The sequence below is a fragment of the Oryzias latipes genome, chromosome 11, assembly GCF_002234675.1.
Source record: "Oryzias latipes chromosome 11, ASM223467v1".
In the NCBI taxonomy this organism is placed as follows: domain Eukaryota; kingdom Metazoa; phylum Chordata; class Actinopteri; order Beloniformes; family Adrianichthyidae; genus Oryzias; species Oryzias latipes.
The window spans coordinates 2415758-2487055 of record NC_019869.2 but is presented as its reverse complement, the minus strand read 5'-3'; the positions used below and the strand labels follow the sequence as shown (position 1 = coordinate 2487055).

The window sequence follows — 71298 nt, the reverse complement described above, 5'->3', positions numbered from 1 at the left end:
AAACTGAATGCCTGCATCAGTGACATCAAGACCTGGATGACAATTAATGACCTCCTCTTGAACCCAGAAAAAACTGAGGTCATTATACTAGGTCCTAAAAACCTCAGAGATACTCTGTCTGCTCAGATAGTCTCCCTGGATGGCATAAGTATAGCCCCTAATTCCACAGTTAGAAACCTTGGGGTTTTATTTGACCAGGATTTATCATTTAAGGCTCACATATCTCAGGCGTGTAGAACTGCCTTTTTTCACCTGCGGAATATTGCTAAGATCAGAAATATACTTTCTAAGAGTGATGCTGAAAAACTCATCCATGCATTTGTTACGCCGAGGCTGGATTACTGTAACTCTTTGTTAGCAGCGTGTCCTAAGAGTTCCTTAAGAAGTCTCCAGCTTGTTCAGAACGCAGCAGCAAGATTGTTAGCAGGAATTAGCAGAAGAGATCCCATCACTCCTCTGTTAGTTTAGCTCCATTGGCTCCCAGTTGATTCCAGAATCAAGTTCAAGATCCTCCTGTTAACCTATAAGGCCTTACATGGAATGGCCCCGTCCTATATTAAGGACCTCATAGTCCCTTACCATCCAATGAGAACACTTCGCTCGCAAAATGCAGGACTGCTTGTGGTTCCTAGAATTAGTAAAAGTACGGTTGGAGGTAGAGCGTTTAGCCACCAAGCCCCTGTTTTATGGAATAAACTCCCAGCTCATGTAAGAGAGGCCGACTCAGTTTCTACATTCAAAGTTAGACTGAAAACATTCCTATTTTGACAGGCTTATTGTCAGACTAGTTAGTATTTAGAGCAGTGTTTTTCAACCTGTTTTTAGCCACGGCACACTTTAACCCTGACAAAATCCCGCGGCACACCAGCATCCATTGGCAGAAAAAGCAGGAAGTTGCGGCTGTTTTTTTCTAAGAGATGAACTCTATTTTTGGTATTTTTGTTAGAACTGAGCGACTTTATCAGCAGAATTAAGAACAAGGAAGTGAAGACTTTAACCACTTCTGATTGGTCAGACTGATGACATGTGATTAAGCCTTCAAGAATGATTGGCGGAGACAGTTAAAGGGGCGGGACTTTTCCTTACACAGTTATAGCTGCAGCTAAATCGCTGTACCGTGATTCTTATCAAAATGTCTTTAATAGAATTAAATAAACACAAAGAAAAAGTAATTTTAAGATCCTTTATATTCTTAACTACTCAGTGTTTCATCAGGGCCTGTTTGGATGAACAAAGAGCTTATATCCTGGAGATGGAAAATGTTAGTGCAGTTAATGAGGGCAATCTCCCACGGCGCACTTGATCATCTCCCACGGCACACTAGTGTGCCGCGGCACACTGGTTGAAAAACACTGATTTAGAGATTATTTAACTTAATGTTAATTTGTTTAAATTAAACTTAATAACTTTTTCTTTTAAAAGGCTGCTAGAAGTTGAAGCTGGGGTAACTATGGTGCTCCGGGGTTCTGTCCTCTTTTCTTTTCTACTTCTACGCTTCCTCTCCTCTATTCTTGATCATAATTTATCATTTAGTTCTCCATGCCACTGTTTGGTACAGTGCGATTCATGTATTGTCCCTCTTTTCCTCTCCCCTCCTGGGGAGTGGGAGTGCTTCCAGACTCCAGTTGGCTCATCCGTGCTCCAGTTCCTGACCGAGTACCTTGTCTCTGCTCCTGCTCCTACACCTGGCTGTGGATCCTGCCTCTGGCTCATCTCTGGCTCGTCTCTGCTCTGTACCTGACCGAGTACCTTGTCTCTGCTCCTGCTCCTACACCTGGCTGTGGTTCCTGTGTCTGGCTCGACTCGCGCCTTTGAGCGTCCCCACAACCACGGCTGGATGAAGTGTGTGTGTGTGTGTGTGTGTGTGTGTGTGTGTGTGTGTGTGTGTGTGTGTGTGTGTGTGTGTGTGTGTGTGTGTGTGTGTGTGTGTGTGTGTGTGTGTGTGTGTGTGTGTGTGTGTGTGTGTGTGTGTGTGTGTGTGTGTGTGTGTGTGTGTGTGTGTGTGTGTGTGTGTGTGTGTGTGTGTGTGTGTGTGTGTGTGTGTGTGTGTGTGTGTGTGTGTGTGTGTGTGTGTGTGTATTTAGGAAGCTAATTCTTCTCTAAGAGTTCTGGTAAATCGCCTGTCCGTCCTGGGGGAGGATCCCTCCTTCATGTGGGCACCCCTGAGGTTTCTTCGTTTTTTCCGGAATCCGGTTTTTTGGGGAGTTTTTCCTTACCGCGAAGGGGGGTCTAAGGGCAGGGATGCCAGTATAGCTTAGTCAGTTTGTTAGTTCATTTTAGTATTTTTCTATTGAACTCTTTGTATTCGTGATCCTTTTAAGTTCATGTTTTACTTCGAAGCCCATCGAGACGACTGTTGTTGTGATTTTGGGCTATACAAATAAAATTGAATTGAATTGATTTGAACAATTGCAACAGTAAGTAGATAAATAAAAGAATGAATGAGTTAAAAAGGAACACAAATTATTTTGCAATTTCATGGACAAAGCAGAAATTCAAAATGCCAGCAGAAGAGGATCTGACTGTCATTTTGGATCCAATAAAACACATTTCTTTTACCACAGCAAGAATGGAAGTAAAGGACCACATATGACATTTACCATTTGGGGAGAGTAGATAAATACTACTGATAAATACTTGATTGCTCTGATTTTATTCATGACATCTTCAGCTCCTGTGTTGCTTCTGCTAACACACAGAGGTAGAGACACTGATCTAGAATAGGAACTGTGTGGAGAAACAGAAAGTTGGTTCAATCAGGTCAGACTAGTTAGACAGGTTAGTTAGACATTCTGCTTCTGCTTTTAGACAGAGAAGAAAACAACCTGCAGAGCTCAGAGATCTGTTGTTCAGCTCACAGCAACAGAGACATCTGAACCCAGAAGGACCTGGACTCTGATATGAACCCATGAAAGACCGGGATTATTTACTATCTGCAGTGAGGATAAACGCCTGAGGGCTCGGTTCTTTGAGCAGCTGACGACTCCTGAACAGAATCGAGTTCAGACACTCTGACTTTTTGGCTGTTTCCTCTGAACATTCCTTACATACATGTGAGTATCTGTGTGGTAAAAATCAGTTTTGTTGAGAAAAAACAGCTTCTTGATTTCTAAAAAAGGAGGATGATGTTTAGTTTTTTAACAATTCCTGCTGTGGTGTTCAGAACAGTTGAAGGACAGATGGTGGTGGACTTTGCTAAAAGAATAATGAAGATAGAAAAGACAGAAGCATAGAGTGACACAGCATAGCATAGAGGAGGATAAAAATCAGTTCTATTTTAGGATATAATGCAACCTGAAACAGACCAGTGTTTGCATAGTTGTGGTTGGGGAGATAGCCAGACAGCAAAGAATGTTGGTGTGAGGATGACTCTGGTGGTGACGAAGATGAAAAGGACCAGAGCAGAGAAGAGGAATTGATACAGTCTATAGCAGATCAAAAAGTTCTTCCAGATGACTAAACATACAGCTACAGTAATCAGGTGAAGAAAAATGTCTTCCATATTTCCATAGTTCTTTGTTTGGTTTCATTTGTTGAATAGGTTTTCTTCGTTCTTGTAATTAACTTTTTTTCAGGCTTATTTTCCAATCACTGTCTCATCTGGTTTTATTTACTATTTATCCACAGCTGTTATTTTTTAATCCATTAGAACCCAGACTTATATTTCCTTAAATAGAAAAGTATTAACTTTAATCCAAACCACTTGGATTAATAATCTGTGTTTGATTTCACCAGAAAAGATGAAGATGTTCATAACTCTGTTCTTCCTCTGTCATGCAGCGTCTGCAGGTAAGACCACAAGCTGCAGTTTTTATTTCAACATTTCCTACCAGACATTGTTGTTACTTTGGAGCTAAAACAGATGACATTGCTGTCATTGTTCACGTCCAGAAACAAAACTCTGCATAGGTAGCTGAGTTTGTGGAGATGAAAACATTTAGAAAGCTGTTTCATTCTAGTGTGTGTGTGTGTGTGTGTGTGTGTGTGTGGGGGGGGGGGGGGGGGGGGGGGCTGTACTAGAGAGACAAATGTTTCTGAAATTAATCACTATGCAGCAAATTCAACTAACTAGAAAAAGAAAGTCAGCTAAGGTCATAGACTGGCTTCAGCTGGAAATGAAAAGGAAACCTGAAAAGCAAAGAAGCAACAACGACATAGTACCAATTTAAAACAACATTTTTATCATTTGTGACTCAAAATCAGAAGCATGGCAGATCTAACTCTGTTACAGACAGAACATTGCTAGAAGCACAGCAATCTATCTGCAGTGCCTTTCGAAAGTTTGCGGTCCTCTTGAACTTTTCAACCTTTGTCACATTTCAGGCTTCAAACAAAGATATAAAACTGTTACTTTTTTGTGAAGAATCAACAACAAGTGGGACACAATCAGACAGAATTTATTTAATATTTCAAACTCCTCTAACAAATAAACTGAAAAATTGGGCTTGCAAAATTATCCAACGTCCTTAAGTTAATACTTTGTAGCCCCACCTTTTGCTGTGTGTTCCTTGTTCTTTATGATGCTCTCTGCGCTTTAAACGGACCTCTGAGTCAATCATCGAGCAGGTGCATTTATACAGAGACTTTATTACATCCATGTGGATTCTATTCATCATCATTCGTCATTTAGGTCAACATTGGATCCTTCAGAGATCCTCAATGAACATCTGAAGAAAGTTTGCTTCACTGAAAGGAAAGGGGCGGAATCATTTTGGACGCCCAAAATTTCTGCCTTTTATTTGTTAAAGTTTAAAATGTCCAATAAATTTCGTTCCACTTCATGATTGTCCCCCACTTGTTGATTCTCCACAAAAATATTTCAGTTTTATATCTTTATGCACCTGAAAAGGGCAAAAGGTTGAAAAGTTCAAGGGGGCCAAATACTTTGGCAAGGCACTGTAGATTCATTGCTGTGCTTCCAGCAACGTACTGTTTGTGGCAGAGTTGAAACAGCCATGGTTCTGATATTGTGTCACAAATGATAAAAATGTTGTTTTTCAATGGTTCCAGGTCATTGTTGCTTTTATGCTTCACAAGGCACTGTATGGTCTGTGATTACAGCTGTCAATCAAAAACAGCTTTGCAGTCACATTAGTTAAAAGACGCAGGAGAGGATTTTTTTATTTTTGAGTTGAAAAACACACAGTAAAAGTTAAGTCTGGATCTTTTCTTATTGCAAATAATTATAAGTTTTTGGCGATGTTTAATGGTTTCCCCCTTCAAGAATAAAGTGGTCAAAAAACAAATGTGTAGTTGAAATTCCATTATAGAGCTCTCCTAAATTTAAGGGAAAAATATTGAATCATTGTTGTGATGTTACTCTGTGAGGAAATATATTGTTCACCCAAAAATGTAAATTATATTTTGATAAAAGAAATTGTGTTTCAGTATGAAATATATTCAAAAATTGCCATGCATACAATTTTACTTTTAGGCTGCTCTGTAGATCATAATTTGTTTTTTGTTTTTTCAGTGACATTATTTAAGGCGTTGAGTCATTGATTCATTTGCAACAAGTAAATAAAAATAAGTCCTCAGTTAGGAGATGCTCTAGGGACTTTATTTTTTATAAATATATTTTGATAAATGCAGAAATAAGATGTAATTTTTTTCTTCAGTGAAACACTCTCTGAAATGGATCACCACTGGCACTTCTGGAGAAAACAAACCTTCCTGAGTATGTGGTTACGGCTTTAATGGACAAAGTTGAGCTTGGAAACTTTGACAGCATCAAGAGAGAATTTGAATCAAAACAAGACTGGATAAAAAAACTATTCAACGAAAGACCTAAAATCTTCCAGTATTATATAAATAAATGTCGTCGCAATCAGCAATTATTTAAGGCCAACATGGATGTTTTCAAGGATCGTCTAAATCAAACTGAAGGTAAAGTTGAAGATTTACGGTGTTTAATTCTACAAAGAAGTTCTCATGTGGAGATCCTTGTTTAAAAAGTGTTCCCATCTTTAAACAAGTTAAATGTTCTACAAAACAAATCAACATGACCTAACGGTAAAAACAAACAAACCCAAAGGTGTCTGGTTTTCAGCTAGCAGTTTTAATAGATAAAATCATTTTTATTACCCTTGAGATAAAAGAGGAAGACAATTCCTGGTAAAATAAAGGTAAAATAAAAATGAAATAAATAATCATGAAAATCTAAATTAGACATTTCTAAATGACTCCAACCTCATTATAGTGTTCTTCTTTGGTGTTCAGGTTCTCACATTCTCCAAAGAATAGGCGGCTGTGAGTGGGACGATGAAAGCGATGAAGTCAAAGGTTTTGAACAGTACAGTTATGATGGAGAAGAATCTGTCTGGACCTGCAGACCGAGACATGGATTGCACCAAAAACACAAGCTATTGTGATAAAACATTTATGGGATGCAGACAAAGAGAGATTAAAGCACATTCAACACATGCTCATATCAATGTGTCCTAAAATGCTTCAGGATTACATGCACTATGGGAGGAGTTTTCTGCAGAGAACAGGTAGATTCAACAACACTAACTAGTTCATACAAATAAATGCTGAATATGGGAGACATTTTTCCCTTTATTTTCTTTGTGCAGAGAGTCCTTCGGTATCTTTTCTCCAGAAGACTCCCTCCTCTCCGGTCTGCTGCCATGCCACTGGCTTTTATCCTGACAGAGCTGATCTGTTCTGGAGGAAAGATGGAGAGGAGATCCATGAGGGTATGGAGAAGGGACAGATCCTACCTAACCATGATGGAACCTTCCAGATGAGCTCAGAGCTGAACGTTTCATTGATCAAACATGAGGACTGGAGGAGGTATGACTGTGTGTTCCAGCTCTCTGGACTAACAGAAGACATCGTCTCCACGCTGGACAAAACACAGATTCAGACAAACTGGGGTAAGATTGTAAACTTTAGCCCCAGCACCTTAGTGTTACCTAATCCAGATCATCTTTAAAACAGAAGCATGTGAGGAGTTTCTAACAAGAAGTCACTAAAACACTTTTGATCTGCCAAGTCTTTTGACCCTGAATGTCAGTTTGATCCATGTTTCTACTCAGTTTCTCCATCAGAGTTTCCAGTTGGTCCTGTTGTTGGAGGAGCAGCTGGAGTGGTTCTGCTCCTGGTGATCAGTGGAGTCCTCTACTGCTGTTGGAGAAACAGAAATGGTGAGAAACAATGAAATCACAGGATCCATTCAGTCCAGATCATTGGAACAAAAAGACTAGATTATAAATTAATGTCATTTCTAGTCTATATGATCTGACTGTAACGTCTTTTTACTGTGTTTCAGACTTCCAGCCTGTTGATGGTAAGTGTTGACCATTTAGAGCAGGGGTGTCCAAATCCAGGCTCCAAGGGTCGGCCTCCGAATGGTTTTCCAGAAATCTTGCCCTATTGATCTGCTGCTGATGACCTGGATCAGGTGTGTTTAGCCAATAAGAAGTTTCAATGGCAGGTTGGTTGGAAAACATGTAGGACACCAGCCCTCTAGGCCTGGATTTGGACACCCCTGCTTCAGATCTTTGATCTTTTCTCTTGATGTTTGGAATAATATAAGATATGCAGAAGGTTCCAAAAGACTCTAAATCCAACACAATGACCAAACGCATCAATGCAGCGATGCAAAAAGAAAATGAGATGAGGGGAAACATCGGCAGAATCTTCAAGATTGGCTGCTGCCGCCTGACTTTTGGATAAGTTGTTGGTGTGGTGGTGAATGTAGACGGCGGCAGTCAGGTGACTACCAGGCGTCAATCAGTCAGCCGGGGATTACGTCATGAATATAGTAGCCATAAGGCGGGCGGCAACAGCTACGATTGGCAGATGTGGAAATGTCCCCACATGGCCACCATCCACATCAAATGGACCCTCAGCCACCCGGTAGCTTGGAGGTGTATAAAAAGCAGGCCATTATGCATTCCTGGTCATTCACAATTCAGATTTTGAGCACAAATTATAATCTTTTTTTCACAATAATCTATCATTTACTCATTTATAGACAACATGCCTCCCAATAAAAGCCCAAGGTTCTGATTTATTCAGGTTCTTCTCAGCATCAACCACAATTCAATCAGACGGTGGCAGTGGGACGATATCACATGAGCAGGGGGGTGGCAGTCTGAAATCTGCCAATCATCAGATAATTTTAGGAACCTTGGAGACCCTCTTATCAGTCAGTTATTGTGCTGCTTCCTTTCTTCCAACCGCCTGTCACTGGACTTTAATGTGCCCAGGCAGCCACTGTCTGATGGAAAAAAAATTGTCTGGTCGCCGTTTAATTTGAACTTTTCTTAAATCCTCTGTGCCCGCTGTTAGGTGCGGGAAAACGTGACTGCTACATGATTGCAAATGCCGCTGCACCTGCCAATTTCTCTGAAAAACTTACATTTAAGCCCCCCCAAATGTGACCAAAGTCTTACAGGGTAAAATATAATCATATACTTTAATAAAAATAAATTTGTTCTCTTTGTATATTAAAAATAATTTGTTTCAAGATCTTTGCAGCAAAATGTTTAGTTAAAAAATATACATTAAAAGTGACAAACAAACCTCAGGAGAATATTTTTTCTTTCCGTGGAAAAAGGTGCAGAATCATTTCTGCTTTTGGGTTTGCCAAAATGTTTTTCTGTCTCCAAATTTACTATAAATGCTCATAATGTCAAAACATGTCAAATGGAATCAAGAGAAAACTGTAAATGGGATTCTGCATACAAATGTGACTCCACTTTCAGCTAATATTTAAAATTATGTGAGAAAGGCTTTTTGGAACAAAACTCTTTCTCTCTATGAACACCACCTTAAAACAGTCTGTTGCTCATTTTAAATTTTTCTTTACAGATGGTCTATAAAAAGAAGAAACCTCAAGTGAAGGATCCAAAGAATCTCAAGAAGATTTTTTTTTTTTGTCTGATGAACAGTTGATTTGTACAAAAAAGACACAGAAACACTACAGTTGATTTCACTATTATCAGCACATGGAATGAAATAGTGAAGGCTGTATTGGAGGTGAAGCTTCTGGGAATCAGTTCTGATCCGTGCTGACAGTGAACGTCTGAGACGGATCCTGAATCAACTCTGGAACCAGGAATCAAACACAGCTTCTATCTGCATGAAGGTGTTCTTGGTGTATATATGTCATTACTCTACTATTGCAATACTGTAACTTCTGGAAAACATGTTATTTCTGTGTTACTATCCATGTTTTAGTCACAATACGATTTTTTTTCAAACAAATTTTTATTGAAAAAGCACGACAATTATAGATTGCATTAATAGATTACAATGTTCTTGCTTTCTCAGTTTTAAATGAAAATAGAACAAACGTGTGAGAGAGCAGGGATTTTCAAAACAATGGTATGACATAATTTCAGTGACACTTCACATAAAGTCTGATCTTCTTGGCTTTACATATTCTGTCCATTTAGACCAAGTACTTTAAAAAAAAACATCCAGTTGTTGTTGTCGTGAGTGAGAAATTATTTCCATAGTATAAATTCTTTGTACATTGTCTAACCAGTCCTCTGCCGTTGGTTGTTCAGGTTTAAGCCATTTTCTGATTATTGTTTTCTTACTAGCCGCCAGTAGAATGTAGAGCAGTTTTTTACTTTTATTGTGCAGGCCATCTATTTTCCTAAAAAAAAGACTTTCAAAGGACAATGGGAAGACAATAGAAAATATATTTTACAGATGTTCAGGAATGTCAGACCAGTATTTCGTGACAACCACACAGTTCAAAACATATGGAAGTGATTGGCTACATTATTACTACACCTCCAACATTTACTGACTGTTCCTAGGTATTTTTTCTGAGAGGGTGTTGTAAGAAACCTTGTTATGCTCTTCCAACAGAATTCACGCCAAGTTTTTGATTCTGTTGTGACTCATTGTTTCCAACATAGTTGTTCCAAATCCTCTTCTGTAATAGTGAGCTCTCCTTACTCTCATTTTTCCTTTACATAATACGTGTTCACCCCAGTATGTGTCAATATACTTTTGTATCATTTTGAAATTATTTTTGTAGGGCATATTGTTTTTATTATTGTTTGAAAAGTTTGAAGAAACCTCGGGTCATCTGCGGGTATTTTAATCTTTTGATTGAAATAGTGCCTGACCTGTAAATATCTGAAGAAATCCTCAGAGTTTAACCTGTGTTTTTGTTTTAGGGGTAACAAATGTTTGAAACACTCACTTTTTGACAAATAAGTTGTAATCAGTTATTCCTTTTGCAATCCATAATTTAAATCTGCCATCATAATTGTTGGGGGTAAACTCTGAGTCGTACGCACACCATCTAAGAATCTTTGAGTCTTACACCAAGTTACATTTTTTGACTGTGTCATTCCAGGTAAGCATGATGATTTAATCATCATACTTACCAGCTAATAAAGCTTCTCATTGTATTCTTTCAGAAGCCTTCAGCTCTAGATCTTTCCATCCTGCAACGAATGCTGATAAGAGGCTTCAACTGGGCAGCACTGTCTTGTAAACGAGGGAGATTTCTGCCACCTTGATCCGTTTTATTGTAATGTTTTATATTTAGTTCTGGTTTTTTTACCTCTCCATATGTATCTTGATAACATCTTATCCCATTCTACAAATTGCTTTTGGGGTATGGGAAATGGTAAACATTGGAATAAATATAACATTCGTGGTAAAACATTCATTCTTATTGAGTCAATCCGAGAGTGAAGATCTAAAAATGGTATTGCATTCCACCTTTACAGATCTGACTGTAGTTCATTATTAAGTGGTCCATAGTGCACATCAAACATCTTTGTGCAAATGAATGCCTAAATATGTAATTCGGTCTGCTTGCCATTCCCATTTGTAATCATCTTAATATTTTGAGGGGGGCTGTAGTTTAAAGTTAAACCTGGGTCTTGTTTACATTAATTTTAAACCCTGAGAGAGTACCAAAGTCTTTGAAGGATTCCGTAATTATAGGTAGGGTTTTTTAGGTTGAAATATGGATACTAGAAGATCATCTGCAAATAAGGCAAGTTCTTGTTCCTCTCCTGCTACTTTTACTCCTTTGATGTCTGCTGTTTGCCTGATCCACTGGCCAAGAAGTTCAATGTTACATCCCTGTCTGGTTCCTCTCTCTAAGGTTATCATCTCTGTGAGGTCTCCACTGATTTTAATCCTGGAAATTGGTTTGTTATATAACCCTGAAATTGCCTCAATAATTGATCAACAAGGTGTTGTGTCTGAGGTTGATTTCACTCTGATGTGTCTGAGGCTTGATTTTAACTACTTTCAGAGGAAGGGTCATGCTCCAGGAACACAGATGGAGAACGTCCTACGCTTCGTCAAAGCCAGAGACGGACAGAAAGCTGCTGCTGCAACTGCCACCTCTCCCAGCAGCAGCTCTGCATCAGTTCTTTCAGGCCTGGCAGCTAAATCTGCTCATAGGTCAAATGTTTCAGTCTCCAAACTGTTCTCTGCAGTGTGTCTGCTCGTGTTTTCATAAATTCACGTTTAACATCTCAATTGCTTTCTAGATCAAAATCCTTCGTCTCTGGTCGGCTTTTTGGTAGAGATGCAGGTGAAAGTGAAGAAGCTTGTGGGAAGACCTGCATTTCCAGGAACATTAGAAATGAACAGTCAGAGTGTAGATCTCTTCATGATAAGTGAGATCCTGTATTATCGTTGTTTTGTACAGCCTCCTCTACATCTGCTGCTTCATCCAAAACCTGTGAGGAGCCTACAGATGCAGAGCTGGTCAGCGCTGTAGTTGACATAGAGAGTGAGGAACAGAACAGACACATTCATAGGTCAGGTTGGACACATTGATGTGTCAGCTGATGTGAACTGCTGTTTTTCTACGATTTGAAGATGATTCTGTGATGGGAGATGAACTGGAAACAGAACAGTAAGTTTGGGTTTGGGTCTAAGTGCTGCTTCTCACTGACACCAACTTCAGCTTCATCATAACTACTAGATGATCTGCAGCTCAACACCAACTCTCTCTGCTATTGCAGTCACTTCTTTCTGCTTTCAGGATCAACAACATTGAACTGGATGGATTTAATGACAAATACAATAGGAGTAGTAGTTTACATTTTAAATTTAAGTTTGTTTTTTACATGTTTTCTTAGACACTGTTAAGGATGTAAATTAAAATAAAAGATTCTTGCAAACAAACAGAGTAAGAGTAAATGTGCAAAAGCTAAAGAAAAATAATCCAGATTTTCTTCCGTTTGGTCTGATTTAAATAAACCCACAGAAATACAGAGACATGAAACCATCAGATGTTCCACTGTGGTTCCATCAGAGAGCAGCAGAGACGCATTAAAAAAGCTAAAATGCTGTTTTTTCTGTTTCAGTTTGCTGAAAGCAAAAAAAGACCTTTGACTTTCTTGTTTTGGTCCAGGAGACAAGCTTCACTGATGAACCATGACAGCAGGAGGTTTCTTCACATGTTCAACAAAGTCTAGAACACTGGAATCTGTTTCTTGATAAAACATTGAAAACGTTTTTTTTTTTATTTGAATATTTTAGCCCAGAACTCACTCCTTAATCACTTCTTCTGTTGAAAAATAGGATTCAATCAGTTCAATAACGGACAATAAATTTTTTTTTTTAAATATCTGGTTCACATAGAAAAGAAAAAGCAGTCATTTCAGACAAACACTTAGCATTTTATTAACTAGCATAACGTGATGAAGATGATCCATGTTCCTTTTGGAGTCAGTGGTTTCCATAGAGACACTTTGCATCAGCAGCTCCATGCTCCAGTGCTCTGGGAGACTTTATAGTCCTGAGAGTTGAAGACTGGATGACTGACAGCTGTCCTTCATCACAGCAGAAGACACAGAAATCCTCCTCCTCTTCCTCCTCATCTTCCTCCAAAACATGAGTGTGATGTGCGTCCTCATCTGGACTCTCACATCAAAGCACTTTTTATGTAGTTATATGTATATAACTGTCTGTCTGTTTTTCACCTCCATTGTTTCTTTGCTCATCAGGTCTGTTGTCTTGAACAAAAACTTCTTTTGTCTCTGAAGATCCCAGTTGAAGCTGCAGCAGGACTTTGACTGACTTTTCATCTGATGGAGACAGTTTGTCTTTGAACAACGGACTGGATGCCAGAAATCAGTCAGAAGGATTTCTGCTGATAAAGCAGAAAATATGAAAAAGACAAATTATTCAGACAAAAACAGAAAGACGACCAACGTCTGTAGAAAAAGAGGATCATTTTCACACAAATGCAAATACATTTAAAGTTTGTTCAAAGTGGAAACATGTTCATGGATTTTCTAGTTGTTCTTCTCTTTAGTTTATAAATCTTCACAGTTTTTCTGTCATCATTCTGTGAAAACTGATGATTTGGTGATGAGGATAAAAAAATGAATACAACTGTACTTCAATCAACAACTTTTATCATGTTCAGTAAATTAAAAATGAAATTATGAATGAAACACTCTAAGCTGACAGATGTACTATTGACATGATTTTTACATAATAGAAAAAAAATCTATTCAGCCATGATCTGTTTTTTTATCTGATATCTGTTTTATGTATTTTATATCCAACGTCTGTTTTTATTGTTTTATGTGTTTAAAATCCAAAGTCAGAATTGTATTATTTTCTCTTAAATGTTAGAAACTAAATAAGAATTCTAACAAAATAATTTGGAAAATAAACACACACGTGTGTGTGTGTGTGTGTAGGTGTGTGTGTGTGTGTGTGTGTGTCTACAATGAACTGTATTGGTTCAGTTTCTGTTCTCTGTGACTGAAAGAGGTTTTTGTACGACTGTTTTTCACTGTGTGAACACAGCCTGACTGTTGATTTCATGAACACTCTGACAGTAATAAACTGCTGCATCTTCAGCCTGAATTCCACTGATGGTCAGAGTGAAATCAGAGTTTGATCCACTGCCTGTAAAACGACTTGGAATCCCTGATTCTTGATAGGTAGCCCAGTAAATGAGTAGTTTAGGAGATTCTCCATCTTTCTGTTGGTACCAGGATAGACGTTGATAGCCGTTATGAACATAAACATCCTGACTGGTCCTACATGAGATGGAGACAGTTCCTCCCACAGCAGAGCTCACTGCTCCAGGCTGAGTCACTGTGACCTGTCCTCTGGACTCTGAGGAGACAGAGACAGAAACAGAAAGCAGCTTCATGCTTTTGTGGCCTTCATTTCAGAGGGACGGATGTTCATAGAGGAGAGGAGTTGGATTCTCTGGACTTTACCTGTAAAGCAGCAGCAGAGGAGAGTCCAGATGAGGACGCACATCACACTCATGTTTAGGAGGAAGATGAGGAGGAGGAGGAGGATTTCTGTGTCTTCTGCTGTGATGAAGGACAGCTGTCAGTCATCCAGTCTTCAACTCTCAGGACTATAAAGTCTCCCAGAGCACTGGAGCATGGAGCTGCTGATGCAAAGTGTCTATATGGAAACCACTGACTCCAACAGGAACATGGATCATCTTCATCATCATGATAATTTAACAATATGATTTTTTTAAGGAAATAGTAACTTTTATTTAATTTCTAATAGTTTTTATTAGCTGGAAAAGGAGCCACTTTGAGTCTGTTTGTTTGATGACCATAAAACTGTTCAATTATTTTACATTTGTGTTAACTTCCAATATCTCAAAGTATTTTTTATTGTTGTCCATTGTTGAGGTGTCTAACTGCTATATATTCAAAACTTGTCAATGTTAAATTTTCCTTTATTCAACAGGAAACTTATCTTTAATCGCAACAAGAACTGTTTTTATCTTCTGTCTGGATGTACAGATGAACATGAAAGAGCAGCAGGATATTAAAGATTTACAATACTGAGTTTTTATATGAAAATATGAAACATTTAATCATAAATGCTCAAAGACAGATTGAACTCCAAAGATAATTCTACTTCATTTGACTGACTCAGCTGTTTATTGCATTGAAGTCAGAACTTCTGTTGATTAAAGGTTGATTTTTGTTGTTTCTGCAGAGCAACATTTTAAATAAGTTGTTGGTTCAAACAAACTGCAGCCACATTTAAACTCATTCATTACATGCATGCTTTTATTTTGGATTCAGAAGAGACATTTGAACATTTTGGGGGGATTTCTGTGTTTGTGTCATCATTTAATTTTAACGAAACAATATTTACAAGTTTTTGAGTAGGAACATCATTAAAGGAGTTTATTTACTGAGAACATTTAGATTTCTAAGACTAAGATGTGATGTTTTCATGTTTTCTGTCATCAGTTGAGTTCGTTTGTTTCAGAGTCAGAGAGCGTGTCTCTGTACAGTCAGAGGTTTTTGTATGACGCTTCCATCAGTTTGGATCACTGTGGTGGACTTTTGGTGGAGGAACCAGACTGGAGTTTGGAAGTAAGTAGATCTTTTTGCTGATTTTTATGTTTTCATGTCTTATTTCCTTCTTTAATTGATTCTGAGTTACTAGTATTCTTTATAAAATTCTATTAATTTTGATAAAATACATTTTTTATAAGCAGACTTAGTCTGCGTAAAACTTGAAAATACAAAATTGTGTTGCCTTAGAATAGAATAAATCATCATTTCTATGTGAATCAAGAAATTAGAAATATTTAGTTTATGTTAATACAGCTGGAAAGAGTCTCTGTTCAGTCAGAGGTTTTTGTAAAACACATTAGTCAGTTTGTGTCAAAGTGGTGAACTTTTGGTGGAAGAACCAGTATGAAATAATTATTTAAAAAATTACCTAAAAAAGATTTTTGGTTATTGGTTTTTATCGAGTAAACCTAAACTCTTTTTTTAGTCAAATTACTTTTTAATAACACAATATCCTATTAACAGTGTTTTTTTTTTGCAAATAATGTTATGTTAATGCGGTCATAGTGCATTAATTGGCAGTTTTTACTCAGAAAATTGATTTTTGATCATTTTATATTTCAGAACATTTACTTGTTATTTCAAGGATTTTCTGACAGAAACCTGATATTTTTGTTGTGTTTTTGTCCTAATTAGTATATTTATTTCATGTTTGATGAAGCTTTTTAAAGACATTCAGTCCAAACTTGTTTCTACATGCAGATGCATCTGCTCCTTCTCTAACCCAGTTGGACATTTTTCAGTAGAAACTGAAGTTTCTCTTGTTGCTGATCTGCATGAGAGATTTCTTCAAGGAAGTGAAACAATGTGTGAATCAATGACTAATGGAGCAGAAAAACACCTGAACACAAATCTTCCTACAACTGAAAGCACTCCATCCAGTCAGAGCCTCTAAGCTGATTGGTGTCTCCTAGGTGATGCCCCGCCCTCCCTGACAGTGCTGGCCCCCTCCATGGAGGAGCTGCAGCAGGGGAAGGCCACACTCATGTGTGTGGCCAACAAGGGCTTCCCCTCAGACTGGACTCTGTCCTGGAAGGTGGTCGGCAGCAGCAGCAGCAGCAGGGAGGAGAGCAGGAGCCCCGGGGTGCTGCAGAAGGACGGCCTCTACAGCTGGAGCAGCACCCTGAGGCTCTGTGCCGACCAGTGGGAGAAGGTGACCTGTGAGGCCAAGAGGGGATCCCAGACTCCAGTCTCAGAGACTCTCAGGAGAGACCAGTGCTCCCAGTCCTGAACTCAGACATGCTGATGGAAATCTGCTTTCTGTGCACTTCTTCTTTATTCTCTTTCTCAAACTATGTTTTCACATTTTTTACAGTTTGGCTTGGCATAATTATCTTCAAATAAAAATCTTTTTGTCAACTGACTTCTGTTTTAATGACAAAATCAAATTATTGTTTTACTGTCGTGTTACATTTTGTGAGGAATAAACTGAAACACAGAAAAAAGTTTAACCCCTTCATCCTGACTTCATGTTTAATTTTATAAATTTAAGGTGATGCTAATTGAGGTGTTTCAGGAAAACAGTTCTCACTCTGACAGCGTCAGACAGTTCTCATTCAGCAATGAACTGGTTTGGTTGCTGCAGTAAACACTGACCAGGAACTACAGAATCGACAAAACTTTTGGAAAACAAAAGAAAATAAAAAAAGGTTATGTTTGTGTGTGTTTGTGTTGGTAATTATGCCATTGTGGAAACAACGGTCTGTTTACACAGTCACGGAATGGGGACCAATTTTGGAATGGGGACCAAATCCTGGTTGTATCAAGATAACTATTAAAAATGGCTTTAAAATACTTTTTTAAGTTTCCTGTGCATTTTTTAGCTTTGGCACAGAATGTATAATTTTTTCATCTGTGTGAGAGTGTGACTTTGGCTTACTGGAGCCTCTAGTGTCTTTCCAATGGTACTGCAGCCCCCAGTTCACACACACTTCTTCTAATATAGTCAAGCAATTAATAATCATTATAATCCCATTTGTCTGAATTAGTGTTTATGTCAACTTTTGACTTTACTGTGTATTCAATCCTGACGATGACGGTGTCCACAAAATACATTTTTCTGGACACACTGTTTCAGGAAATGCTATGGAGGAAGGTGTTGAATAAAGCTGGTCCCCATAGTGGGCTGTTATGTATGCGTGAAAAAAATTGTCTTATTTACAAACGTGCACATTTTTTCAATTTTCCAAAATCGAAATAATTTATATTTATACTACATCAAAAATCATCTAATTCTTATATCATAACTTCTTTTCAAGAAAAAGTTAAGCTTCAACACTTGTTCAATTTGTTATCAAGTATTTTTGTAATTAGTTCATCGTCTTTGAAGTTTTTATTTTTCATTTTAAAAAATGTCTGACAGTCACCAACAGTGACTAGGGGTCTGGAAGGAAGACGTGCCCCCGGCGAGGAACCTGAGCTGGCTGCACAGCGTCGCCTGTCAACACAAACGCTGGTTTTAGCCGGTCCACTGTCACAAAGTCTCTGCGCCCTCCCATGTCCAGGACAAAACATTTTTCCTCCTTCTCCAGGACACGAAACAGAAATGTTGAGTTGCCAAATATAGAGAAAGTAGCTTGCGGTCAAAAACACTATACTTGCGTTCCCGAGTCTGCAACTTGTGGCCAAAAAATGCAAGAGGCTGCCAAGCGTCCGCCACTCACTGTTCTACCACAGCACCCACTGCTATGTCTGAAGCGTCGGTAGTCAGCGCAATTTCAGCATCTGGGTCTGGGTGCGCGAGGAGAGCAGCCTTTGCTAAGGCTGACTTAGCACCGTCAAATGCAGCAATGCGGTCTGATGTCCAATCCTCAGGGTCTGTGGCTTTCTTGGAACGCAAGCTGTCAAAAAGGGGTTGTAACATGTGGGCAGCCCGTGGAATTAACCTGTTGTAAAAGTTCACCATCCCCAAGAACTCCTGTAGGGACTTAACCACTGCAGGACGGGGAAAATTTGCCACAGCCTGGTCTTTGGTGGGCAGACGAAATTCGATGACCCAAAAAATCAATGGCTGACAAACCAAACTGGCATTTAGCTGGGTTAACAATCAAGCCGTGGGTTTCCAACTGCTGGAAAACGTCCTTTAGGTGCACGAGATGCTCTTCAGAGGAGCACCGAGACCATCAACCTTTGAAAAGTTTTGGCTGCACCTTTAAGACCGAAGGGCATGCGCAGGAACTCAAAAAGTCCAAAAGGAGTAATCACCGCAGTCTTAGGCACATCTTCGGCCCGCACCGGAAGCTGATGGTAACCGCGCACCAGGTCCACTTTGGAAAAAATTGAGGCGCCGCACAAACGAAGCGAGAAATCCTGGGGAATGGGATAATGGTCAGGTGTGTCGTCCCATCGTTCAGACGGTGAAAGTCCCTGCATGGGCGCCAGGAACTATATGCCTTTGGCACCATGTGACGGTGCTGTTAGAGCGCCTCACGATACCCAGACTCTCCATGGTGGCGAACTCCTCCTTAGCAATGGTGAGTTTTGCTGCATCAAGGTGTCGTACCCGAGCAAAAACAGGCAGGCCCTTAGTGGGAATTAAATGCTCCACTCCGTGCTTAACCACAGTGGAGGAAAAAGCGGGGGTGGTCAAGGATGGAAACTCAGCCAATAAACTCTGAAAATGTCATCGCATGACAGGCCCAGATCCCCCAGCTGCACATGGGACAGTGGCAAAAGTGATCGGGTCTATTAGTCTGTAAAATGTTTTGTGTGTGTTTAGGGGGGGGGGGAGGGCTCCTCACACATTTATCCTCCATTAGTATTTTTATTAAATAATGTACTTCATACTGGCATCATTTTTCCAACATGGAAAATGCTGGAAGTTGATAGCAAGAGAGACACAATTCAGTGCAGCGTTTAAGTATGCTGTCCGTGATTGAGTGAATGAAAGTCAGGTGTGTGCGCCGGGGTTGCTGGGAGATGTAGTGTGGTATAACTTTGGCTGGTGACCAGATGGGGGGACAGAGTTCTGACTTCTGACAACATCTTACCAGAAAAAAGCTATTTGAATAGTTCATGGTGTGGATTATGGGACAAATACAACTGCACTGTTTTTAAAGTCGGGTTTATTGAAATTATTGGAACAAGTTAACCTGAAAAACAGCCACACTCTGTACTTCCATCCTGAGATGGGGGGAGGGGGGTACCTGTAATCACAAAACATACAAGATTTTTTTTATATGTATTTTTTGTGCTGCAATGTGCTGCTTTTTGGCCATGTGCTGCTTTTTGGCCAGGATTCCTTTGCAAAAGAGGGTTTTGATATCAATGGAACTTTACTGGTTAAATTAAGGTGAAATACAAAATGTCACAGATGAAACATTGTAAGGCTTGAAATAATCAATAAAAGCAAATACGCAAATGTCACTTCTGCATAGGTGCTATAGAAAAGATCATTTAAATGTTTTGAAGGGGAAAAAGTTAATGAAAAATATGCACAACATAAGGTGTTAGAAAAAGGGGTGGGGTCTCACAAGATTTTTCTTCTACCCACTTCTTTTCAGGCAAATTATTTTATTTTATCTATTTAAAATAAAATTGAAAAATAAGAACAAAAGTATAAATGAAATTTAATAAGTTGATAGATTTACTAATGAAATAATTTGTACATCATAGAAAAAAAAAATCTATTCAGCCATGACCATTATTTTTTATATCTGATTTGTTTTCTGTGTTATATTTTGTGTCTAAATTTCAAAGTCAGAATCTCATTTTCATTCTCTCAACTGTCAGAAACAAAAAATTGTAGAAATAAAACAATAGTTTTTGGCTGAAAAAAAACATTGTTATATTTGAGTGTGTGTGTGTTGGTATTTATGACATTGTAGGGACAACCATCTGTTTACACAGTCAAGGAATGGGGACCATTTTCGGAATGGGGATCAAATCCCCATCAAGATTACTATTAAAAATGGCTTCAAAATCCTTTTTTAAGGTTCCTGTGCATGTTTTAGTTTGGGCACAGAATGCACATTTATTCATCTGTGCGAGAGTGGCTTACTGGTGCCTCTAGTGTATTTCCAATGGTACTGCTGCCCCCGGTTCACACACACTTCTCCTAATTATACAACGGTTAATCCTGGGTCTGCACTGCAATATTGCCAGACTCCCTCTGATTTCAAATCATTGACTGGTGTTAAATATTTTCATCTTAATTTGCACAGCTTGCTACCAAAGATGGACTTAGTCAGAATTTGGGTTAAATCTACAGGTGCAGATGTTGTTATAATTCCAGAAACTTGTAACTAAATCTATTACTATTGAAGATATTAACAAATCTGGGTACAATGTTTATTGCACTGACAGGGCAGAAAAAGGAGGCAGTGATTCAATGATTCAAGCATTAAATCTTGGTTGTTATTTTGTCACAATCAATCTGTAAACAATTGGAGTTTTTGGCTTTGAATGTAGAAATAGTAAAATCTCTTTTTATTACTGTTATTGGATACCACAGGCCTCCATCTGCTTCAAAACAGGCATTATTTTCACTACAGCAGCTTTTGACTACGGTAAATTACACTGAATTACTTCTGGCTGGTGATTCCATTAATCTTACTCAGATAGTGAACATACCTACCAGGCCAAATCTCAAATGCCCAGAAAAGTACACATTAATTGATTGGGTTTTAACAAATGTGCCGCATAAATTTTCTCCGCTTGGTGTCTTTGCTTCTTTAATGATTTGAGTGATCATTGTGTTGTGGTTTGCAGAAACAATAAAATTCCTAAATGTAAACCCCGTATAGTTTGTAAGAGGAATCTGAAACATTTTAATGAGCAAGCTCTTTAATCATGATTTGTCAGTTAAATGGATAAATATTGGTCTACTGCCAGACGTAGAGCTGGCTTGGGCATTTTTTAAGGAAAGTTTTGTTTTTGTTTTTTTTGTTTTTTTTTTACAAATAGTAAATAAACAAGCTCCTTTACAAAAATGTAGAATTAAGGGATGTGAAAATCCCTGGTTCTCACAGGAACTTGCAGATATTATACATGAGCATTATAGAGCATGGAACAAGGCAAGACATACAGATTCTTCCACTGATCGATCTGTTTTTATACAGCTTAGGAATAGGTGTACTTCTCTTATATAAAAAAAGACCAAATCTGAATTGTTTTTGTCTTCCACTACTGAGAACCTTAATAACCCACAGAAATTCTGGAAAGTGATCAAGTCTCTTTCTGTGACTAAAATGAATCAAGCACTTCTTACTTCTGTTGTTAAAAATTCAGTAGTAGTTAATGATAAAACTGAAGTCCTGGATTGCTTTAATTAGGCATTTTTTATCATCAGGTTCCTTAAATGAATTTGCTACTGTCCACAGGGGGGTGCCACAGGGCTCAGTTCTGGGCCCCCTTCTATTTATTTTATATATTAATGACTTGGGTGAAATATCTCTGATGCTAATCTACATCTTTATGCTGATGACACAGTCATTTACTGTTAGGAATCATCTCTTACTCAGGCCATTGAAACCTTGCAGAAAGCTTTTGTTGCAGTACAGCACTCACTTATTCAGTTAAAATTGGTTCTCAATGCTGACAAGATAAAACTAATGTTTGTTTTCAAACTAAAAGAAGGTCCCTGATACAATTCCAATGGTGTCCACCTTGGATGGACATGTCATAGAGTTGGTTCATAAGTACAAGTACCTTGGTGTCCGGAGTAACGACTCCCTCACCTTTAAACCTCACAAAGAAAAACTTGAAAAAAAAAACACCTCAAACTTAAACTTGGCTTTTTCTTCCATAATATGTGTTTTTCTTTTGAAGTAGAAAAGCGTCTTGTTGCAGCAACTTTTTTTTGTCTGTGCTGGATTATGGTGATATTCTGTATATGAATGCCTCATCTTCATGTCTCAAAAAGGTTGACACCATGGATCTTGCTTCCCTGAGGTTCATTACCAACTGTAGATCCATGATGCATTATTGTGGCCTGTATTCAAGAGCAAATTGGACATCTCTGTCCACCAGGAGGCAGGGACATTGGTACACTTTTATTTACAAGGCCTTGCTTGGATTACTGCCTCCCTACTTTTGTTCTTTAATGACAAGAAGTGTGGAATCTCACACCTTAAGATCTAAAGATCAGTTGCTTTCTGTCCCATTTTTCTGCACAGAGCTGTGGATGTGTGTGTGAATGTGTGTGTGCATGGGTGAATGGGACTGTGACTGTAAAGCGCTTTGGGCCTTCGAAAGAAGGTAGAAAGCGCTATATCAGTATACGCCATTTACCAATTAGCTGGGGAAAAAAGCCTTTTTCCACTCTGCTCCTTTTGCTTGGAATATGCTGCAGAAAGACTGGAAACTCACTGACCTTAAATCTTTAAATGTTTTTAAAATCAAACTCAAAGCATCAGAGACTGAAACAATAATGTGCAACTGCTTTTTATAATGTATATGGTTTTAATAATGTTTGTTTTTATGTAAATTTTGTATTGAAATGTGCTGCCTCTTGGCCATAACTCCCTTGGAAAAGAGGTTTTTAATCTCAATGGGACTTTCCTGGTTAAATAAAAAATAAAAATTTATTACAGTTTCCTGTTTATCTGAGTCATTTTCACTGATATTTAAATGTGATGAAGTTTTTGATAGATGACAACTTCATTTCTATGAATAAATCACAATAAACTAAAAAACAACCTTTCTTTAAGCACTATTTTGTAGAAGTAAATGAAAAAAAAAATGGAAGAAAATTACTTACATTACTAAACAGTTAAATCAATGCACAGCGCAGGAACAGAAAGATCCAAAACTGTTTTTCTCACAGATCCAGTTTTTGAAGTTTGTTTTGTCCTGTTGTTTCCATTTCCCTTCAGTACTTAAGAACACTGCATCATCCTTGTTCCGGTCTTTTGAAATGCTCTCATCCAAGAACCTGTGATAAAACATTCTGTTTACCTCTGGTCTAAATTCAGTTCATAAACTGGTCTGAATTATGATGTTCAAACATTTTTTAAAGGATTTCACACATTTACAATCAGGCTCAGTCATAAAGAATGAATTTAGTAACGTTGTAAAAGAAACAAAGTCTTACATTTCTGTCAGTGGTGATCCATCCACCCATTTCCATTCATATTTCTGTTTCTGGACTGACCATCCAGCAAACAGACCGATCCAGGATTCTGCATTCTGATTCAATGTAGAAACAAACTCCTAGTAAAGAAAAAAAAAGTTCTTTCTTAATGCATTCTCACCATCGTGGTTTCCTTTCACACTAATAGTCCAGTAAAAACAATGTCTGGTCTTAAAAAAAATTAAAAAAATAAATGTCTCGTCTTTAGGATTCATCTGTTCTGGATACGTGTCCTAAAACTGAGAGAAAGCTCATCTGAGGAACAAAATCTGACTTTCTTTGATGCAGATATCTGTTCATTTAGTTTTTGCTTCTTGTTTTGTCTTCAGGGCCAACAGTCCATTTCTACTGAATCCCAGTTTAGCCTATTTGGAATTGAAGACATTAGAAGTGGGAAAAAGAGTTTCTGTGTTCCATCACAACGTTTCTTTGAAATGTTGCTGAAAGACAAACATGAAATCTGAGTTGTTGAGGAGAATTTCAGCTGGAATCCATCAGCATCCAGACAACAGCAGCACACATACAGGTGGAGAATCCAAGACACAAGAAGCTGGAAGGAACTAGTGTGAACACACCCACCTGTTCCTCTTTGCTGTTTACAACCACCAGATCAGATCCATTTTTCTGACAGAAACTCCTGCTGTTATACCAAATTCTTTTCTCAGTGGATTTATAGTAGCAGCTGCATCCAAATCTCTTCCATCCTTCAGGACACCGTTTACCTTCAAAGACTGATATACAAAAATACTGCAGGGTTTACTTTCTGGTTTCAACTGTAAACATGATCAAGCAAATTGACATAATCCATTAGTTTTCAGTCTTTTCTCACCTTCAATCTGATTTTTCAGCTGTTTTATTTCATCCAAAAGAGTTTTATTGATGCCTGAAAGACAGTAGAAGTCCATTTATTAATGATTTGCTCTTAAATGAACAATCACATGGCCTTCAACAGATACGAAGCAATCTTCATTTTAGTGGGGGGGTTGGTCATGATGCAGAGGTTGAGCAGTTTAGGCAGGTTTGATTACCAATCTGCCTGCACATGTGTTCAAGTGTCCTTGGCAAAACACTGAGCCTCATGTTTTGTTGTCATGGTGAAAAGGACCTGGCTGCAGACATCAACGTCCAGAACCAGAAGTCCTGGACTTCTGGACTGGAATTACCCCCACATCAATCAAAAAAACTTTATTTCAACCCTAACAGTTTTTATTTTACCATTTTAAACTTTACTAAAAGTTTTTTCTTTTCTGAGGCCACCTCCTTTGAAGGACTTGTAACTGCGGCCCTTCGTTCCGATATGCGGCTTCGGGAACGTCAAAATAAACAACTACAATCCTCCCGCATACCATCTCACAGCCCCTTTGTCTCAGCAATGACTTCAAACTCACCTCCTCCTTCTATAATCACTTCTTATCTCAAGCCTACGGACAAACCTATGTAAATAGGACATTCTAAACTCTCTGCCGGAGAACGCCAGAAACGTCCCGAGGAGGGATTATACTTCCACTGTGGAAAAATGGGACATTTAGTTAATCAGTGTCTGTCTTGTTTTAATTCCAGAGCCCCCCGCTAGAAGATAGGCCACGGGCGGGTGTTTTTGTAAGTTACACAAACAATATTTTTTTTCTTCTTATCTGTCAAGATCTGTTTAAACTCAGAAGTCCACGATTTTCAAGCCTTAATTGACTCTAGTGCTGAACAAAGCCTGATTGATTCTCATCTTGTTTCCAAATTGCCTCTGCCAACAGAACCTTTGGACACCCCCATCGAAGTCTCTGGCTTAGGTGGGCAACATCTTTCGCACAAAACCCATCGCACCAAACCCATACTCTTAATCTCTTCAGGTTGTTATGGGGAACACATTCAAATCTTTATTACCAAGTCCACGCATACTCCCATCGTTTTGGGATTTTCTTGGCTAAAATTACACAAGCCTCTGTTGAAGTGGACTTACCGTCATATTCTGAACTGGAGTGCCTTTTGTATGGCCAACTGCCTCCAGTCCGCCGTTCCCCCTGTGTCTACTCCCATTACTATTCCGTCCGACAAATCTGATCTATCCAAACTCCCCACTTGTAATCACGACTTGAGAAGTATCTTTTGTAGAAATAAAGCTAGCATCCTGCCTCCTCACCGTCCTTATGACGGCTACATTAATCTCCTCCCCGGTGCTCCCCTTCCTAAGAGGAAGCTGTACAATCTGTCTGGTCCTGAAAAAATATTGATGGAGAGTTTTATTCAGGAGGTCTTATTTTTGGGTCACATCCATTTGTCTTCATCAATATTGGAATGATAATATTGTTTTTGATCAAATCGTTGTTTTTTCTCATAACATAGGCATTCGTATTTTGAACTAAAACTTTCATATCAACATTTATTTACAAAGCAAAAAAGTTCAAAGGTAAACGTGATCAAACAAACTTAAATAATCCATTCGTTTTCAGTCTATTCTCACCTTCAATCTGATTTTTCAGCTGTCTTATTTCATCCAAAAGAGTTTCATTGATGCCTGAAAGACAGTAAAAGTCCATGTATTATTGATTGTACTTAAATGAACAATCACATGGCCTTCAACAGACACTTTTGGTGGTGGTGGGGGGGTCATGATGCAGCAGTGGACCAGTTTAGGCAGGTTTGATTCCCAATCTGACTGCACATGTGTTCAAGTGTCCTTTGGCAAAACACTGAGCCTCATGTTTTGCTGTCACGGTGAAGAGGACCTGGCTGCAGACATCAACGTCCAGAACCAGAAGTCCTGGACCAGAACTGGAATGACCCCCACATCACTTAAAATAACTTGATTTCAACTGTTAACACTAACAGTTCTTATTTTACTGTTTTAAACTTTACTAAAAGTTTGTCGATACTATTGCCAGCATTAGTGTGATCCTAGATGACTTTTAGCCAATCAGTAGAAATAATGCCTGTCTAACTTCAATAAGCAACGTAACCCCCAGCTCCCTCCACACCGGTCCTATACGACTGTTCCATTGATTTGCTGCCCGGAGCTATGCCCACCTGAGGACGGGTGTTGCTGCTTTCTCAACCTGAGTCACAGTCATACATGCCTACATCATGGAGGAGTTAGCAAAGGCTTATTCTGACCATCTACATCTCCAGCCTCAGCCGGCTTCTTATTTGTCAAAAAGAAAGATGGTGGATTGAAGCTGTGTATTGACTTCTACAGCCTTAGTGATGTGACTATTAAGTATCGTTATCCCCTGCCTCTGGTTTGAATTGGAGGGCCCCTCGCTTCCCAAGCCACTCGCAGGAGGGGGGCTCCACCGGGACCAATCTCCAGAATACTGAAAGCAATTCATCTCCCAGCACACCCAGCTTGCAACATACCTGTCTCTCATTCACTCAATCAACCACAGAATACTTAAGATGTGTACTGAGCTGAGCTAAATGTAAAGTATTGTTTTTGCCATTCTGCCTTCTTTACAGAGTGTTACATCTGGACCTGATCTTCTGCCGCCTGCCCAGACGCCTGTCTGGATTTGGACCATCTTGTCTCTTCTTGATGATCTTATGCCTTTTATCGACTCCTGCATGCCTGACCCTGATTTAGCTTTGTGGACTTCTAGCTCAGCTAATAAACCTGCTGCATTTGGATCCAGCTGTCTGCCTGTTCTTGTGACATAAATAAGTCCACTTGCTATGACTCAACTTGAAAATAATGCCACCTGGATGAATGAGAACCTTCGCAGACACATGCCAGACAAACAGATAATCAAGAGGGCATTGTTAAGGTATCCCTTTAAGCTTAACTGTCTCTATATTTCCTCAGTTAGAAACAAGTTTAACCCAGTTTGCATGACATAAAAAAGACAAATGAGGTAAAATAAAGATAGTTTAGGTGTTTTTAATTTTTCTCACCTTCAGTGTGTATCTTTTGCTCCTTCACTTCCCTCTGCGGATTGTTGAATGCCATGTCTGGAAAATTGCATTATTTGGTTAAATAAACCATCCATCCGTCTTCCTCCACTTATCCGGAACTGGGTTGCGGGGGCAGCAGTCTGAGCAAGGATGCCCAGACTTCCCTCGCCCCGGCCACTTCCTCTAGCTCCTCTGGGGGGACCCCCAGGCGTTCCAGGCCAGCCGAGAAACGTGGTCTCTCCAGCATGTCCTGGGTCTTCCCCGGGGCCTCCGCCCAGTGGGACATGCCCGGAGCACCTCCCCAGGGAAGCATCCGGACTAAAAGCTTGGGCCGCCTCAACTGGCTCCTTTTGATGTGGAGGAGAAGCGGTTCTACTCCGAGCTCTCCGTGGGTGACCGAGCTTCTCACCCTGTCTCTAAGGGAGCGTCCAACCACTCTACGGAGGAAGCTCATTTCAGCCACTTGTATTCGGGACCTCGTTCTTTCGGTCATGACCCATAGCTCATGACCAAAGGTAAGCATTGGAGCGAAGATCGACCGGTAAATTAAGAGCTTTTCTTTTTAGCTCAGCTCTCTCTTCACCACAACGGACCGATGCAGCGATCGCAAAACTAAGGATGCTGCTCCAATCTGCCTGTCAATCTCAAGCTCCGGTCTTCTCTCACTCATGAACAAGACCCCAAGGTATTTAAACTCCTCCAACTGGGGCAGGGACACTCCACCCACCAAGAGATGGCAAACTACCTTTCTCCGGTTGAGGACCATGGCCTCAGATTTAGTGGTGCTTATCCTCATCCCAGCCGCTTCACACTCGGTCGCAAACCGCCCCAATGCACACTGGAGGTCATGGCCCGATGAAGCCGTTTATTATCTGCAAAAAGCAGAGAGGAAATCTTGTGGTCCCAAACCAGATCCCTCCGCTGCCTGGTTGCACCTACAAATTCTGTCCATAAAAACTATGAACAGAACCGGTGATAAAGGGCAGCCCTGCCGGAGTCCAACATGCACCGGGAAAACGTCTGACTTGCGAACCAAACTCTTGCTCTGGTCATACAGAGACCGGTCAGCCCTCAGTAAGGTTCCCTGGACCCCATACTCCCAGAGCACTCACTATTGATGAAAACACCGACATCACAGATATATACAGCTGTGAATATTTATTAGAGGTGATGAAGAGACGTCACAGCAGAGTTTCTTGAATTGATGGACACAATAACAACTGATGACATAGTCAGCTCTCTAGTTACTGTGCTGGACATTGTTGAAGTGAACTGGTCACATGAAGTCATTTTGGTCACTGATGGCGCTCCATCATAGGTCAGGAAGAAGGGAGGTGTTGCCACAAAATTCAGGCAGAAACCAGGAAAAGATTCTTATAATAATGAAAAATAATAATGGACATTTCATTGTGTTTTGCAGACTTCACTGACAGTAAATGTGTTTCTGCACAGGATCTGAATCCTGATATTGACGGTCTCGTGAAGTTTCAGGAGAGAAAGGAGGTTAACTCCAAACTCTTATGTTCACAAATGTTTGCAGGTTTAATTTAGTGTAATTTTGTCATTGTTTGGACATTTACAATATAGGAAGATGTTTCATTTTTTCTGTAGCCCCTCTTGAATTTATTATCAGGATCGCTTCAGTGTCAGATTTAAAATATTCAGGCTGTATAAAATTGAATAAACCAATATTTTTAAAGTGAAATTAATTTTATTTAAGATCTATTGGCCTCTGTGAATGAATGTGTAATAAGAAATGATTAGGCTACCATGTTGGTTGAAGCATGTTTTCCAATTGGGTAAAAAAACAAGAATAAAGCTTTATTTTGCTTTTACGTTACTGGTCCGTCCAACTTGAGATCAGACGGGTTGAATGTGGCCCCCGAACCAAAATGAGTTTGACACCCATGAAGCAGCATAAAGCAACAAGTTTACTGGTTCTTTATCATTACAGTAAGGTTCAAATGTAGTACAAAAAGGGCGGGGCCTGTCCACACACACACGAATGTTATCAACACACCTGCTAGCTGCAAAAATGTCCACATGTCAACATGTACACAAAACAGATAGTGTCCACGCACGCATACTTTTGCCTTTAAACCAACTAGTGTGAAATCTTTCATTCATTCAATCATGCAAACTGTTGCAAAGGTGAGCTAACACCTGTGCTCAGGTGAGTGTTTATGTTTTTCTAAAATGGACGGTGGAATGTGAAAAGAAGGAAGGAGAGTACCCAGCCATCCCCACACCAAGACCCCCGCCACATCAGCAGCTGCAGCCGGAACCACCAACGCCACACGGCAGCAGGCAGGGAACAACCGCCCCCCGGGCGACCCAGCCCGCCACCCAGGCCAGGGCCAGCAGGGCCGCCGCGAGGCCCCCAGAGCCAGAGAGCAGGGAGGCACGGAGGGAAAGGGAGCACCGCCCCAGCCCAACCTGGAGGGCAGCCAGGAGGGCAGCCGCGCCGGGAGAACCCAACGCAGGGCCCCACTCGAGAAGGGCGCCCACAGCCCCAGTAATTTGATTTTTTTAACTAAACTATGATGTTGAGGTGTTAGCTTTTATCTTACATGAGGATAGAATGATGATCCCAGCTGACAGGACAGTACACAGCACCAACAGACGCCATTGTTCACATCTGCAGAAACTTTTCTGGACTTTAGGACACGTCTCTGTTTGTGGAGCTATGAGAGAAAAATAAAGAGGGATTTTGTCTTTCAGAGAAGAATCTATTGTTTTTTGATCAATCACTCCGGATCAAAATCTAAAGCCCAGTTAAGAAAATGCAAAAATGTTAATTTCAAAATCAAGGTATTATTGCCGATTGCACATACAGTACATCAGAATTTTTCTTTGGCATCTCTCATGTCAGGGTAAATATAGAAAGGATAAAAATTTAAAAGGAAATAAAATAAGTAAAACTAGACAAGAAAAGTACAAAGTGTTAACTATTAATATGAGTAAATATAAATATTGCAGTGTCCCAATCTATTCAGAGGAATTATTGCACATGTGGAGTTAATAGTTTATTGGACATAGTGTCCTAGCTGGATAGCATGTCATATGATTCAGTTCAGTCTTCCCTCTCTGATATCCTGTGCCAGCATTCTGATTGCTGCTGGGAAGAAGCTATTGTGGAAGCGTGTGTTGTGTGCATGGATGCTTTTGGGCCTGCAACGTCTGAGGTTGTGGCCTTCAAAAACCAAAAATAGAAAGAGAAGAAAGAGAACACAAATTTTTAGAATTCAAATAATTAAAAATACAAATTTAAATGAAATTGACTGTTCATAGCTGTGAAGAATAGTTGGAGGCTGCCTTTAACTTTTATTGCACTAATGGTTTAAACTTAATTCACTGAGCATGTATTGTCATCTCAAAATTATATTACATTTGAAGAAGGCACAGCCAAACTATTGTTCTAACAGTTTCTTCCCATACTCCCTCTTTTCTGTGCATGTGTTTTCTGCTGAGCAGGCCTCAGACTTATCTTCACTTTAGCCTTGGAGCTCCTCTCCAGCAGTAACCTGTGGGCGTGATTTTCAGACGAGGTCCATCGGACGATCTTCTGAATATGCAAATGCAGGGTTTTTATACCAAAGCCCATCCCTGAGCTCGTTGGTTCGGACTTTCAATGCACAATGTTCATCTCTCTGTCCCCTTCGTGTTTGTGCGAAGTAAAACCTCCACAAAAGATAAGTAACTGTCTCTGAGTCTTATTCATTATTTCTGTGTGCAAGAAACTTACGGGGTTACGAACTAACACAAATACAGTCCTTTCTAGAAAATCCAGTTTCTTCACAATAGCTGATCAAAAGTAGGACCACAGCTTTTCAAAGACAGAATTTGTGTTAAAACTTGCATTCAAAATATTGAATTTTCTACTAAGAAATCGTCAGGATCTCTTCATGGCAAAAACAAAAATTTCTTTGAATGTGGTAGGACCGTTGAGCTTCATGAAACAATCATTTTGAATTTTCCAAAAGATCCTGAGGGTTATGAAACAAAAAGTAAATTTCTCAGTTACATTTTTTTTAAATAAAGTTCCAGCTCAAAATGTTCAGCCTCTTGTTCCCATTGATTCTTTCTCCATGTTTGAAGCTCTTGGGGTGTCAAACTCCAGGCCTCCTGCTGGTTTTCCAGAAATCCTCCCTTATCTGCTCCCGATGACCTGGATCAGGTGGAGGAGTTTTAATGGTAGGTTGGTTGGAAAACATGTTGGATATCGCCCCTCCAAGCCTGGATTCTGACCCCCCTGACTTAGAACCTTGTTCAAATCTAGCCATGCTAAATGCTAATTCTTGCTGAACTGGTACTGAGATCTTGATCAGCATGTCTGGGATGCAGAAGATTGAGTTCATTCTTACCTTGTTCTGGTGACTGAACCCCGGTGGTGTCCTCCACAGATTCATATGCATCGTTGTAGATTTCCACCTCACACTCCTTCCAGTCTGATGTGTCTTCTTGCTGCTTTCTGTTGTATCTGACCTTCTTGGAGAAATCTGGTTTGGCAAAAATATCTGAGGCCATCTTAAGGCTGATGCAGTAGAAGAGGTGCTGCAGCTGCGTTATCACTCTGAGGTGGACTGAAGCAGTTTGTTAAATGAGGTCAAACATTTTCTCCATTTGTGCTGAGGACAGGATTTCCTGTTTAACTGTAAACATACTTAGAGGAAGTAGCAGCATGTGTAAAAACACTACACCTCCAGTTTTCTTTTTTTTTTTACTAGTTATCTATTCAATTGGATGACAAATTCCTAAATAAGAATAAATGTGTTTTTACAAAAGCAGAGTATTAAAAAAAATCTCTTGCTGTGTGCACAGGAAATGTTACTTTTTCTTATTTTTTTATTTTGTAAAATAAACTAAACATACTTTAGTTCCCCATAACTCACAGTTAGCTGCACAGTGGGAAAGTGGTCTGTGGTGAATTATTGAATGTCTTTACGTAGCTCACTTATCAAATCCTTTTTCTTACATTCAGACAAACAAACACATGGATTGTAGTCTCTCAATGTCTGAAACAGTCAGACTCAAGTGCAGCTGTTTATTCTGTTAAAGCTTCTTTATGCTTCATTTACTTTAAGGATGCTAGCATGAACTACAAAGGAGAACATAGATTTTAGTTGTTGCAGATGATTTATATCATGTTGGAGCGACTTAAGTAAACAGCACTATAAGTTCACTAAATGACTAAGTGATAATACCGGGCTGCAACTCTTTCTGGTTCCAAACCACAACATGCCTGCTGCTATCAATCCACTGATTATTATCTGTCTGCATGAGTCAATATGCAACTAAAAACAGCAAATGACAGCCAATTTTAAAGCCAAAGCTAGAAATTTAGACATTGAAGCAAACAGACAACTGTTTCTTTCTTTTTTCTTTTTTCACTAAAAAAAATATGTTTGTGGCAGTTTTCAAACGAAAAAAACTCCTGTCTGCATTCTACATTTAGTCAGTGTACCTGCTTCAGTTCATATTTTATATTATAGGACAAACTAAGTGACGTAAGTGTAACTGTTTGATTTTAAATGTCGTGATATTACTTTTTTGTGGCCCTAAAACTCCTAAAACATCGTAAAAAAATTATTGAGAACTTCCCAAAATTACAGACTTATTTAGAAAAATCAACCTCTAAAATGTACAAATCTACACAATCAGCACAGAATCAAGTACTTATTTCCTCCACTGTTGGTAAAAACAATTTCAGCAAAGCTGCATGTTGATAGATTGGAAAAATCCACCAAAATCCTGGCCCATCACCCAAATTATCCTCAACTCGACCTCCCCTGCGTGCCTCTAGAGGTGCTGTCTCAAAAAATAAATAAATAAATAAATAAATAAATAAAGAGGTGCTATCTCCCAGAGCTAGGATGAAACTGGCCCCCAGTGTCGCAGGAATTACAGTCATGAATGTTACATCAAACTGGGGCACTGTGATGGACAGCTTTCTTCTGATACTATATTTGCAGTTACACCACGTAGAAAGCTAAGCAAAAGACTGTTAGACTGCCCAATCAAATAAATCTATTCACATCCCCTGCAAGAAGGTTATGACCAGTCCCACTGAAACTAATCTCAAACTTGCTGCACTCAATGTCAGATCTTTATGTAACAAATCATTTTACTTCTAATCTTGATTTTATGTTGTTTACTGAAATACGGCTTGACAAAAACACAGGAAACATCCCTCTAGTCCAGGGGTCGGAAACCCATGGCTCCGGAGCCACATGTGGCTCTTTCATCCTTTTGTTGTGGCTCCCTGTCACTTTGGAAAGTAATGAGTATTTTATAATAATTAAATTTTATTTTAGTTTGTTCATCTGCTGGCTCCGTACGAAGCGCGTACCACGTCAAAACCAGCTTCCTAAATGATCTCGTATTTATCGGGCGAGACCTGCAGAGCTGATAGCAGGGAGAGGCACGCGGGGCGGCTTCAATAAACACTCCGATCTTCTGCCGGGAACTTGACGTGCTGCGGGGCAAAGACCAACTCGCTGATGACAGAGAGTTCGCGCCAGTGTTGCCAGATAGAGTCATAGTTTTCCAGCCCAAAAGTCATCTGAAAACCGCCAGACCCAGCCAAAAACCGCCCAACATAACTTTTGTTGATGTTTTTTTTCGCACTGCAGCTAGCAGCATTAAGAGATAAAATTGATTTGATCACCTTTGAGATGAGAGAAAGTTTAGGTGTTTTTAATTTTTCTCACCTTCAGTGTGTATCTTTTGCTCCTTCACTTCCCTCTGCGGATTGTTGAATGCCATGTCTGGAAAATTGCATTATTTGGTTAAATAAACCATCCATCCGTCTTCCTCCACTTATCTGGGTTGCGGGGGCAGCAGTCTGAGCAAGGATGCCCAGACTTCCCTCGCCCCGGCCACTTCCTCTAGCTCCTCTGGGGGGACCCCCAGGCGTTCCAGGCCAGCCGAGAAACGTGGTCTCTCCAGCATGTCCTGGGTCTTCCCCGGGGCCTCCGCCCAGTGGGACATGCCCGGAGCACCTAAGAGAAAATGACTTCCTGGTAAAATAAAGGTTAAATGAAAATTAAATAAAATATAATGAAAATCTAAATAAGACTTTTCAAATTGCCTTAAACTTCTAAAGTTTTAGTGTTCTTCTTTGGTGTTCAGGTTCTCATGTTCTCCAAAGAATAGCCGTCTGTGAGTGGGTGTCAGGAACTGGTGGTGGAGGACCCAAAATGCAGGAGACCAAGCTTGGTGACAGGAAATAAAACATTAAATAAACAAACTGAAACGTGACAAAACTATGGGTGTGACAAAACAGAGCAGATGACCTGACAAGGATGAACAGAAACCACGACACTTAAATAGGCTGATGGTAATTAACTGAACTGATGACAGCTGTGGATCATGAACCTGAAAGTGGATTGACTGACAAAGAAAACCAAACCACTGAATCCTTACAGTGGGACGATGAAAGCAATGAAGTCAAAGGTTTCCAACAGTACAGTGTTGATGGGGAAGACTTCATCTCTGTGGACCTGTAGACCGAGACATGGATTGCTCCAAAAACACAAGGTGTTGGGATAAAACATTTATGGGATGCAGACAAAGAGAGATTAAAGCACTTTAAAATCTATCACATATCATCATGTCCTGAATTGCTTAAGGAACACATGCACTATGGGAGGAGTTTTCTGCAGAGAACAGGTAGAGTCAACAACACTTACTAGTTCACACAAATAAATGCTGAATATGGGAGACATTTTTCCCTTTATTTTCTTTGTGCAGAGCGTCCTTCAGTATCTTTTCTCCAGAAGACTCCCTCCTCTCCGGTCTGCTGCCATGCCACTGGCTTTTATCCTGACAGAGCTGATCTGTTCTGGAGGAAAGATGGAGAGGAGATTCATGAGGGTGTGGAGAAGGGACAGATCCTACCTAACCATGATGGAACCTTCCAGATGAGCTCAGAGCTGAACGTTTCATTGATCAAACATGAGGACTGGAGGAGGTATGACTGTGTGTTCCAGCTCTCTGGACTAACAGAAGACATCGTCTCCATGCTGGACAAAACACAGATTCAGACAAACTGGGGTAAGATTGTAAACTTTAGCCCCAGCACCTTAGTGTTACCTAATCCAGATCATCTTTAAAACAGAAGCATGTGAGGAGTTTCTAACAAGAAGTCACTCAAACACTTTTGATCTGCCAAGTCTTTTGACCCTGAATGTCAGTTTGATCCATGTTTCTACTCAGTTTCTCCTTCAGAGTTTCCAGTTGGTCCTGTTGTTGGAGGAGCAGCTGGAGTGGTTCTGCTCCTGGTGATCAGTGGAGTCCTCTACTGCTGTTGGAGAAACAGAAATGGTGAGAAACAATGAAATCACAGGATCCATTCAGTCCAGATTATTGGAACAAGAACAATAGATTTGAAATGAATGTCATTTCTAGTCTATATGATCTGACTGTAATGTGTTCTTACTGTGTTTCAGACTTCCAGCCTGTTGATGGTAATTGTTGACCATTTAGACCAGGGGGGTCCAAATCCAGAAACCTTGCCTTGTCTGATGCTGTTTATCTGGATCAGGTGTGTTTAAGAATTTTCTATGGTAGGTCGTAAACATGTACAGTAGGACACTGGCGCTTGAGGCCTGGATTTGGACATCCGTGTTTTAGATCTTTATTTTTTCTTGTTTTGGGATACTATAAGATGTGCAGAAGGTTCAGGAAGACTCGAAATACAACACAATGACCAACCACATCAATGGCTGCCTCAACCACATCAATGGCTGCCTGGAGTGCGGGGCGGTTCTCCCTTGGGGGGTTCTGGCTAGTACCTGGGGTTGGGGCTGGGGGATGCCCAGAACTCCTGGGTGGTGATGAGGTGCTTGTCTGGGGCTGTGGGCACTCTTCTGCGGGGCCCCACATTGGGCCCTCCTGGCATGGCAGGGGGGCTGCTTTCCGGATTGGGCCACATCTGCACTCTCTGTCCCCCCATTCCTCTCTGCTCTTTGGCTTTGGGGGCCCCTGTGGCGGGTCGCTGGCCCTGGCCTGGGTGGCGGATGTGATTGCCCGGGGGGCGGTTGTTCTCTGCCTTTTCTGGCTGCCGCTGCTTCTGCGGTGGGGATCTTGGTGTGGGGATGCCTGATGACTGATTTAAATAAACCCACAGAAATACAGAGACATGAAACCATCAGATGTTCCACTGTGGTTCCATCAGAGAGCAGCAGAGTCACATGAAAAAGCTAAAATGCTGTTTTTTCTGTTTCAGTTTGCTGAACATAGAAAAAAGACCTTTGACTTTCTTGTTTTGGCCCAGGAGACAAGCTTCACTGATGAACCATGACAGCAGGAAGTTTCTTCACATGTTGAACAAAGTCATTCAATCAATTCATTAAGGACAATACAAAGAAAATGTTAAAATAATTTTTTGAAATTGAAAAATCAGTAATTTCAGACAAACATTTAGCATTTTATTATTTACCATAACGTGATGAAGATGATCCATGTTCCTGTTGGAGTGAGTGGTTTCCATAGAGACACTTTGCATCAGCAGCTCCATGCTCCAGTGCTCTGGGAGACTTTATAGTCCTGAGAGTTGAAGACTGGATGACTGACAGCTGTCCTTCATCACAGCAGAAGACACAGAAATCCTCCTCGTCCTCCTCATCTTCCTCCAAAACATGAGTGTGATGTGCGTCCTCATCTGGACTCTCCTCTGCTGCTGCTTCACAGGTAAAGTCCAGAGAATCCAACTCCTCTCCTCTATGAACATCCGTCCCTCTGAAATGAAGGCCACAAAAGCATGAAGCTGCTTTCTGTTTCTGTCTCTGTCTCCTCAGAGTCCAGAGGACAGGTCACAGTGACTCAGCCTGGAGCAGTGAGCTCTGCTGTGGGAGGAACTGTCTCCATCTCATGTAGAACCAGTCAGGATGTTTATGTTTATAAAAGCAATCACTGTTTATCCTGGTACCAACAGAAAGATGGAAAATCTCCTAAACTACTCATTTACTGGGCTAGCACTCGACAATCAGGGATTCCAAGTCGTTTTACAGGCAGTGGATCAAACTCTGATTTCACTCTGACCATCAGTGGAATTCAGGCTGAAGATGCAGCAGTTTATTACTGTCAGAGTTTTCACTACATCAACAGTATAAATATGTTCACACAGTGAAAAACAGTCGTACAAAAACCCCCCTCATTCTGGCTGAACAGAAACTGATCTGATACAGGTCAATGAAGACACAAACACAACCACACACACATGCACACACACACCCACAAAGGCACACACACCTTCAAATATATTGTGTTTTAATTTACATTTAGTTTCTAACATTTGAGAAAATAATGAGATTCTGACTGGGTTATAAACACAGAACAATAATAAAAACAGATGTTGGGTATGAACAGTGATCATTTTAAATAAAAGAACAGTTCACTGTCATTATCAGCAATGACAAAATAGACTCAGATGCTGGAACCTGAAAGATCAAGCTAGTCTGTAGTGGATTATAGAAAGCTTTATTGTCCAGGAATGTCGAAGGAACTTTAATTGTGATGGCTGGGACGAAGGAGATGGAATGAGGACCATTAGGTGAGTAAGCTTTCCTGGATGGAGGCTTGGCGTGGAGTCGTGGCGAGGCTGGAGGTTAGAGTATTCCACAGTCAACACAGTTGTTTGGAAACAACAGCAGCTCAGTCACCTAATGGTAGACCACTTAAACTGATGCAGAGGGGTCAGCGGATGATGAAGCACAAAGAGGTCACTGACTTTCTGCACTCAGTTGCTACAGAGCTCCAAACGTCATGTGACCTTCAGATTACAAGTCCAACAGGCAGAGAACTTCATGGAACGGGTTTCCATGTCAGAGCAGCGGCATCCAAGACACACATCACTGCAGTGTAGAGCGTCTGATGCAGTGGTGGAAAGCACGCCGCCACTGGACTCTAGAGCAGAGGAGACGCCTTCTCTGGAGAGATGGATCACACTTTTACATCTGGCACTCTGATGGACGAGCGTGGGTTTGGAAGACATTTTTGTGGAGGAGGAATTATGGTGTGGGCTTGTTTTTCAGGACTTGGCCCTTTGGTTCCAGTACAAAGAACTCTGAATGCTTCAGAATACCAAAACATTTTGGACAATTCCATGCTCAAAGCCTGGTGGGAACAGTTTGGAGCGGCCCCTTCCTCTTCCAACATGACTGTGTTCCTGTGATCAAAGCAAGGTCCATACAGACATGGAGGACAGAGTCTGGTGTGGATGAACTGGACTGACTTGCACTGAGTCCTGACCTGGACCCCATAGAAGAGCTTTGGGATGAATTAGAGCAGAGACTGAGAGCCAGGCTTTCTCCACCAACATCAGTGTGTGACCTCACCAATGACCTTTTGGAAGAATGGTCCAAAATTCCTACAAGCACTCCTCAACTTTGTGGACAGTCTTCCCGAGGAGTTGAAGCTGCAAAATGTGGATCCATATCATATTGAACTGCATGGGTTAGGAATGGGATGGAACTCCAGTTCAGATGAGTAAAGGAAGGTGAGTCAATACTTTTGCTAATAATGGACACTGATGCCCTTTACAATCTGATCTTTCTTTCTCAGTTCCGTAAAAACTGTAAAACAGCTTCAGTACATCCAGAATGCTGCTGCTCGAGTCCTGACCAGGGGCCTCATTTATAAACGTTGCGTACGCACAAAAGAAGGCGTACGATCTTTGTTTGCCAAGATTTAGCAAGCCATGAATATTAATTTGTGGGCGTTTCATGGACTATTTATGGGCAACTATGGGCGTGTCATGAAGCCGCAAAAGCTGCGCTGCATTTAGAAACGGTTGTGATTTATAAAGGGAAAGATGCGCATCTTTGGCAAACACTGTCACTTTCACGTGTTTCTTCCATCTGTCGACGGTGTTGCCGTTTCTCATTTCACCCGTTTTTGTGCGTACGCCTGGGTCAGAGCTTGCGTGAAGGACCGCACATTTTCCCGTCAAGTTTGCTTTTTATAAATCTCAACTATTGCGTAGAGAGTGGCGTACGCCTTCTTTTGTGCGTACGCAACGTTTATAAATGAGGCCCCTGGTCAGGACTCGAGCAGCAGCATTCTGGATGTACTGAAGCTGTTTTACAGTTTTTACGGAACTGAGAAAGAAAGATCAGATTGTAAAGGGCATCAGTGTCCATTATTAGCAAAAGTATTGACTCACCTTCCTTTACTCATCTGAACTGGAGTTCCATCCCATTCCTAACCCATGCAGTTCAATATGATATGGATCCACATTTTGCAGCTTCAACTCGCACGGTGCGCACGGTTTTATAAATCCGAATATTTCTGTGCGTACGCACGTCCTATGTTTCATCCGTACGCCACTTCTGACGCAAATCCTACGCAAAGTTTTATAAATGAGGCCCCAGAACCAGGAAGTATGATCACATTAGTCCTGTGCTCAGGTCTCTGCACTGGCTCCCTGTACCTCAAAGAATAGACTTCAAAGCAGCTCTGCTTGTGGACAAGTCTCTCCATGGCCGAGCACCAAAGTACATCTCTGACATGTTAGTGCCATATGAACCATCTCATACTCTGAGGACCTCAGGGGCCGGCCTCCTGTTGATTCCCAGAGTCAGAACTAAACAAGGGGAATCAGCGTTTCAATATTCTGCAGCTAAAATCTGGAACAGCCTCCCTGAAGTCGTAAGACAGGCCTCTTCTGTGTTCATGTTCAAATCTAGACTTAAAACATTTCTGTTTAGCCGTGTATATGACTGAAAGGTCCTATCTGCACCTTTCTTTTCTTTCCTTCCTTTCTTTTTAAATCAATTTTCAAATCTTTTCTTTTCTTTTTAAGTAAATTTTACGTTGATTATTTCTATGATGTATTGTGATTTTAATGCATTTTTCTGTTTTGTGAAGCACCTTGAATTACTCTGTGTACGAATTGCCGTGCCTTGCCTTTACAAGAGGGACCACAGCCGCTTTCCCCTCATGAGTAGATCCGGTTCCTCTGAAGTCGGCACGCCTCATGCTAAAAACCTTTTAGGTCTCAGTGGTTTCAGCTCCTCCAGAGCAATGGTTCAAAAAGCTCTGACAGAGATTCAACAAACAGGAGGAGGATGTCAGTCAAACTAAATGACAGCATTGAAACTTTCTCCTTCACCAACAGCACCAGTCAGTGGAGGCTCGACACAAAATCTTTAGAGACAGATTGACAGACGGAGACTCCCACAGTGCAGGAGGACGAAATTCCACAGGTTCTTTGTTTCCATAGACTCCAAAACAATGCCATGAACAATACATCCTCTAAATACAATTCTATCTGGTCTATTGTTAACACCTGTATATTTAGAGTTACATTTTGATAAAGAATGATTTATTACTTTTTTTCAAACTCTGATCTTTCAGTTTCTTAAAAACTGTAAAAATGCTGCAATAGCAACTGAATTAACCATTGATGCATCAATACTTTATCCTTAAAAATCCTAAATTTGAAATCTTTACTAGAGTTTCTTTAAAAATTGGGAGTCTTTAAATGGAAACATCATTAATAAAAAGCCTAGAAGCTAAGATTCAATTTCTTTGAAAATTGAAGCCCAGGAAACTTTTGATGAAAAAATAAGTAATCAAATGTGGATAGCTGTAAAGTTAACCTATGTAAAAGTGTGTGTGCATAGGTGTGTGTCTTCATTGAACTGTATCAGATCAGTTTCTGTTCCGTCTGACTGGCGGACGTTTTTGTACGACTGTTTTTCACTGTGTGAACGAGAATTTGCTGTTGATTTTGAATTCAGGAAAACAATAATAAACTGCTGCATCTTCAGCCTGAATTCCATTGATGGTCAGAGTGAAATCAGAGTTTGATCCACTGCCTGTAAAACGACTTGGAATCCCCGAAGCTCGAGAGCTAGCACGGTAAATGAGTAGTTTAGGAGATTCTCCATCTTTCTGTTGGAACCAGGATAAAATGTAAAATCTGTTCCAATAATTAACATCCTGACTGGTCCTACATGAGATGGAGACATTTCCTCCCACAGCAGAGCTCACTGCTCCAGGCTGAGTCACTGTGACCTGTCCTCTGGACTCTGAGGAGACAGAGACAGAAACAGAAAGCAGCTTCATGCTTTTGTGGCCTTCATTTCAGAGGGACGGATGTTCATAGAGGAGAGGAGTTGGATTCTCTGGACTTTACCTGTGAAGCAGCAGCAGAGGAGAGTCCAGATGAGGATGCACATCACACTCATGTTTTGGAGGAAGATCAGGAGGAGGAGGATTTCTGTGTCTTCTGCTGTGATGAAGGACAGCTGTCAGTCATCCAGTCTTCAACTCTCAGGACTATAAAGTCTCCCAGAGCACTGGAGCATGGAGCTGCTGATGCAAAGTGTCTCTATGGAAACCACTCACTCCAACAGGAACATGGATTCTTATAAATAATAATATGTAAAATAAAAAATCATCAACTTTTCATTTCAGATTATAGATGAGAAACAGAATGAAAATTGCAAAGTTAGACATTAAAGTTTCTTTCAAGTTTTCTTCAATCTGCATCAAACTGAACATTTGCAAGAATCAAACTTCTGTTACATTTTTCATGATTTTGTTTTACATCATTTGTTGTGAATCTTAGATTCAAAAGTCAAAATCTTTGAAACATGAAAATGCATTACAGTCAAAATGCTGAGTCATGTCAGTTTCTGTTTCACTGTAAAAAACTAAAAACGTATTATTGTTAATTTTTTACATCTCTAAATATCACATATGAAATAAAATTAAAAACAAGGTTAATGGTTAATAAGGAAATAAATTCCTTAAGGAAATGTGAAACATCGTTATCATTTGCCAAATAAAAACAATTACGGGAAAAATATCTGATGCTTTTTATTCTTTAACATTTATGATAAAATGCCTTTAATGTCTGAAATGTATTTATTTCTCTTAAAGTTTTGTATTTAACATTTCAATATATTTGACTAATTCCTAAAAGCTGCTTTTGTGTTTAACTTTCACCAAAAAAATTTTTTGAATAAAATCTTTATAATTATAAACTAAAATAAAAGTTAGGTAAACTTAAGTGTATTAACTTTTCCCAGAATGCAACATGAAACCTGTTGCGTAAACAAAAAACTGCAATGGTTAATCAAACTTATCAAAATGTGGAGAGAATCATGACAGTTAGCAGAGAGAAGCAGAACAGAGAAACTCCAACTAAACATGAATGAATCTTTTAAAGATTTGAACATAAATGCATAAAAACTGATTGAAATTTAAAGACTAAATCAGAGTCAAACAGCTGTTTATTGTATTTAGACAAAACTTGTTGTACTTCATCGTTTTACCAGCTCTGTAACTCTAAATAATGGAATATTACTCATTTTGTTTAAATGTTACTTTTTCATTTTAAAGAGGAATTTCACCATATTTTAGCAAAACAGGTATTGATCCTGACATTTAATATTAAGTTGGATTTTAAAATTTTTTTAAAGAAGGAATGCAGTCAAACATTATTTACAGTTTTCTTTAAAAACACATTTACTACTTACCCCCTTCCTTATATAACCTCATATTAGGGTGAGGGGGTGGGGGGTCTAGCCTGCGATGCGCCTTGGGGGGGGGGCTACTTGGGAGTGGCCCCCCTCCTATGGTTGCCGTATGGAGTGGGCCCCCCCTCTTTCGGTTTTATTTGCACCTTAGACATGTAGGGTCCTTGGTAGGGGGGGTGCTTGGACATCACTGCAAGCAAGCAGCAGATGTCCTCCTGGCACCCTACCCGCCAATTTTAACCGCACCTTAGACATTTAGGGCCCCTTGGTGTGGAGGGTGAGGGGACATCACTGTGAGTAATCAGGAGATGTCCCCTTAGTGCCCTACTCGCCAATTTTAACTGCACCCCCCTTAGTACACACACCCCTCCCCCTTCAATATATACATTCAAACATAAACACATACACATGCACACAAACACCCTCTCAAACACCCATACACGCACACACATTTTACAAGGAAGGTGGGACCTGGGTCCATCTGTCCCCTACCCCTTCCCTGGTGGGGGGTGCGGGCCCCTTGGCGATGGCGGCCGTGTCCCTTGGGTGCCGGCTCCCTGGGCCCGGCGGTGCTCTCTCCGCACGGTGGGGGGGTTCATATTACACCTGAGCCGGGGGTGTTCGTGTCCCTGGGGGGTGGGTCCTGGTCCTTGCCCCTGGGCGCTGGGCCCCGCCAAACTTCCAACATGGCCGAGCCTGGTCGGGCCATATTTATAACATCCCTTGTGGGCCGCCCTTTTTTCCCCGGGGTTCCCCCCTCCTGGGCGGGGGCGGCGGGCCCCTGCCTTGCTCCTACCTGGACCAACCGTGGGCCGGGTGGGTGGCTGCCTGGAGTGCGGAGCGGGTCTCCCTTGGGGGGTCCTGGCTCGTACCTGGGGTCGGGGCGGGGGGATGCCCGGAACTCCTGGGTGGTGGTGGTGGGGTGCTCGTCTGGGGCTGTGGGCGTCCCTCTCCGGTGGGGCCCTGCGTTGGGCTCTTCCGGCGCGGCGGGGGGCTGCTTTCCTGGCTGGGCTGGGGCGGCGCTCTCTTTCCCTCTGCGCCTCCCTGCTCTCTGGCTCTGGGGGCCTCGCGGCGGTCCTGCTGGCCCTGGCCTGGGTGGCGGTCTTGGTCGCCTGGGGGGCGGTTGTTCCCTGCCTGTTCCCGTGTGGCGTTGGGGGGGCTCCGGCTGCCGCTGCTGCTGCGGCGGGGGTATGGGTGTGGGGGTGGCTGGGCGCTCCTCCTCCTTTTCACATTCCACCATCCATTTTAGAAGAACATAAACACTCACCTGAGCACAGGTGTTAGCTCACCTTTGCACTAATAGTTTGCATGATTGAATGAATGAAAGATTTCACACTAGTTGGTTTAAAGGCATAGGTATGCGTTCGTGAACACTATCTGTTTTGTGTGCATGTTGACATGTGGACATTTTTGCGGCTAGCAGTTGTGTTGATAATATTTGAGTGTGTGTGAACAGGCCCCGCCCTTTTTGTACTACATTTGAACCGTACCGTAACGATAAACAACCAGTAAACCTGTCTGCTCTATGCTGCTTCATGGTCTTACCCCCCTTCCCCTCCTATTATCACCCTCCTACCCCCCCCTCTCTCTAACGTCCCTCTCTCTTCTTCCCCTCTTTCCTTTTCCGTCCGGTCCAACACCAAAGATTTTCAAACATGATTGAAATTAATAAATTTTGGCCTCAATTACAAAAGGGGTTTATTCAGACATACCTTTGGTTTGTCTGAAGATGAATAACCCCTCTTGTTAAAATAAAATATGTCCAACACAAGAGGCCCTCAGCTCTCATCTGTTTGCCTAGCTGTTGGACAGGACAAGTTAGAAAAAAAAAAAAAAAAAAAAAAAAAAAAAAAACACATTTACTAAATTGTATTTTTATTCTAAATCCAGGACGTGTCATTATCAGATTTTTCTTGCTGATATTTCAGTTGAGTTTGTTTGTTTCAGAGTCAGACAGCGTGTCTCTGTACAGTCAGAGGTTTTTGTACGACGCTTCCATCAGTTTGAATCACTGTGGTGGACTTTTGGTGGAGGAACCAGACTGGAAGTTGACTGTAAGTATTTTTGATTCTTTCTAAAAACTGAAACTTTTGGTCTGATTAACATTAAAACAGATTTTAATAATATTCAACTACATTTTTTTTTGGTAAGACAAATGAGTTTTAATAATTACTTTAGTTCTGATAAAGGACATCTTTATCTGTAAATGTAATTTAAAATGTGATCATTGATGTTTTACTTTAACTTGAAGTTTCTGCTGTTGTTAAACATTAAACTGTGATTCAGTCATGACGTCTGTAAATTATGAATTTATTTGTCTAAAAATGTCACAGAAACAGCAGGAATATATTCATAGTTTAAACATCTGTAACTTCCTCATCTTCCATATATTTCTCTGAGAAATCATTTCTGTCCTAAAATGTGAATCAGAAGAACTTTTTGTGTTTGTGTTGCAGAATTTCATGCCAACGCTGAGCCTTGTTGTCAGTTTCTCTGTCAGCATCTTCTAATGAGCTTTTAGTGACAATGATTGAAAATGAACAAAGCTGCACTTTGATGAATGACAGGGATCAGTTGGAACAGATTAGAGTTTCATTTGAATGTTCATTTCATTTGTTCATCACAGCATGAATTTGTAACAGAACTGATCAAGTCCTGCTGAAAACACAGAGAAAACATGTTAGACTGAGATATCTTTGCAGCTGTTAGTGCAGACTTAGGAAGAAGATGCTTTCATGCAAAAGAAAAGATGGAGAAAAATGTTCCTGGAAGAAGAGTTGAAACATCAGACAAGAGTCACGATTGAAGAAAGGACTTTTGGATGGTTTTATCGTTAGCAGAGAAACTTCTGTTTGTGTGCTCCATCAGTGATGCCTGTCTGTTACCATGGTTACTGAGCTCAGAGAGGGAAGTGAAACACTCAGCGGTTTCATCTCAGCTCTAAAATGTTTCCTCTGTTTCTCTGCAGTGGGTCATGTGCCCCCCTCCCTGACAGTGCTGGCCCCCTCCATGGAGGAGCTGCAGCAGGGGGAGGCCACACTCATGTGTGTGGCCAACAAGGGCTTCCCCTCAGACTGGACTCTGTCCTGGAAGGTGGTCGGCAGCAGCAGCAGCAGCAGCAGCAGCAGGGAGGAGAGCAGGAGCCCCGGGGTGCTGCAGAAGGACGGCCTCTACAGCTGGAGCAGCACCCTGAGGCTCCCTGCAGACCAGTGGGAGAAGGTGACCTGTGAGGCCAAGAGAGGATCCCAGACTCCAGTCTCAGAGACTCTCAGGAGAGACCAGTGCTCCCAGTCCTGAACTCAGACACTGACAGAAATCTGCTTTCTGTGCACTTCTTCTATTCTCTTTTAGCTCTTCTTGACTTGTTAAAGTTTAACTTTGAAGAAAAATCTGCTAATAAAAATGACATTTGCCAACTGATTTCCATGAGTCTGTTTTTATGTCAAAAGAAAATTCTTCTCTTTTTCTCTGATATCACTCTTTCTGAGGAATAACATAAAAACAGCAACAAAAACATGATCTCCGTCAGTGTTTTTTCCTTTCAAGGTGACAGAAAGTAGGAGGAGTCCTGGATCACATGGACATTGTTCATTAACCATTTTCAGCATGAATGGGTCAATAGTTTGTTAAAAAGAACAAATGACATCAAATGTAAAGAAGAAGCTGGTCTTTAAACTCAGGAGGAGTTCAGAGTTTTTGCACTGACATTAAACAATAAATAGCTGTCAAAAAGTTGGACACACTTGTCCATGAATGAACACACATGAACACACACAGAAGAACTACAAAGTCTTCTATGACAGTTTATTAGGACCAACAAATCCTTCTTTTGGAGAGAAGTTTCACAGGAAAACAGCCTGTCTCACTCTGACAGCATCAACAATTCTCAGCACTGATCTTCAGTCAAGTCTGAGCAGCACAGTCCACTCAGCCACCAAACTGAATGTATTTCAGTCTAAAAACTCAATGGCGGGTGACACGTATCGTGGTGCGTCTGCTCCCGATTTCAAATGGTCTAGAACTAAACCTGAAATTTACAAGACTGTTGATGGGAAAACAGTTGTGAAGGTTGAGTTGCTTAACTTCTTGGCCATAAAAATCAGGACAATGATTCAAGAGGAAATTGTCACACTGGCTTCAAACTTTTTTGAATCTGAATGGATCGAGGCCTCAAAGAAACTTTTGTTTGAACTTTGTCCACCACCCACCGGTGTGTGTCGCATAAAGGCTTGCAGAAAGACGCCAATAATATTAAAAGCTGCCTCAAGGTGCTGAATGAATGTGGGGACATCATGCCCAGATTTGTGTCACACAATCTGGATGATTTACCTCCAGTGTCTGGATATCTCCAGCCTTCTTGGTAAACGGGAAAGAAAGCAGGCCGAGGTTTGCGCGATGAGGCAAGCCATGCAGCTGCAAGCTGACGTCAGTGACAGTCTTCGCGCTGTGACAGCTGACGTGGATCGGCGGGTGAACGCGCTGGAGTGCCGCACCTTTGGAGAATCCGTGGCCTTGCCAGCTTGCAGTGGTGGATACATGGGGAGAGGGCCTGCTTCCGTCATCTCTGGAGCAGCGGGAGGAGAACTTCCGAGCACGGCAGCCGCGAGCACTACAGTGGAAGCGAACAGCGTAGCTGGAATGATGGTGCCTACTCTGGATGCCGAGCTGGAGCTAATAGCAGCAAGTCCAGGAGGTGCTGCCACACCCTCACCAAAGTGATCGCAAGTTGTTAAGAAGAACCGGCGACCTCAAAATGTGACAGCGCTGACAACGTGAAGTGAACGACGCAACTGTCATCGGCACCGGAGCCCCAGGTAACATCATAACTGTCCGGAAAAAGCTGGTGAGTGTTTTTGCCACAAGGTTTAACCTGTCTCTGGACTCCGATGTGCTGGCTTTGTATCTTAAGGACAAGATGGGTCGTGAGGTGACCTGTCTAAAGGTTGGTACTGTAAACTCTCGATTCAGCTCTTTTATAGTTTCTGCTGAGTTTAATGAAGTGAGCGAAATGTACGCCCCGCAGCTTTGGCCTGAGGGATCCTTCGTTAGGAGGCATTATGAGCTGCGAAAGACTGCTGCGGTTGGACTGAGCACCTCGCTTAATGCGGGGGGCAATGTTGCTGTCCAAGGTCCTTAACACGCTATGGCAATACGTGTTGCTTCATACAACTGCCGGGGCCTACGCTTTGGTCAGAGCGCAGCGGAAAAAGCTCGCTGCAGAGTTGGAGACAAACTAATGGAAACTTGTGACATTTTGTGTCTTCAAGAGACATTTATTTCTAAACAGGACCTGGAACAATGGAACACCCTGAACTCTATGGCGCTGGAGAGTCTACCACCGACCTCAGCACATCAGTAGCTAAGGGGAGGATACCAGGGGGTGTGGCTATTCTGTGGAGGAAACAGCTTGACCCACTGATTAAAGTCATCAGACTTTGTGAAGACTGGTGTATTGCCATACACTTCACTCACAACAACAAAGAATTCATCCTTATGAAATGTACACCTTTGTATACTGCCCACCTGTGGACAAATTTTATGGCATCCAGCATGAGGAAGCTACAGGTTGCCTATGATGATGCCCTAAGGATTTTATCAAAACAGCCTCGGTGGTGCAGCGCAAACAGTTTGTTTGTTGGTGCTATACAGTTAGTACTCTCCAAGCTTTATTAAGACATTTTATTTATGGTTTTGTCTGTCGTCTTAATGCTTCAAATAATGATATCATTTTAACTCTCACCAATGTAAAGCACAGCACTTTTAGATACCAATCCCCTATTTGGAGGTTTTGGTACGGTCGTCTTTTTTAAACTTTTAAGTTTTCATTTGTTTTGTTTAAGTCAGCAGTTTTAGTCTTTTTATTAAGTTCATGATACCTGGTTATTTTATTGTTCTGATACTCTTATCTCATTGTTTTTATATTCCTAAGTCATTGAATTTTATACTTTTATGACATTGTTTTTTATCTAATACTTTTTATGTCATTGTTCTTATACTTGTTTGAGTGTTCTATTTTTATCCTTAAGTCTTTTATATGTTTTGTGTATTTTTGTGACAAATGGACCTTGAGTCTGTAATAAAGCTTATTATAATTATTATTATTGGAAAATACTGCTCCCATCTACCCTGAGCTATTTTATTTTACCCAAAACAACAACCTATGCAAAAAATATGATATGAAAACAAAATATCTGATACATTTGTACAAAAAAAGAATAAATATCTTCTTGAATTGCAATAACCTTGCAGTAAGTTGTTTGATTATATTTCATCTTTCAAAAACCAAAATGATTTTCTATGGGTTTGTGCTGCAGATTGAATGGAATGAGACTTTTCAGGGAATAACCATTCACTTTTTTCTACCTGGACTACATTAAAGGCCTTTTCTCTGCCATCCTGACAAAATAAATATATTATCAGAATTTATTTCAGTGTTGTTCTTTTGTGTTACTTAGTCACAATGATCAGATGTATATGGATACATATTTGTGATGAATACATTAATTACAGAAATATACATTTGTATCTTAAACGTGTTTTTTCAGACTACTGAAGACAAACGAGAGCTAGACATTTGATCTGGTAACATAAGGTGTGTTGTGGCCACAGCAGCCCTGGTCACAACGGCGGGGGGGGGTCAACTCACATAAAAAAAAAACTAGACTTCTCCTTTATCAAAAAAATGTGTTTTATTCAAACTATAGAAGTTATTTGCTGTTTTTAGAAAACCTTGTCCTCCTACCTCTCAAAGTCTCCAAAAACTAACAAAGAGCTCCACCTGAGGCTACAGGTGAGCAAGACAACAAGGAAGGAGTCATGTGTTCTGCCGTGTCATAAATAAAATGTATTATTATTATTATTATTATTGTTATTTTGAAACAAACAGATCTGATACCAGTGTCATTGATAAAAATAGGAGGGGGGGGGGTTATTTATGATATAATTTGCTCTGATTATTATAAACTGGATCACTAAAATTTACAAATTATACTAAATCTGATTCAACATGGTGTCTATTGTGTTAGAATGGATGTTCAGTGAACTGTTTCAGTGTCTGCAGCATCTTCCAGCTGCAGCAGTCAGTTCAGTTTCTGTTCAGCCAGAATGAGGGAGGTTTTTGTACGACTGTTTTTCACTGTGTGAACACAGCCTGACTGTTGATTTCATGAACACTCTGACAGTAATAAACTGCTGCATCTTCAGCCTGAATTCCACTGATGGTCAGAGTGAAATCAGAGTTTGATCCACTGCCTGTAAAACGACTTGGAATCCCTGATTGTCGAGTGCTAGCCCAGTAAATGAGTAGTTTAGGAGATTCTCCATCTTTCTGTTGGTACCAGGCTAAATAGTGATCGCCTTCATCATCATAAACATCCCGACTGGTCCTGCATGAGATGGAGACATTTCCTCCCACAGCAGAGCTCACTGCTCCAGGCTGAGTCACTGTGACCTGTCCTCTGGACTCTGAGGAGACAGAGACAGAAACAGAAAGCAGCTTCATGCTTTTGTGGCCTTCATTTCAGAGGGACGGATGTTCATAGAGGAGAGGAGTTGGATTCTCTGGACTTTACCTGTGAAGCAGCAGCAGAGGAGAGTCCAGATGAGGACACACATCACACTCATGTTTTGGAGGAAGAGGAGGAGGAGGAGGAGGATTTCTGTGTCTTCTGCTGTGATGAAGGACAGCTGTCAGTCATCCAGTCTTCAACTCTCAGGACTATAAAGTCTCCCAGAGCACTGGAGCATGGAGCTGCTGATGCAAAGTGTCTCTATGGAAACCACTGACTCCAACAGGAACATGGATCATCTTCATCATCATGATTATCAGAAAATTGGAAGTAATAATTTATGAACAAATACATCTGTAGCATAAAAACTTGCTTTCAGATGATTATGGATCCACTATTAGCCTTTTTTTAAACATCATGACCATAAAGCTGTTCAATGTGATGTGAGGACATCTGAGTGTTTTACAATTGTTTCTGTTTTTTAGTTTCTGAAGTATTTTTATTTTCTTTCCATTTTTCTCGAGGCATATAAAGGTTTAAAATTCGAATCTAAGTGATTTTTAAAATCACTACTCAACATGAAACAGTGTCTAAAGGAAACACATCTTAACAGCTATTTATTTCATTTCTCTTCATGTTTAGAGAAACATGACAGCAGACAGAAAGCAGCAGGACACTAGAAACCACAACATTGACTTTTTTACAGACATTTGGAAACATTTAATGATAAATGCTCAAAGGTAGATTTCTCTCTAAAGGAAGTTCCACTTAAACTGTCTGACAGATGTTTATTGCATTAAAGACAGAACTTCTGCTGATCAAAGAGTGGATTTTTATCAATGCATGATGGGAATTATTTGTTATTTAGAGTCAAACTGCTGCTATTATTGAAAAAATGTTTTTGCAGAGCAACATTTGAAACATGGACTTCAGTAAAGTTTTGGATCCATTTAACCTGCAGCCACATTTAAAAACTGTTCAACTTATTTTTACATGAATTCTAAATTTTTAGGAGAAATATTTAAACTTTTTTTAGGATTTTGGTGGTTTTGCTGTCATTTCGTTTTTATCTGAGTAATGGTTACATTAGTTACTGGAGTAAAAATATCAATAAACAATTACTAGTTTAATTACAACTTAGTGCATAAGAAAATGTAATTTCTAGAACTTAGATGGATTATTTTCAGATGTTCTGTCATCAGTTGAGTTTGTTTGTTTCAGAGTCAGAGAGCGTGTCTCTGTACAGTCAGAGGTTTTTGTACGACGCTTCCATCAGTTTGGATCACTGTGGTGGACTTTTGGTGGAGGAACCAGACTGGAGTTTGGAAGTAAGTAGATCTTTTTGTTGATTTTTATGTTTTCATGTCTTATTTCCTTCTTTAATTGATCCTGAGTTACTAGTATTCTTTATAAAATGACATTCTATTAATTTTGGTCAAATACATTTTTTATGACCAGACTTAGTCTGCGTGAATATTGAAAATACTAAATTGTGTTGCCTTAATATAGAATAAATCATCATTTCTATGTGAATCAAGAAATCAGAAATATTTAGTTTATGTTAATACAGCTGGATAGAGTCTCTGTTCAGTCAGAGGTTTTTGTAAAACACATTAGTCATTTTGTGTCACAGTGGTGAACTTTTGGTGGAGGAACCAGAATGAAATGTTTTTTTTTAAATTACCTGAAGAAAAATTCAGGTTTAGTTTCAGTTTTTATTGAGTAAATCTAAAGTCTTTTTTAGTCCAAATATTTAATCTTAAAAATATTATTTTGATTACACAATATCCTATTAACAATGTGTTTTGTTATTTTTTTTTTTTTTAGGAATAATGTTATGTTAATGTGGTCATTGTGCATTAAAAGGCAGATTTTACTCACAAAATTGATTTTTGAACATTTGATATTTCAGAACATCTTACTTTTATTTCAAGGATTTTCTGACAGAAACCTGACATGATTGTTGTGTTTTTGTCCTAATTTGTACATTTCTTTCATGTATGATGAAGCTTTTTTAAAGACATTCAGTTCAAACTTGTTTCTACATGAAGATGCATCTGCTCTGTTTCTAACCCAGTTGGACATTTTTCAGTAGAAACTGAAGTTTCTCTTGTTGCTGATCTGCATGAGAGATTTCTTCAAGGAAGTGAAACAATGTGTGAATCAATGACTGATGGAGCAGAAAAACACCTGAACACAAACCTTCCTACAACTGAAAGCACTCCATCCAATCAGAGCTTTTGGATTGACAGCTGTGTGCTTCCTGTCCTCTAAGCTGATTGGTGTCTCCTAGGTGATGCCCCGCCCTCCCTGACAGTGCTGGCCCCCTCCATGGAGGAGCTGCAGCAGGGGGAGGCCACACTCATGTGTGTGGCCAACAAGGGCTTCCCCTCAGACTGGACTCTGTCCTGGAAGGTGGTCGGCAGCAGCAGCAGGGAGGAGAGCAGGAGCCCCGGGGTGCTGCAGAAGGACGGCCTCTACAGCTGGAGCAGCACCCTGAGGCTCTCTGCAGACCAGTGGGAGAAGGTGACCTGTGAGGCCAAGAGAGGATCCCAGACTCCAGTCTCAGAGACTCTCAGGAGAGACCAGTGCTCCCAGTCCTGAACTCAGACACTGACAGAAATCTGCTTTCTGTGCACTTCTTCTTTATTCTCTTTCTATTGTTACAGTTTAACTTTGAAGAAAAATCTGCTAATAAAAATGACATTTGCCAACTGATTTCCATGAGTCTGTTTTTATGTCAAATGAAAATTCTTACATTTTTCTCTGATATCACTTTTTCTGAGGAATAACATAAAAACAGCAACAACAACATGAACTCTGTCAGTGTTTTTTCCTTTCAAGGTGACAGAAAGTAGGAGGAGTCCTGGATCACATGGACATTGTTCATTAACCATTTTCAGCATGAATGGCTCAAATAGTTTGTTACAAAGAACAAATGACATCAAATGTAAAGAAGAAGCTGGTCTTTAAACTCAGGAGGAGTTCAGAGTTTTTGCACTGACAGTAAACAATAAATAGCTGTCAAAAAGTTGGACACACTTGTCCATGAATGAACACACAAGAACACACACAGAAGAACTACAAAGTCTTCTATGACAGTTTATTAGGACCAACAAATCCTTCTTTTGGAGAGAAGTTTCTCAGGAAAACAGTCTGTCTCACTCTGACAGCATCAACAATTCTCAGCACTGATCTTCAGTCAAATCTGAGCAGCACAGTCCACTCAGCCACCAAACTGAATGTATTTCAGTCTTATTGGAAAATACTGCTCCCATCTACACTGAGGTATTTGATTTTCCCCAAAACAACGACCTACACAAAAAATGATATGAAGAAAATATCTGATACATTTGTATAAAAAAAGAAGAACGATCTTCGTGAATTGCAATAATCTTTCAGTAAGTTGTTTGATTATATTTTATCTTTCAAAACCCAAAATGATTTTCTATGGGTTTGTGCTGCAGATTGAATGGAATGAAACTTTTTAGGGAATAACAATTCACTTTTTTCTACCTGGACTACATTAAAGGACTTTTCTCTGCCATCCTGACAAAATAAATCTGTTATCAGAGTTTATTTCAGTGTTGTTCTTTTGTGTTACTTAGTCACAATGATCAGATGTATATGGATACATATTTGTGATAAACTAATTAATTACAGAAATATATATTGAGTTTTACTCTTATCTTGTAGCACTTTGAGGATTCATTTAATGAAAAGTGCATTATTTGAGTTTTGATTTTATTGATTTATTTCAAGCATTGTAGTCAAAGCAATAAAGAATTTACACATATTTATCAAACTCATTACAGAAATGATTAAATGCATAGATTAAAAAGACAGAAAACAAAACAAAAACCTCACTTGCAGTTTTTCAAATCCGGTTCTGATCAGATAGATTCTCTTCAAGTAACAAAATCCAGTTCCTAGAAATGATTGATGATCTTCAGAAAACATTCATTCATGATTTCAGTAAACAGTAACGGTACCGATATGTAATAATCATTGATTATCATTAGAACACATGATCACATTAAACCTGTAATCATTACTACACATTGCAGGTCAAGTAAACAAAATCAATAGCTGATTGATTGTAATTTAAACATTTCAGTAATCATTATTGCACATTAGAATGTAACACTCATTGGTTGTAATTAAAAGAGCTTTGATTATTTCACCACAGTCAAGTTCACACATGGATTTGGAATTATTCAAACACCTGTTGATCCTTAAATCCTCTTATCTTCATATCCTGAAATCAGAGTTTCTTTATACATTTTCTTGAATATTTGAACATTTTTTGAGCTCATTACTTAAACCGTTCCAAAGTTTAGTGCCACACACCGACACACAGAAACTTTTCTTTGTGGTTCTTATCAGTTTGATCTTGAAGTTCCTACATCCCCTCAGTCTGTAGCCTCCTTCATTTTCTAAGAACTGTTTTTGGATATTGAATGGTAACGATTTCCCACTGGCTCTGTATAAAAGTTGCGCAGTGGAAAAAATCCACAAGGTCATGTAGTTTTAAAAGTCTAGATTGTTTGTATGATCAAGATATCCGGCTTTATGTACAATTCTGACGGCTCTTTTTTGAAGTAAAAAGAGAGGATGTAGTGAGCTCTTGTAATTATTCCCCCAAGTTTCTATACAATACATTATAAATAAAATGTATTATTATCATTATTATGAACCAACACATCTGATACCAGTGTCATTGATAAAAATAGGGGGGGGGGGGTTATTTATGATGTAATATGCTCTGAATATTGTGAACTGTGTCAGTAGAATTTACAAATTATACTAAATCTGATTCAACATGGTTTCTATTGTGTTAGAATGGATGTTCAGTGAAGTGTTTCAGTGTCTGCAGCATCTTCCAGCTGCAGCAGTCAGTTCAGTTTCTATTCAGCAGAATGAGGGAGGTTTTTGTACGACTGTTTTTCACTGTGTGAACACATCCTGACTGTTGATGAAGTGAAAACTCTGACAGTAATAAACTGCTGCATCTTCAGCCTGAATTCCACTGATGGTCAGAGTGAAATCAGAGTTTGATCCACTGCCTGAAAAACGACTTGGAATCCCTGATTCTAGAGTGCTAGCAGAGTAAATGAGTAGTTTAGGAGATTCTCCATCTTTCTGTTGATACCAGGCTAAATAGTGATCGCTTCCATCATCATAAACATCCCGACTGGTCCTACATGAGATGGAGACAGATTCTCCCACAGCAGAGCTCACTGCTCCAGGCTGAGTCACTGTGACCTGTCCTCTGGACTCTGAGGAGACAGAGACAGAAACAGAAAGCAGCTTCATGCTTTTGTGGCCTTCATTTCAGAGGGACGGATGTTCATAGAGGAGAGGAGTTGGATTCTCTGGACTTTACCTGTGAAGCAGCAGCAGAGGAGAGTCCAGATGAGGACGCACATCACACTCATGTTTTGGAGGAAGATGAGGAGGAGGAGGAGGAGGATTTCTGTGTCTTCTGCTGTGATGAAGGACAGCTGTCAGTCATCCAGTCTTCAACTCTCAGGACTATAAAGTCTCCCAGAGCACTGGAGCATGGAGCTGCTGATGCAAAGTGTCTCTATGGAAACCACTGATTCCAACAGGAACATGAATTCTCTTAAATACTTAAAAAGAAAATGAAAAAATATCAACTTGTCATTTCAGATTATAGATGACAAACAAAATAAAAATTGTAAAGTTAGACATTAAAGGTACTTTCAAGTTTCCTTCAATCTGCATCAAACTGAACATTTGCAAGAATCAAACTTCTGTTACATTTTTGATGATCTTGTTTTACATCATTTGTTGTGAATCTTAGATTCAAAAGTCAAAATCTTTGAAACATGAAAATGCATTACAGTCAAAATGCTGAATCATGTCAGTTTGTTTGTATTCACTGTAAAAAAACTAAAAATGTAGTATTTTTTATTTTATAAATAAATATCACATTTATAATAAGAGTGGGGGAAAAAAGCTTCAAGGTTAATAAGGAAATACATCCTTAAGGAAATGTGAAGCATCGTTATCATTTACTGAATAAAACAATTATTAGAAAAATATCTGATGCTTTTTATTCTTTAACATTTATGGGCTTTAACATCTGAAATGTATTTATTTCTCTTTAAGTTTTGTATCCAATATGTCAATATATTTGACTTATTCCTAAAAGCTGCATTTGTCTACTTTTGTGTTTAACTTACTAAAAAATATTATTTTTGAATAAAATCTTTATAATTAAAAACTAAAATAAAAGTTTGGTAAACTTTTTTTTTTTTTTTTCTAACTTGTCCTGTCCAACAGTTAGGCAAACAGATGAGAGCTGAGGGCCTCTTGTGTTGGACATATTTTATTTTAACAAGAGGGGTTATTCATCTTCAGACAAACCAAAGGTATGTCTGAATAAACCCCTTTTGTAATTGAGGCCAAACTTTATTAATTTCAATCATGTTTGAAAATCTTTGGTGTTGGACCGGACGGAAAAGGAAAGAGGGGAAGAAGAGAGAGGGACGTTAGAGAGAGGGGGGGGGGGGGGGGTAGGAGGGTGATAATAGGAGGGGAAGGGGGGTAAGACCATGAAGCAGCATAGAGCAGACAGGTTTACTGGTTGTTTATCACCACGGTACGGTTCAAATGTAGTACAAAAAGGGCGGGGCCTGTTCACACACACTCAAATATTATCAACACACCTGCTAGCTGCAAAAATGTCCACATGTCAACATGTACACAAAACAGATAGTGTTCACGAACGCATACCTATGCCTTTAAACCAACTAGTGTGAAATCTTTCATTCATTCAATCATGCAAACTATTAGTGCAAAGGTGAGCTAACACCTTTGTTCTTCTAAAATGGATGGTGGAATGTGAAAAGAAGGAAGAGGAGCGCCCAGCCACCCCCACACCCAGACCCCCGCCGCAGCAGCAGCGGCAGCCGGAATTCCCCCAACGCCATACGGGAACAGGCAGGGAACAACCGCCCCCCGGGCGACCAAGACCGCCACCCAGGCCAGGGCCAGCAGGACCGCCACGAGGCCCCCAGAGCCAGAGAGCAGGGAGGCGCAGAGGGAAAGAGAGCGCCGCCCCAGCCCAGCCAGGAAAGCAGCCCCCCGCCGTGCCGGAAGAACCCAACGCAGGGCCCCGCCGGAGAGGGACGCCCACAGCCCCAGACGAGCACCCCACCACCACCCAGGAGTTCTGGGCATCCCCCCGCCCCGACCCCAGGTACGAGCCAGGACCCCCCAAGGGAGACCCGCTCCGCACTCCAGGCAGCCACCCACCCGGCCCACGGTTGGTCCAGGGAGGAGCAAGGACCAACCGTGTATCTTAAACGTCTTTTTTCAGACAAACGAGAGCTAGACATTTGATCTGGTAACGTAAGGTGTGTTGTGACCACAGCAGCCCTGGGGGGGGAGGGGGGGGGTCAACTCACATAAAAAAAACTTGTTGACTTCTCCTTTATCAACAAAAAGGTGTTTTATTCAAACTATAGAAGTTATTTGCTGTTTTTAGAAAACCTTTTCCTCCTACCTCTCAAAGTCTCCAAAAACTAATCAAGAGCTCCACCTGAGGCTACAGGTGAGCAACACAACAAGGAAGGAGTCATGAACCAACAGATCTGATACCAGGGTCCTTGATAAAGAATAAGAGGAAAAGAAGATTATGTATGATATAATTTGCTCTGATTATTGTAAACTGGATTAGTAGATTTACAAATTGTACTAAATCTGATTCAACATGGTGTCTATTGTGTTAGAATGGATGTTCAGTGAACTGTTTCAGTGTCTGCAGCATCTTCCAGCTGCAGCAGTCAGTTCAGTTTCTGTTCAACCTGTGAGGTATAGGAGCCAGGGTGAGAATGGGTTTTGTTTCAGCTTTTATTTTGTTACTTCCTGTATCTCACATGTCCTCTCACATGTCCTCTCATTTCAGTTGTCTTGACCTTCCCTCAGTGTGTTCACCTGCCCTCCCTGATGTGCGCACCTGTTTGTAATTGTTTAATCTATGCTTATAGTCTGCGGCTGTGTCTGAATTACTGCCCTAACCCCTAACTACTAAAACCCTATATAGTGCGGCACTATATTGTTCTCTATATAGTTCTCTGAATTTTCAAAGCAATTCGGACACCCGTGCTCACTAGTTTTCTCTTTTGGGTGTTTTCAAATGGCACTTGGCACGAAAACAAAGTGGCGCATTACCGCCACCACCTGGTCTGGAGGGGAACTATTTCTATTTAACGCGGAGAATGACACCCATTTGTCAAAGTAAAAATACAATAAATATGAACATTTTATCAAGACTATTTATGAATCTGCTGTGTTCTGATCATGGAAAACGTGGCTGATTCATAAATAATAAAATTACAAACACATTGGTGTAGCTTTTATGTATTTGTTGATAAATAAACCCTCAACTCCATGGCAATATTTATTTTTGTGCCGCTGAACGATTTACAGGCTCTTGCGAGGAGGCATTTTTTTTCTGTAGTTTTCTCTTCTACCTTACTGAAAATAGCTTTATATATGAATCTGTCCGTGTTCCTGGCAATAATTCAACCGTTTTTCATGGGATCAAACCAAAAACGAGCAGATATGCAGCATCACAGGGCAGCAAGGAGAAGCAGACGTTTCAGAAGATTTCCTCTGGATTCCCCTGACCAGACATGAACAACTTGTGAGTTAAACTTAAAGTTTTTTTATTAGTTCAATTTAAGCATTTGTTACCAATTGTGCTCAAGGTCACACAGTCTGCTGGGTAAGACTTTTTAACATTATTTTTCAACACTGGACTATGAACTGTATAGTCTAACTACATGAAACAATTGTCAGATCAAAGTTTAGTATTTTTTATTCAGAGTTAAACCATATCACTTGTTTTAAACAAAAATACTATAATTTTTAAATATTTATATAAAAATCCAAAAACCCAGCCAAAAAAACCCACGAGATTTTCCAGCATTTATAAATACGTCATAAACTAAAATGTAAGACATCAGAATAAAATGAAACATTCAAAAAAATCAGATTTAATTTTCTCAATGAAATAATTATTTTTCTATTTTACAGGGTCTTCCACGTCTCTACTGCTTTGCCAACATAAAGGTGTCTGTCGTGGCCCTTCACGCTGACGGTCCAGACCAGACCCGCAGACCCGCAGATCGGTTGACCCGCAGGACCATTGAGCATCTGGTGGAGCAGTTTCGGGTTCCTCACACTCTGGGGGGGCACACAGGAGACTGAGGTCCTGGTGTTCCTTTTCTGGCTGGCGTGTGGCACATCTTACGGTGTGGTAACCAGAGCCTTTGACATGCCACGGTCCACTGTGAGCGACGTTGTCCACAGGACGGCAGACCGCATCCTCCAGCTGATGAGCAGGGTCACCCAGCATCCAGTGGGAATGAACTACCATTAGTCACCTCTGGTTTTTTAGCAGCTCGCTGAGTCTTCCACCTTCCAAAAGGTCGTAGGGAGCATCGATGGCTGCCACTTAAGAATAAAGGCCCTAAAAGAAAATGCAGCTTGTTATTTTAACAGGAAGCTTTTTTATTCTATTCAACTGCAGGCTGTACGTGACTAATGCCAAATTTAGAGATATTTTTGTTGGGAATCAAGGATCAGTCCACAGTTCACAGGTTCTACGTAAAAGCCCAATTTATGTAAATAAAACATTACCCACCTGAAGGATCCTTTTGGGTGATGTTGGGTATCCCTGCATTGCTCATCCCATCACGCTGCTGACACCCTACAGGGAACCCATGAGGAATGCGCTTCAGGCCCGTTACAACCAGCACCACGCCAAGACACGCTCTGTGGTCGAGAGAGCATTTGGCATTATGAAGATGAGGAGGAGAGCAATATTTCTGGGGGCACTGGAAGTAAAACCAACCTTTGCAATGAAAATCATTGCCTGCAGTTCAGTTCTGCACAATCTGTGCATCAGCGAAGGGGACTGCTTGGAGCCACAGATGTTGAGCCACAGCAGGAACCAGTAGGACGAGTAAAGTGGCGTTCGTCTGCGAAGACAAATCTCTGCTTTCCTTTCAGCTCCATTATGCCCAATAATTAATAAGCCTACACGTATAACCACAGAATCAGCAACGTTGCTAGATAACATATTCACAAATAGAACTGATAAAGAAATTTTGGGAGGCCTTTTGTTTTGTGATATTACTGATCACTTGCCTGTGTTTGCAGTGTTGAAAAATGTGTCTTCAAAGAAAATGTATACACAGACCCAGGGAAAATGGATAAGGTGTTGCAGTTCTGATAACATTGATTCATTTAGGAGGGCTCTATGTAATCAAACATGGAATGAAATCTATGCTTCTACCAATGTGAATGAAGCTTATGATGCCTTTCTGCATCGATACATAGAGCTTTATAATTTAAACTGTCCAAAAATTAAAATTAGTCATAAAAAAAATAACGAAAAGCCTTGGATAACCAAAGGTATTGAAAAGGCTTGTAAAAAGAAAAATGCACTATACAGACAGTTTGTAAGCGAAAAAAGTAAAGAACCAGAAAATACATATAAAAATTATAAAAATAAATTGGTGAATATAATAAGAAATTCTAAAAAACAGTATTATCATAAGTTAATTGAGCAACACAAATTACACATGCAAGAGACTTGGAAAATAATAAACAAATTAACCAAAAAAAACAATAAGAAACAAGAGTATCCAAGTTATTTTAAAAAAAATGATATTCAGATCAGAAACCCAATGCTTATTGCAAATGAATTAAATGAATACTTTGCTAATGTTGGAAATAAACTTGCAATGGAAATAAAAGAGCCAATAAAGAAGTTGAAAGAACTTAGTATCCAATCAAACAAGTTCTCAATGTTTCTGTCTGAGGTTAGTTCAAATGAAATACTAGAAATTGTAAGAACATTTCAAAATAAAAGATCCAAAGATTGGAATGACATTGATATTTCATTAATTAAAAACACAATTGAGTTCATTGTTGAACCACTAACTCATATATTTAACATGTCTTTTAGGGAGGGCATTTTTCCAAATAACATGAAAATAGCAAAAATTATTCCCATTTTTAAAAATGGAGATCGCCATATATTTACAAATTACAGACCAATTTCATTATTATCCCAATACCATTATTATCCCAATTCTCCAAGATATTATTTATCTGGAGATAACCTGGAAAAGCTTCTTTCAGACATAACAAAAGAATTATCCATAATCAAACAATGGTTTGATTCAAACAAACTGTCTTTAAATCAAAATAAAACCAAGTACATTATATTTGGCTATAGAAAACGGGAAAACATCTCTGAGTTAAAAATTGAGGATGTTGTTCTTGAAAGAGTAAATGAAATAAAATTTCTGGGAGTAATCTTGAATCATACATTATCATGGAAACCACACATAACTTATATTCTCTCTAAATTGTCCAAATCATTAGCCATCCTACATAAAGTCAAATATTTTTTAAACACAGCTACATTGTATATTCTATATTGTTCCTTCATGATTCCTTATTTGACCTATTGTTTAGAAATCTGGGGGCATAGTTACAAGTCAAATACAAAACCTATTTTTATTCTGCAAAAAAAAGCAATTAGAATTGTAAACCACTCTTCATACAATCAATCCACAAAACAAATATTTCCTAAATTAAGGGCAATAAAATTTTATGATTTAGTTTATCTTAGTACTGGAATTTTTATGTTTAAAGTTAAAAAACAATGTGTACCTGCCAAAATACTGAGTTTGTTCGAAATAAAAGTTGATAATTATGATTTTCGAGGTAAAGATATGTTTAAAAAGAAAGTGGTCAGAACTAACGCATTAAGAAATAGTGTTTTTGTTCAGGGGGTCAACATGTGGAATTTATTATCAGACGAACTGAAAAATGCAAAATCCATACTGCACTTTAAGAAAATGTATAAAGTTAAAATGTTTCAAAAATACCTTCTGGACTGAGAGACTTTGGTGGTTGTGAGGTCATTTTGAGAAGTGTTTGTTTTGTTTTTGGTTTTTGGTTTTTTCATCTTTTTTCTTTTCTGATTTAAGGTTCTAACAGTTTGTAGGTAGATGTAATGTTTGTATTCAGGGTTGGGGAAATAAGCCTTGGCTTCACCCAACACCTTTTTCGGTTAATTTTGTTCAATGTTTATGTTATGTTTATTTATTTATTATTATTATTATTATTTTCAATGTTTATGTTGACATTGATCAGTGTCAATGTTTATGTTGATGTTTTTAAGTTTGTTTGTTTAACTTAACCGAAATAAAGTTTCTCACAAGAACTGTGACACACATGACTCTAGAAGACCAGGATTATTGTTAAGATGTATAAAAAAAAATGTTAACATATAAAACGAAAATGTAAATATGTACATTTGATATTTATATGAAAATTCTTTTGAGATTGTTAAAAATGGCTCAGATTTAAATAATGCATGTAAATAATTCATTTTTGTTCCTGCATTTATTGAACAAATTGCAAAAACAACGACTACGTTACATTTTGTGAACAATATTTTAAACTCAGGTAAGCTTAACAGACTCTCCTGTTACTCTTTGTCCCTTCGTGCTCTTTCCTCCTCTCCTCTTTCAACAACAACCTTTACCCCAACATGACAACGATTACAGTTTAATGATAAATAAATACAAATCTGATCAAGTGTCTCTTACTCCCATCCGGCACGAGCTTGCCTGATAACAAACAGGCTATCTTTCTCCATCCACAGATGCTGGATCAGATTTTCCTTATCCTCGTCAGTCCCTACATATATAAACACATTTTATGTGTTAATAACTTATTACTACAGTTAGAACTCACTCATTTTTTTATGTAATATCAACAGCGTTTGTTTTTTAGCATTCGGCGCTAATTCGCGCTAGCGTTAGCTTTAGCATTACCGAAATTGATGAGCTTCCAAACAATGTAGATAGTCGATTGAGGAATATAACATATTAAACACATCATCTAACGTATTTACAAATATATTTTACAACAGATACTTGATACTTTTAAATATACTTACATTTTTAAGTCCTCTTTCTCGCGCAACCGTCCGCCATCTTCGAATAATTCAAGCGCAGTGTATTGTGGGTCACACGCAATGCATTCTGGTATGAATGCAGTGCATTCTGGGCAATATTCGCCGATCGAGTGAGCATCGATCCACACTGTTTTTTCGTAAAGAATTCTGGGAAATTTCTAGTGCACATGATTTTTGAACTGTAGATTCGGACAGCACTACAAAATGGCGACCGCACTATATAATAATAAATTTAATAATAATAAATTTTATTTCAAGCGCCTTTCAGGTCACCCAAGGTCGCTGTACAAGGTTAAAATAAGAAAAACAGAATAAAACGTCAATAAGAAATTATCAGAGTAAAACATGAGTAAACATAAAGACATAGTAAAAAAATAATAAATAAAAACATTTAAGATGGATACATAAAAAATTATAGGATAGAAAAACAGACAAACAGACAAATGAGGTTGCGATAACTGAATGGATTAACTGTATGATTGTTTGAAGAGATGGGTCTTGAGTTTGGATTTGAATAGTGGCAGTGTGTCGGTGTTCTGTAAATCTGGAGGAAGAGAATTCCACAGCTGAGGGGCAGAGCGACTGAAAGCTCTGCCCCCCATGGTGGCAAGACGGGCAGGTGGGACATGGAGTTGGAGAGAGGAAGTGGAACGGAGAGATCGGGAGGGAATGGAAATGTGAAGAAGGTCAGAAATGTAGGGTGGAGCCAGGTTATGGAGTGCTTTGAAGGTGATGAGGAGAATCTTGAAACTAACCCTTTGTTTTATGGGAAGCCAGTGTAAGTTTTGGAGAACTGGTGTGATGTGGTGGGATAACGGGGTCCTGGTGATAATGCGGGCTGCAGAATTTTGAAGAAGCTGCAATTTTTTGAGTGTTTTATTGGGCAAACCAAACAGGAGGGAATTACAATAATCGATCCGAGAAGTGACAAGACTATGAACAAGTACAGCAGTTGTATGAGGTGTGAGAAAAGGGCGGAGACGAGATATATTGCGAAGATGAAAGTAAGCAGAACGGGTGATGTTATTAATATGAGATTGGAACGAAAGTGAGCTGTCGAGGATGACACCCAGACTCTTTACCTGGGGGGAGGGAAGAACAGAGAAGTCATTGACAGAGATGGAGAAGCTATTGGATTTGGAAATAGTGGATGGAGTGCCTACAAGGAGGACTTCAGTTTTGGAACTGTTGAGTTGCAGAAAATTTGAAGAGAACCAGGAATGGATTTCTTGCAGACAGAGGGTAAGGGAGGAAGGAGGAAGTGATGAGGAGGGTTTCGTAGAAATGTAGAGCTGGGTGTCGTCCGCATAGCAATGGAAATTAATGTTGTGTTTATGGAAGAGAGAACCAAGAGGGAGGATGTAAATGATGAAGAGAAGGGGACCTAGGACTGAGCCCTGGGGAATACCAGCAGAGAGTGTGAAGGTGTTTGACATATGAGGTTTAATATGGATAAATTGACTACGGTCTGATAAGTATGAAGAAAACCAGGACAGAGGGGTGTGAGAAATACCAATAGTTTGAAGTCTGTGAATAAGAATATTGTGGGAAATGGTGTCAAAAGCAGCAGGTAAATCAAGGAGAATTAGAATGGACAGTGAACCGGAGTCCGAAGCTAAGAGGAGGTCGTTTGTGATTTTTAAAAGAGCTGTTTCTGTACTATGGAGTGGGCGGAAACCAGATTGAAAGTGTTCGTAGATGTTGTTACTGGAAAGATGAGCACGGAGCTGAAGAGCAACAGTTTTTTCAAGGATTTTGGAAATGAAAGGTAAATTAGAGATTGGGCGAAGATTATTAAAGTTATTTGGGTCAAGACCAGGTTTTTTCAAAACTGGAGTTATAGAGGCGACTTTTAGAGAATGTGGAACAATACCAGACATGAGAGAGGAGTGAATAATGTTGGTAATTGATGGGAGAAGAGAAAGGAGACAGGATTTAACGAGAGATGTAGGAATGGGATCCAGTTGGCAGGTGGAAGGTTTAGAGTTTGTAATAAGGTCAGAAATATAGTGCACTATATAGGGGTTAGGGCGGTAATTCGGACACAGCCTGCGTCTCCCCTGCACTTGTTGCCAGATTGTTTTGTGCTGTTCACAGAGTTACATGAATCTTTTGGCTTAAGAGCAAATTGATGATTATATTCGAGTTCTCATTGGAAGATCCTGCGTCCTGCAATTTTGTGTCTACCTCATATCCTGACATTACAATCTGGCCATAAAAATGGACACAGCGGACGCAGACACATCACATGCGGGACTCCCCAGCCAGGAGTGGATGATCCGTCAGCAGGAGGAACAGCTGAGCTTTCTTCGGGGAGGTTTACTGGAGATGTCTGATCGCCATGAGCAACAGCTGACCGCAGTCAGTAAGCAGATCGAGCAGCTAGCGGGACGGATCCAGCACCCTCCATCAACACCTCCACTCCATTCTCCCTCCTCTGCTTCGGTGCATCTGGCTCCTGTCCAGACATCTGTCGCCCCCGCGGCTCAGCTGGCCCGACCGGAGAGATTTTCGGGCGACTCCGGGGACTGTCGGGCGTTTATCACCCAATGCGAGCTCCACTTTGAGTTGCAGGCTGTGAACTACCCCACGGATCGCTCCAGAGTGGCTTTCATCATATCTCACCTCACCGGGAGAGCCGGAGCGTGGGCCACCGCGGAGTGGCAACGTGGAGCAGCCACCTGCGCATCTCTCCCAGCCTTTCTCGAGGCCTTCACCCTTGTGTTCCAGCACACAAAGCCGGGACGGGAGGCAGCTCGGGCGCTGATGCGGCTGAGACAGGGGAGGCGGCGTGTGGCGGATTACGCCATTGAGTTCCGTACTCTCGCTTCGGAGAGCGATTGGAACCCCGCTGCGCTCACGGACGCCTTCCTAGAGGGACTTTCTGAGGAGATGAAGGACCACCTCGCTCCTTTGGATCTACCATCATCCCTGGAGCTCCTCATCGCCCTGGCGGTCAGGATTGACAACAGGCTGCTGGAGACGGGGACGCCGGCTGGAGACTGTTTAACCCAGGGGGCAGTCCAGTGACCACGCCCCACATTACTCACCTCCTTCTGCTCCTCCCACAGAGACTCCAGCTCCGCTGATGAGCCTATGCAGCTGGGTCGGGGTCGTCTGTCTCCCTCAGAGCGTGTACGGCGGATGACGGCAGGTGAGTGCCTTTACTGTGGACAGCGGGGTCATTTCTGCAGGGATTGCCCAAACGCCGCCGCTCGTCATTGAGAGTGGGCACACTGACGAGTGGTGGCCAAATGCCCACCAGATCTACTTCCTGTCTCCTGAAGGGTCATATTATGTTTGAGGGTAGGGGGATTCCTGTTCAGGCTTTGTTAGACTCAGGTGCTGAGCAGAACCTCATGGATGCCGAGCTAGCCAAGCAGGCAGGCTTAAAGACTGAGTCACTACCCCGTCCTTTGCAGGTCGTCTCTCTTAATGGTGACACTGTGGCCACTGTTAACCAGGTCACTGAGCCAGTCCACCTCATCATTTCTGGGAACCATCATGAGCACACCCGTTTTTTCCTGTTTCAATCCTCTCACAATCCGGTTGTTTTAGGTTATCCTTGGCTTATTACTCATAACCCTGTTATTGACTGGCCCACCAACCGGAACAGCAGTTGGAGCGACCACTGCCATACTGCCTGCTTGCGTTCAGCTCGGCCTCCGGGAGCTGATCCCGCAGTCCCAGTTAGGCAGCCGTCCTCACATGACCTCTCCAAAGTACCGTCTGAATATCATGACCTAGGGGAGGTTTTTTCTAAATCCCGAGCACTCTCTTTACCTCCTCACAGACCCTACGACTGCTCCATAGACCTGCAACCTGGTGCTGCTCTGCCTAAGAGTCGGCTTTTCAGCCTGTCAAGACCGGAGAGGGAAGCCATAGAGCAGTATATCGCTGACTCCCTGAGCACAGGTCTGATTAGACCGTCTTCATCTCCTGTTAGTGCTGGATTTTTTTTTGTTGGGAAGAAGGATGGCACCCTCCGCCCATGTATCGACTATCGTGGGCTGAATGAAATCACCATAAAGAACCGTTATCCTCTTCCTCTTATGAATTCTGCATTTGAGGCCCTGCAGGAGGCCCGGGTTTTCACAAAGCTGGATTTGCGCAACGCTTATTACCTGGTGCGCATCAGGGCTGGTGATGAGTGGAAGACTGCATTCAGCACTCCACTCGGACATTATGAGTATTTAGTTATGCCTTTTGGACTTTCAAATGCCCCTGCAGTATTTCAGGGGATGATTAATGATGTGTTACGGGACTTCATCCATCGTTTTGTCTTTGTTTATTTGGATGACATCCTTATCTTCTCCAGGGATCCCAGCAAACATAGGCGGCATGTTCGTCTGGTGCTCCAGCGGCTGCTGGAGAATAAGCTGTATGTGAAGGCAGAGAAGTGCGAGTTTCACTCCCCCAGTGTGTCATTCCTGGGCTTTGTAGTTGCTGGTGGGGAGGTGAGACCGGATCCGGCTAAGGTGAGCGCGGTGGTGAATTGGCCTATTCCTACTAGCCGCAAACAGCTCCAGCGGTTTTTGGGGTTTGCCAATTTTCTACGTAGGTTCATTAGAAATTACAGCTCTGTAGCTGCGCCGCTTACGGGCCTGACCTCCACCTCCTCACATTTTCAATGGACGGTAGCTGCAGACTCTGCTTTCCGGAAGCTCAAGCAGCTCTTTACCTCTGCGCCTGTCCTGGCTCAACCCGACCCTGCCAACCAGTTTATAGTGGAGGTAGACGCTTCTGACAGTGGGGTAGGGGCTGTGTTGTCTCAACGGATGGGTGCAGATCACAAACTGCATCCTTGCACATTCTTCTCTCGTCGGCTTACTCCAGCAGAGACTAATCTCTAACACTAACACTCTTTTAAACTGCATTTTAGATATAAAGTTATGGATGGCAGAAAACTTCTTACAGCTCAACCAGGACAAAACTGAAGTTCTAATCATCGGTTCTGAAGACAAGAGAGAGATGATTTTACCACATCTTCATAATTTTAAACCTTCTCAATGTGTGAGAAACCTGGGCGTACTTTTTGACTCTGAGCTAAATTTTATCCCACACATTAAAAATGTCGTCAATACAGGATTTTATCATCTTAAAAACATTGCCAGAGTCCGCCCGTTCCTCTCTCTTGCCAGCACAGAAGTGCTAATGCATGCTTTTATTTTCAGTCGTTTAGATTACTGTAATGCCCTGCTCTCTGGTTTACCCAAAAAGTCTATTTCAAATCTACAGCTATTGCAGAACTCAGCGGCACGAGTTCTGACGAGGACCAGGGGGCGGAAACACATTACACCGATTTTAAAGTCGCTGCATTGGCTCCCTGTGCGTTTCAGGATTGATTTTAAAGTTCTTTTAATGGTTTATAAGTGTTTTTATGGTCTTGGGCCTTCTTATTTAAATGATATTCTTTTAAAATATGAGCCCTCGCGGACCCTGAGGTCCTCCGGTGCTGGCCTCTTAGTTGTTCCTAAAGTGAGGACCAAAACTTATGGTGAGGCTTCGTTCTGCCATTAGGGTCCTCGCCTGTGGAACGGCTTGCCGGAGGGCCTCAGGGCCGCAGAGACTGTAGAGGTTTTTAAGAAGAGGCTCAAGACCCACCTTTTTAATTTAGCTTTTAGTTGATTTTAACTGCTAATTTATTCTATTAGTTTTATTATAGGCTATATTCTATACTATATTTCATTTCATTTTATGCATCTTATTCTCAGTTTTTTTTATATTTATTTATTTATTTTTTATTTATTTTTATTTTTTATTTTTTTTATTTTATTTATTTATTATTATTTATATATATATATTTTTAATAAATCTTATAATTTTAGTATCTTATTGTGATTTTAGCCCCAGTGTTTCTTGTGGGAGTCTTTTCTGCCAGGGTTGCCGGCTTGCCCGGTGGCTGTTGTTGCAGTTCTTGCCTTTGCTGGGGCGGCTGGGGTTTAATTTTGCAGCCTCACGGCTGTGAAGTGGACCCTGGTGTTGTCCCGGTCTGGGTTGGCGCTCTGGCGATGCTCCCGTGGCCGGGCTGGCTCCTGGTATGAAGAGATTCCCAAATGCCGTTTCCTCGCAGCAGAGCCGAGCCTTGTTTGTTTGTTTGTTTGTTTGTTTGTTTGTTTGTTTGCTTGCTTGCTTGCTTGTTTGCTTGCTTGCTTTTTTATTTATTTATTCATTTATTTATTTATTTATTTTAACTTGCATTGGTAGTCAACATTCATTGTCGTGGGTCATGTGCTTTAATGGAGGGGAGTGGGAAGGGTGTAGGGTGGGTTGGGTTTTTACTGTAATGTTGTGTGTTTTTTGTTTCTAATGTTAAAGCGCTTCGAGCTGCATGAAATGCATGATAAGCGCTATTTTATAAATAAAGTTTGATTTGATTAATTATGACGTGGGGGACAAGGAACTGCTGGCCATTAGGCTTGCTTTAGAAGAATGGAGGCACTGGTTGGAGGGGGCGGCTCAGCCATTTGTGGTCTGGACCGATCACAAGAATCTGTCCTACATCCGGACTGCAAAACGGCTGAATCCCAGGTAGGCGCGGTGGTCATTGTTTTTCAATCGTTTTGACTTTGTGGTGTCCTACCGTCCTGGCTCCAAAAACATCAAGCCGGACGCCCTTTCACGACAACAGGAACCAGCCGCGGTGGTCCAGCAGTCCGCAACTATACTTCCTACCTCCTGTGTTCTGGGCGCGCTCTCATGGCAGCTGGAGAGGGACATCAAGGCTGCACAAACCCAGGAACCAGACCCTGGAGGGGGCCCTTCAGACAGACTTTTCGTTCCTAAGACTGTAAGAAGTCAGGTCCTCCAGTGGGCTCACGCATCTCGTCTGACCTGTCACCCAGGGGTCCGCAGAACCATCTCATTTCTGCGTCGCCGGTTCTGGTGGCCCAGTCTGACACGGGACACCAAGGAGTTTGTTTCTGCCTGCATAGTCTGTGCTCAGAACAAGGTCAGTAATCGCCCACCTGCTGGACTTCTCCATCCCTTATCTGTTCCGAGCCGCCACATTGCATTGGAATTTGTAACTGGTCTGCCCCCCTCTGTGGGTAAAACCGTAGTCATGACAGTGGTGGACCGTTTTTCCAAGGCCGCCCACTTTGTGGCCTTAAACAAGCTGCCGTCTGCTGCATTGACCGCAAAACTAGTCATGACTCACGTCTTCAGGCTGCACGGCATTCCGGTGGACATGGTCTCGGATCGGGGACCACAGTTTATATCTAGAGTGTGGAAGGCCTTCTGCACTGCTTTTGGTGCCACTGCCAGCCTCTCTTCAGGTTTTCATCCCCAGTCTAATGGGCAGGCTGAAAGAACGAACCAAGACCTAGAGGTAGGCCTCCGATGCGTCTGTTCTCGCCACCAGACCTCCTGGAGCGCCTTTCTGCCCTGAGTTGAATATGCCCACAACTCTCTGACCTCATCAGCCTCAGGAATGTCCCCTTTCGAATGTTCCCTGGGCTACCAACCCCCCTTGTTTCCTGAGCAGGAGAGAGAAGTTGCGGTTTCATCGGTCCAGCACCTATATCGCCGCTGCAGACGCGTCTGGAGAGAGGCTTGTGCTGCCCTGCTTCGCTCTTCTGAAACCAACAAGAGGCTGGCTGACAGGCATCGTGCTCCTGCACCCGCATACTCACCAGGTCAGTTCGTCCTGCTTCCAACAGCAAACATAAAGCTCCGGACAGAATCGAAGAAACTCTCTCCAAAGTACATCGGACCTTTTGAGGTGTTGAAGGTCATTAAGCCTGTGGCAGTGAGACTACGCCTACCAAGATCCATGCGGGTCCATCCCGTTTTCCATGTTTCCCAGATTAAGCCACATGTCACGAGTCGGCTGCAACAGTCATCCCCTCCACCACCTCCTCCTCGCATCATTGATGGTCAGCCTGCCTACGATGTGCGCCGCCTGCTGGACGTCAGACGGTGAGGAAGGGGCCTTCAGTACCTTGTAGACTGGAAGGGATACGGGCCTGAGGAGAGGTCCTGGGAACCACCCTCCAGGATTCTGTGCAAG

General features: G+C 40.8%; 2 protein-coding genes, 1 long non-coding RNA gene, 1 pseudogene and 4 gene segments (V, D, J or C); 4 read left to right on the top strand and 4 right to left on the bottom strand.

The window, feature by feature from the left end:
- The first annotated feature begins 2657 nt into the window (after positions 1-2657).
- LOC101173719 lies at positions 2658-11582 on the top strand (annotated as a pseudogene).
- A 1106-nt stretch (positions 11583-12688) lies between these two features.
- On the bottom strand, positions 12689-14213 carry LOC110015846. Its single transcript, XR_002291106.2, has 3 exons — positions 14187-14213; positions 14005-14079; positions 12689-13093 (listed from the first exon to the last, which is right to left on the bottom strand). It is a non-coding gene; the product is annotated as an uncharacterized LOC110015846 (long non-coding RNA).
- A 146-nt stretch (positions 14214-14359) lies between these two features.
- Positions 14360-16761, top strand: LOC101173480. The segment is given in 3 exon segments: positions 14360-14380; positions 15269-15320; positions 16217-16761. Coding segments are annotated over 3 exon segments (390 nt in total).
- Positions 16762-22750: 5989 nt separating this feature from the next.
- Positions 22751-33408, bottom strand: LOC105355010 (CD209 antigen-like protein E). Of its 3 annotated transcripts, XM_020706913.2 has the most exons (8): positions 31617-33408; positions 29823-29936; positions 27253-27309; positions 25829-25882; positions 24203-24256; positions 23953-24095; positions 23335-23453; positions 22751-23175 (listed from the first exon to the last, which is right to left on the bottom strand). In XM_020706913.2, the coding sequence occupies exons 1-8, from the start codon at positions 31777-31779 to the stop codon at positions 23019-23021; spliced, it is 861 nt and encodes a 286-aa protein (XP_020562572.1). In that variant the 5' UTR covers positions 31780-33408; the 3' UTR covers positions 22751-23018. The 3 variants fall into 3 exon arrangements, with proteins under 3 accessions (XP_020562572.1, XP_023815505.1, XP_023815506.1); XM_023959737.1 differs by lacking the exon at positions 24203-24256; XM_023959738.1 differs by lacking the exons at positions 22751-23175; positions 23335-23453 and adding an exon at positions 23461-23813.
- Positions 33409-34651: 1243 nt separating this feature from the next.
- Positions 34652-36215, top strand: LOC101173235 (major histocompatibility complex class I-related gene protein-like). The gene is made up of 4 exons (XM_020706933.2): positions 34652-34923; positions 35005-35307; positions 35470-35577; positions 35703-36215. Exons 1-4 carry the CDS (start codon positions 34890-34892, stop codon positions 35729-35731), a joined length of 474 nt encoding a protein of 157 aa, XP_020562592.1. The 5' UTR covers positions 34652-34889; the 3' UTR covers positions 35732-36215.
- A 678-nt stretch (positions 36216-36893) lies between these two features.
- LOC101172990 lies at positions 36894-52969 on the top strand. The segment is given in 5 exon segments: positions 36894-36945; positions 37053-37371; positions 44760-44797; positions 45712-45758; positions 52589-52969. Coding segments are annotated over 5 exon segments (723 nt in total).
- On the bottom strand, positions 49763-50366 carry LOC110015830. The segment is given in 2 exon segments: positions 49763-50207; positions 50315-50366. Coding segments are annotated over 2 exon segments (384 nt in total).
- A 2082-nt stretch (positions 52970-55051) lies between the features above and the next one.
- LOC111948174 lies at positions 55052-55689 on the bottom strand. The segment is given in 2 exon segments: positions 55052-55530; positions 55638-55689. Coding segments are annotated over 2 exon segments (384 nt in total).
- Between the last annotated feature and the right edge of the window lie 15609 nt (positions 55690-71298).

Coding starts and splice junctions, on each gene's coding strand:
- LOC105355010 (XM_020706913.2), bottom strand. CDS start 31,779: ATGGCCTCAGATATTTTTGCCAAACCAGATTTCTCCAAGAAGGTCAGA. Junction 24,096..24,202: donor GCTGAAAAATCAGATTGAAG/GTGAGAAAAGAC, acceptor CAGTCTTTGAAG/GTAAACGGTGTCCTGAAGGA. Junction 23,176..23,334: donor GGATCACCACTGACAGAAAT/GTAAGACTTTGT, acceptor GTTTTATCACAG/GTTCTTGGATGAGAGCATTT.
- LOC101173235 (XM_020706933.2), top strand. CDS start 34,890: ATGCACTATGGGAGGAGTTTTCTGCAGAGAACAG. Junction 34,924..35,004: donor GAGTTTTCTGCAGAGAACAG/GTAGAGTCAACA, acceptor TTCTTTGTGCAG/AGCGTCCTTCAGTATCTTTT. Junction 35,578..35,702: donor CTGTTGGAGAAACAGAAATG/GTGAGAAACAAT, acceptor ACTGTGTTTCAG/ACTTCCAGCCTGTTGATGGT.